The sequence below is a fragment of the Nicotiana tomentosiformis genome, chromosome 8 (assembly GCF_000390325.3).
Source record: "Nicotiana tomentosiformis chromosome 8, ASM39032v3, whole genome shotgun sequence".
In the NCBI taxonomy this organism is placed as follows: domain Eukaryota; kingdom Viridiplantae; phylum Streptophyta; class Magnoliopsida; order Solanales; family Solanaceae; genus Nicotiana; species Nicotiana tomentosiformis.
The window spans coordinates 36,463,679-36,535,767 of record NC_090819.1 but is presented as its reverse complement, the minus strand read 5'-3'; the positions used below and the strand labels follow the sequence as shown (position 1 = coordinate 36,535,767).

The following is a 72,089-nucleotide window of genomic DNA, read 5'->3' as shown; positions in this document are numbered from 1 at the left end:
TTCTGAACCACAGCACACTGCGACATCTGACAGCCGCTTCCCCGGCACCATTCACGATACTCCGGCCAAAAGACGATTTGAAGAAGGCCATAACACCGGCAAACTTAACACATTCAATAAAGGACGACGACACCACATCTCGGATGAAGATTCCACCACACTCGAAAATACCAAGTCTCTTTACTCCATCAATCTAACCTGAACATTCTTAGTCCGATTGTCTTTCCCTCCGCTAGAAATAAAATACTGAATCTCTGAATCACGTATTGAGAAAAACCTCATTTCAATTCATTCATTGCCTATATACGTAGACAAGTATCCTACCATTGCTTTAATATTGCGCGATAACAACTCGTGAACATCATAGCAATTGGTGCATAGCCCCAAAACCATCAGAAATATAACTACTGAGCTGAGATGACAGAACATCCTTCCACAAGGTGACGACATCAGCCCAATCGAATACGCAGGGAGAAACAGCCTGCTCTACATCAGTACTGCCATTAAAATTCCTCGATTCCAAATTTATAACAAGCGCTTCACGTCGCATAAGATTGAATGGGAAGGAAATGAAGGCATAAGCCTCAAAGGAATCAAATCGCACGATGAGAAATCAAGAAGGGAAGTGCTTCTAACAGTCTTGTAGCCTCTCGAAGATAAGTACAGATATTTCCGTAACGATCCGCAAGACTCTACTAGACTCGCTCATGACTCGTGAGACCTAAGTGAACCTAGTGCTCTGATACCATGTTGTCACGACCCAAATTCCATAAAGATCGTGATGGCGCCGGATGCCACTGTTAGGCAAGCCAACAATAATTACTTAAATGGGTTCTCATTTTTGTTATTTTTGAAATCATATTTTCCTTCAATTTAAATAGTAAAGAATGAGTATTTACAGAGTAAATAATAATACTTTTAACAAATTCAATACAGAACAACCCATAATCATCCGAAAATCTGGTGTCACATGTGCATAAGCATTAAATAGGAATATAAAATAAAATACAAGAGTTGTCCGGAATACAAATTGGACAGGAAAAAAGTAAATACTCTAAAGGAGACTCTACTGGCTGCGGGTCGACAATGGAATGCAGCTTACCTAGATCCCCGCATGTATACATGCCACTTCTCTCACATGGCCTTTAGACATATATGTACCTGCACAAAATTGTACAACAAGTATAGTATGAGTACATAAGTAACGTGTATCCAGTAATTATCTAGCCTAACCCCAGAGAAGTAGTGACGAGGGGTCAACATTGACACTCACTAGTGGTCCAACAACATAAGGTGCAGTAAAGAGGTAGCAAATATGAGGCAGAGTAAGTAAGTGAAATAGACAAATATAAATCACGTGGTACAAATCCCCTCTCTTTACGAGGAACTCAAGCTCTTCATCTCTCCTTAACCGGAGCATATATATAGGTATAGTGAAACTCATCAAGTGGCTATCATAATTCGAATCCGGAATTTACAGATACACTGGCTTCTTGCCAAGTTTTACGCACGATTTCATGGGAATGTGATATAGAAAATGCCGAGGCTAACAGCCCGCTCCCATGAGAGTGTGGTACATAAATCCTGCCGAGGCGAACGACCCGATCCCATAAGAAGTGAAATACAAATTCCTACCGAGGCGAACGGCCCGATCCCATAAGAGTGAAATACAATATCCTGCCTGGGCGAATGGCCCAATCCCATTAGAATAAGAAGCTTTGACGGGTCCTTGACCCCACTCACGAATAAATGTGTGAGTTGTAATTTCTTTAACAAAAACCTTTCAATGAAGTGTGTGTGTGTGTGTGTGTGTGTGTATATATATATATATATATATATATATATCACAAAAACATACCGTAGGAGGAGTAAAGTTATTCGATGGCTAATCGTGAAGTCTCTACAATAACAAGTCTAGTCTCAAGTAGTAATGTAAAACAGAGGAATTTAATAGGCGAGAGACTGCTCAAATAATACAACTATAGCATGATGTGGACCTAAGCCTACACGGACAATAACATGAATGTAGCTACGTACGGGCTCTCATTACCTCGCGCGTACGTAGCCCCCACAACAAGTAGCACATATCAATAAACAACACCTAGGGGTAATTTCTCCCTTACAGAGTTAGACAGGAGACTTACCTTGCTCCGAAATTCCATAATCGGCTCCAAAGCCTCTCTTACACCTCAAACTGATGTTCGCTGATCCATAACTAGTCAAATAAGATGCAGTCCAATCAAATTATAATCTAATATTCATAATTAATCAATTTATAACAACTTTCAACTCCGCTCGGAAAATTGATAAAGCAACCCTCGGGCCCACATCCTCGGATTTTGAAATTTTTCGAAGACAAACACTACCCATAGCAATACGAACTCCAATATATAATTTGTTCTCAATTTCATGCCCAAATTCGTGATCAAAATCCAAGAATACCAATTTCTAGGTTTTTTTTCAAAATTCCAAATTTTTTACAATTTTTCATGCTTGAATCCATGTAACAACCATGTATTTAACTCACAATGTGAAGAAATCACTTACCCCCATTATAGTTGATGAAGATAGCACTCCAAAAGTGCTCCAAAATCGGTTCCCATGGACGAAATGAAGTGAAAATGAGCCAAAATCCCATTTTATAAAACCTCACTGCCCAGTAATCCTCGCACCAGCGGTGCAATAGCCGCTTCTGCGGCTCCACACCTGCGGAAATTCCATCGCATGTGTGGTTCAAGCTTAGCCCAACATTCTCTCATCTGCGCTGCATGTAGCGCATCTGCGCGTCCGCTTCTGCAGTCTATGCACCGCACTTGCGCCTTCGCAGGTACGCCCAAATATTCCGCACTAGCGGTTGCTGACCAACCTCCTCTCCTTCGCACCTGCGACTCGTGGTTCGCACCTGCGGCCCTTTTCACGCAGGTGCGATTGCACCAGGTATAAGCTGCCTCAGCATTTCATCCAAGTCAAACGCGATCCGTTAACAATCTGGAATCCACCCGAGGCCCTCGGGACCTCAACCAAATATACCAACACGTCCCAAAACACATCACGAACTTAGTCAAGCCTTTAAATCACATCAAACAATGCTAAAAACACGAATCACTTTCCAATTCAAACTTAGTGAACTTTGAAACTTCAACTTCTACAATCAATGTCGAAACCTATCAAATTACGTTCGATTGATCTCAAATTTTGCACACAAGTCACATTTGACATTACGGACCTACTCCAACTCCCGGAATCGGAATCCGGCCCCGATATCAAAAAGCCCACTCCTGGTCAAACTCTCCAAAACCTTCAAATTTCTAACTTTCGCCAAATGACCCCGAAATGACTTACGGACCTCCAAATCCACATCTGGATGCGCTCCCAATACCAGAATCACCATACGGAGCTATTTCCAGACTCGGAATCCTAAACGGATATCAATAACATTGAAATGCACTTCAACCCAAATTTAGGAAATTTTTCCAAAAATGCCAACTTCCCTAATAGGCGCTGAAACGCTCCCGGATCTTTCAAAGCCTGCTCCGGGCATACTCCTAAGTCCAAAATCATCATACAAACTTGTTGGAACCTTCAAATCCTGATTCCGAGGTCGTCTACTCAAAAATCACACTTTAGTCAATTCCTCCAACTTAAGGCTTCCGAAATTAGAATTTTCTTTCCAAATCAACTCCGAACGTCCCGAAATTAAATTCCGACAACGCGTACAAGTCATAATACCTTAAGTGAAGTTGATCAGGGTTTCAAAGAACTGAATGACGCGCTAGAGCTCAAAGCGACTGATCGGGTTGTTACATTCTCTCTCACTGAAACATACGTTTGTCCGCAAACGTGCTAAGAACTGCTCTGGAGTTGTCTAAAATCGGTGTTTAACACCTCGTGCACCTACCCGTTTTACCATAACCTAGTTGAGCATATTTGTTCGAGAAACCTTGAAAATCCTCCCTTTTATCTAGTCAAATAAGCCTTAGAGCCAAATTCCAACATATGAAATCCTCTACCAGGTCCGTTTCCAACATACGAATGCCGTATTAATCACTACATGATGCACAAATACATGTTCGCATACCTTCACAGAATCCACACCATGAACCGCATAATTTACATGACCATAATAATATCCCCTGATAACAACAACCGAAAACCTACGAATTTGATGCTCATAACATACCTCATGACTCATATAAGTCCTGTTCTAACTCTTGCAATACTGCCACGACCGAGAAGATGTGTAGAACTCATAACCACCTGCCGATTCACAATTTATAGAGCCTCTCCTCCCGACAAGAACCATTACCTCATCATGGACTGAATAACAATATTTACTCTTTAATATGCTTCATATAAATCTGATCGCACTGATCCCAGGTCCAATAATCTCATCTCACCCAGTACAAGTTGCTTAGGCAATAAGCCACCTCAGACACTGCCAAAAATCTCGTATGATGCCACAATGTGCCAACAAGCTACAAACTCGAACGTGATACATAAGGAAAAATAAACTCTGGAAAGAATGACCCAACCCACATAACTAATTAAATAATCGAAAGGATGTTATGAACCTTCCTCAGGAAATGAGAAGCAAAACACACAATAATAGATATGGAAAACTGTACTAAAAAACACGCTGTTGTGACGTGCAACCCGATCCACACATGATATCGTTGCGGCGTACAACCCGATCCAACCATGATACCCGTGGCGGCGTGCCACCTAATCCAAATAACATATCCGTGGCTGCGTGCCACCCAATCCAACCATATACCCGTGGCAGCGTACCACCCGATCTACACATAATAATCTAAAGAACACACACATCGAGCCGTAAAGCTTATACTCACGAAATATCCGAATATCAACCATAAGCACGCCAAGCGCATAATACAAATCCTGGGGAGACGGGTAGCATCACGTTCTACAAAACTCAAGCACAACTAAGGTGCGATATATGATCAGCATCTCGAGAGTCATCATGCTCAAATAATACCACAAACCATACGGGACCTCAATACGAGTGCGAATAATCAAACCACCTCATAACCCACATGGTATAATATAGATTACACGAAATAGCTGACGAAAGAAATAATCATCCAAGGCCCGAAGACCCTTTTGAAACAACACTATGCTGAGATAAGCATATCCGGCCTGATATAGAGCCCACATTCATATTTAGATCCATCCACAAACCTCAAACCGATTCTGATCATACCATGCTTGGCTAAATAGCCCCTCAAAGACCCACAATGACCTATTCACGACACATAAGAGCAGCCGTCAAATCCGGAACAAACTTCCACATTCCACAACCAAATGAACCGAGCGCCCTTCATGCATAAATTCTCGCATTAGCGATAGTACCAAAATCTCCATACTTGGTTTTAAATCTTTAACCAATCAAGTGACTACATGTCACACTTATACAATATTCCCGTGGGATACACTCCCACGACCCTCCGCACTAGGAAACAAGTCTGCACATCCATACCACCGGTCACACAAATGTTGTAAAGCAAATCAAGAAGCTGCAAATCAGTACACAAAGCCTCTTACACAGGACACTAATCTCAGGTGACGCTAAGGACAATACTAGCTTACTCTAAACATCTGAATTCTTCCCTGCTTATCTGAGCTCGTGACATTCTTGTCGACATCAACTGCAACCTTGATCCTCAACTTTCAATTCACATGCCGCTCACTGCACCCAATATACCAATATGCAAGAGTACAAGAATTTCATCATAACTCCCGAACCACCAATAGGGTACACACTTCATCATACAGAAACTTTTCACTTAACTCATTTCAGGAGAACCATTGCCACACGTGACTGAATCCCCATAACCGCAAAAAATACAAACCTCGAGTGGTGGTCTAAACCACCATAATTCTTCCGGTATCCATCTACACATAACATGCCATAATAATCGAATGCCTCCAAATAAAATCAATTACGTCGGTCGTTAAACCTCGCACGTACCGCCACAAATTAATGTATAACTCAACACGCTGAAGGAACTGATCATTGCCACCATCATGCCAATTCAACCATAGCTAACCGAATCCGACTTCTTCTAATTTACTCTGGACTTGCCTTAGGAATAATAATAGCCCCATTCAAAACATCATGAACCCAAATCTGCACTCATCCTGAGTGACCTTATTTCACGAGACCACGTTGTCTCTAAAACCCACGAACCATCTCATACCCTCCTTATGCGCTTATTCGCATCTTCAACCGGTACACCCATTCTAAAAATCCCTCTATGAATCCGAAATTATTTTCTCCCATTCCTCGAATGCCACACCATAGACCGACGATAATGTAGAATACTCCAAGCCACCTTTCATAATCCATTGCAATAGCTCAAATAATTAACCATACTACTCGCTCAAAATCCTTAGGTACCGCACTTTAATTTTGAACCTACTAGGACCATTGTTGAGAGTCACCTACTCTAACTTGTCCCCGAATATAATCAAACTCCAAGGCTCTGCTAGCACATGAACACCCTCTCGAATAAGCAACCGGTTAAATCCCTTTCCTTATACATCACATCCCCACAAAGCATAGACTCTGAGTCTACCCAAGACCTGAGTATGAACCGATAAGGCCAAAGATAGAACACATTCCTCAAATCCTTTTCTCAAGTTACCACTGATGTTTTCTTTCCTTAGTCGTAATAACCCATCAATACATCGATAACCAGAAACCGCACAAATTGACAACTACGCAATCCAATCATAGACGGTAGGGCTCTCCCACTTAGCTTGAAGCTACAATTATATAACCATGGGACCCGCCAAGGTTCCTCCTTCCCCATTGACATCAGCTAAAAGTCCAACAACGCATTCCAAACTCGAAGTCATGTTGCATCTAAATAAAATCCATGGTCCTAGTCACTGCCCATCACGATTCCCAAATTTCTCTAAGCTTCTCTCAAGGCGTATGGCTATCCTACCACAGAACCCATATGCTACTCTGCCACTCTCCCACTTTGGTCAAACCCTCTCCTTTAAGCAACTACCCGACTTCTGCTTCACACACTTGGCCTCCTAAAATTTTAACCATTGCAAGACACCTCCCACATGTCCTTCCCCATAAATGCTCAGTTGTGGCCGTATATTAAATCCACCTCTGTAGCACATCGAACCAATAGATCGCTACCACTTTAAACCTCTCCGAAGATCATCCTTCTCGAGCCATCAACAATAGGATTACCGATTCGATTCTGAACCACAGCACACTGCGACATCTGACAGCCGCACGATACTCCGCCCCAAAGGCGATTTGAAGAAGGCCATAACACTGGCGAACTTAACACATTCAATAAAGGACGACGACACCACATCTCAGATGAAGATTCCACCACACTCGAAAATACCAAGTCTCTTTACTCCATCAATCCAACCTGAACATTCTTAGTCTGATTGCCTTTCCCTCCGCTAGAAATAAAACACTGAACCTCTGAATCACGCATTGAGAAAAACCTCATTTTAATTCATTCATTGCCCCTATACGTAGACAAGTATCCTACTATTGCTTTAATACTGCGCGATAACAACTCGTGAACATCATAGCAATTGGTGCATAGCCCAAAACCATCAGAAATACAACTACTGAGCTGAGATGACAGAATATCCTTCCACAAGGCGACGACATCAGCCCAATCGAATACGCAGGGAGAAACATCCTGCTCTACATCAGTACTGCCATTAAAATTCCTCGATTCCAAATTTATAACAAGCGCTTCACGTCGCATAAGATTGAATGGGAAGGAAATGAAGGCATAAGCCTCAAAGGAATCAAATCACACGATGAGGAATCAAGAAGGAAAGTGCTCCTAACAGTCTTGTAGCCTCTCGAAGATAAGTACAGACGTCTCCGTAACGATCTGCAAGACTCTACTAGACTCGCTCATGACTCGTGAGACCTAAGTGAACCTAGTGCTCTAATACCATGTTGTCACAACCCAAAATCCATAAAGGTCGTGATGGCGCCGGACACCACTGCCAGGCAAGCCAACAATAATTACTTAATTGGGTTCTCACTTTTGTTATTTTTAAAATCATATTTTCCTTCAATTTAAATAGTAAAGAATGAGGATTTACAGAGTAAATAATAATACTTTTAACAAATTCAATACAGAACAACCCATAATCATCTCAAAACCCAGTGTCACAAGTGCATGAGCATTAAATAGGAATATAAAATAAAATACAGGAGCTGTTCGGAATACAAATTGGACAGGAAAAATATAAATACTCTGAAGGAGACTCTGCTGGCTGCGGGTCGACAATGGAATGTAGCTTACCTAGATCCCCGCATGTATACATGCCACTGCTCTCATATGGCCTTTAGACATATATGTACCTGCACAAAATTGTGCAGCAAGTATAGTATGAGTACATAAGCAACGTGTACCCAATAAGTATCTAGCCTAACCCCAGAGAAGTAGTGACGAGGGGTCGACATAGACACTCACTAGTAGTCCAACAACATAAAGTACAGTAAAGAGGTAGCAAATATGAGGCAGGGTAAGTAAGTGAAATAGACAAATATAGATCACGTTGTACAAATCCCCTCTCTTTACGAGGAACTCAATCTCTTTATTAGAAATTTCCTCCTTAACCGGAGCATATATATAGATATAGTTAAACTCATCAAGTTAATTCGAATCCGAAATTTATAGATACACTTGCTTCTTGCCAAGTTTTACGCACGATTTCATGGGAATGTGATATAGGAAATGCCGAGGCATACGGCCCGATCCAACATAATAATAAAATTATGCACTACCGAGGGTCAAACGGCCCGAACCATATAATAAATAAATTAACCCGCCGAGGCTAACAGCCCGCTCCTATGAGAGTGTGGTACATAAATTCTGCCGAGGCGAATGACTCGATCACATAAGAAGTGAAATAGAAATTCCTGCCGAGACGAACGGCCCGATCCCATAAGAGTGAAATACAATATCTTGCCGAGGCGAACGGCCAGATCCCATTAAAATAAGAAGCTTTGACGGGTCCTTGACCCCACTCACGAATAAACGTGTGAGTTATAATTTCTTTAATAAAGACCTTTCAATGAAGTGTGTGTGTGTATATATATATATATATATATATATATATATATATATATATATATATATATATATATATATATATAAGAAAAAAGTCGTAGGAGGAGTAAAGTTATTCGGTGGCTAATCTTGAACTCGTGAAGTCTCTACAATAACAAGTCTACTCTCAAGTAGTAATGTAAAACAGAGGAATTTAATAGGCGAGAGACTGCTCAAATAATACAGCTATAACATGATGTGAACCTAAGCCTACCTGAACAATAACATGAATGTAGCTACGTACGGGCTCTCATCACCTCACGCGTACGTAGCCCCCACAACAAGTAGCACACATCAATATACAACACCTAGGGATAATTTCCCACTCACAGAGTTAGACATGAGACTTACCTCGCTCCGAAATTTCATAACCGGCTCCAAAGCCTCTCTAACACCTCAAACAGATGCCCGTTGATCCATAACTATTCAAATAAGGTGCAGCCCAATCAAAATATACTCTAATATTCATAATTAATCAATTTATAACAACTTCCAACTCCGCTCGAAAAATTGATAAAGCAACCCTCGGGCCCACGTGTCCGGATTCCGAAAATTTTCGAAGACAAACACTACCCATAGCACTACGAACTCCAATATATAATTTATTCTCAATTTCATGCCCAAATTCGTGATCAAAATCCAAGTATACCAATTTCTAGATTTTTCTTCAAAATTTTAATTTTTTACAAATTTTCATGCATGAATCCATGTAACAACCATGTATTTAACTCACAATGTGAATAAATCACTTACCCCATTATAGTTGATGAAGATGGCACTCCAAAAGTGCTCCAAAATCGGCTCTCGTGGACGAAATGAAGTGAAATTGAGCCAAAATCCCTTTTTATAAAACCTCATTGCCCAGCGATCCTCGCACCTGCGGTGCACTAGCCACTTATGCGGCTCCGCACCTGCGGAAATTTTATCGCAGGTGCGGTTCAAGCTCAGCCCAACATTCCCGCATCTGCGCTCCATGTAGCGCATCTGCGCGTTCGCTTCTGCGGTCCATGCATCGCACCTGCGCCCATCGCCCGCTCCTGCGTTGCCCACTTCGCACCCGCGCCTTCGCAGGTGTGCCCAAATGTTCCGCACCTGCGGTTGCTAACCAGCCTCCTCTCCTTCGCACCTGCGACTCGTGGCTCGCACCTGCGACTCGTGGCTCGCACCTGCGACCCTTTTCATGCAGGTGCGATTGCACCGGGTATCAGCTGCCTCAGCATTTCATCCAAGTCCAAACTTGATCCGTTAACCATCTGGAATCCACCCGAGGCCCTCGTGATCTCAACCAAATATACCAAACCTTTAAATCACTTCAGACAATGCTAAAAATATGAATCACCCTCAAATTCAAACTTAGTGAACTTTGAAACTTCAACTTCTACAATCGATGCCGAAACCTATCAAATCACGTCCGATTGACCTCAAATTTTGCACACAAGTCATATTTGACATTACGGACCTACTCCAACTCCCGTAATCGGAATCCAACCATGATATTAGAAAGTTCACTCCCGGTCAAATTCTCCAAAACCTTCAAATTTCTAACTTTCGTCAAATGACCCCGAAATGACCTATGGACCTCCAAATCCACATCCGGACGCACTTCCAATACCAGAATTACCATACGGAGCTATTCCCAGACTCAGAATCCCAAACGGACATCAATAACATTGAAATGCACTTCAACCCAAATTTAGGAAATTCTTCCAAAAATGCCAACTTCCATAATAGGCGCTGAAACGCTCTCGGGTCATCCCAAGCCCGCTTCGGGCATACTCCTAAGTCCAAAATCATCATACGAACCTATTGGAACCTTCAAATCCCGATTCTGAGGCCGTCTACTCAAAAATCACACTTTATTCAATTCCTCCAACTTAAGGGTTCCGAAATTAGAATTTTCTTTCCAAATCATCTTCGATCTTCCCGAAATTAAATTCCGACCATGCGTACAAGTCATAATACCTGAAGTGAAGTTGCTTGGGATCTCAAACCACTGAATGATGCTCTAGAACTCAAAACAACCGATCGGGTCGTTACACTAAATATGTACAAGGAAGAAAATATTTTACAGCTCAAAAGATATGAAGGTAGATGGTTGATTCCATCTCACGCAGAATGTCAGAAATTAAATTTTAGAGAAATCCAAATATAGAAAGAGAAACATTAAAAGCGTATAAAACTGAAAACAATAATCATTTGAAAATACAAAACTCTTTATTTATATTTGAATAGTTTTTAAACATCATTTATTCTGACATGAATAACAAATGGACCAAAAGTCACGTTATAATGTAAAATAATAATTAAACTACTATTTTTTTAACTTTTTAAAAGAAAAATAAGGTTGGACAAAAAGTACAACTAGAGACCATTAAAAAAAAATGGGGCTCATTGGGTGATGAAAAAGGCTAATTTCATCAAATAAAGAAATTCATGTTTTACAAGGCTTACTAAGTAACTAAAGAAAATAAAAGAATTATGAAAAAGAAAGAACTTCTTCAGTTTTAGAGCATAAATTAGAAATATCAAGATGAAGAAGCAACACGGTTCAATAAATTTGGTTGTCTAAAGCTAAACTATAATAATAAGCCTTTATTTTAAACATCTATAAGAAAATCTTCACACCCTCCGTGCTTGAGTTGCATTATTGTTAATTATTCTTTTAATAATCGATTTTTTCTAATAATTTTTTTTTAGTTAATAATATACATCAAATTCATTAAATATTTTTTGATATATTGATATATTGTTGATCTAAGGTAAGAAAAATATAAAAGGCATAATATACTTATGAAATAAAAATATAAAAATAAAAAAATTTAGATTGAAAAAAGATAATAGAATAAAATTAGAATAACTGAACTTGATTCTTGACTTTGATAACTTTAATTATATCAAATTAGAGTATCACTACATAAATTTGCTTATTGCAATGCTTGAAACAGTGAAAAGGAGAGAATGTAATTAAAAATGTGCAATGCACTACAGGGCTTGTATTTGATAGAATAATAATATACTTGGACAAGGGGAAAAAAAAGATAAAAGTATAAGTTCTTCGTAAGAAGTAAAATATAAGAAGTATAATTTGGCTTATTTATTCCAATAGACCTAGAATAATTTATATAAAGGAAAGTTAGGATCTAAACGAGTTATTGTTTTTACCTAATTTTTTTTCTACATATTAAGTGCTATTCCAAAAGTTTACTTACCTTTTTATAGTTTTTCTATAGTTATTATACCATAGTGTTTAATTTTTGTTAGGAAAAAATAGCATATACATGTACTATTATTAGGAAATGGGGCCCCTCAAAAGTTAGGGCCTAAAGCAAAAGCAAAGGCCTCCTCCTCTTGCCGACCATGTGAAGAAGAAGAGTGAGAGATTCACTTTAGATCATACAAAGAAGAACGGTATACGCTAGTAATTTTTTATACGTTCATTTATTTTGTAGGTCAACGATTTATGTGTACATCACAAATAAAACTTTCACTCATGATCAGATCTTAGCTGAAATTTAAATAAATTCGTGTATCATTCGCATAGTACTCAACAGTTGCAATATTTTACAGGTTCTTCATGAACTTCATCAAAGTTTCTGTATTTGGTTTGAGATTCTTGATTATAGACTGCTCTATTATTACCTATTACTAAAACGTATTGTATTTTTAAGAGTTTAAGAGGAATAAACATATGAGTTGCAAAAAAGCTACTCAACAATATTATTGAATGTTCAAAAACAATTTACAATTATACTTCTAGGGCAAAAAAAATGAGGTAGTCAAACTTTACAATCTTAACTATGATATTGGGTTAGGGCTAAGGGTGGCAATTTAAGCCCAAACCCATCCAATTCGCCCAACCCGCCCAGAGATTAATGGGTTGTGCTATACCATTTTAGCTCATGGGTCAATTTGGACTGAACCCAAGTTAACCCATTATTTTTTATAGTCCATTCTGACCCATAAAGTAGCCCAATTACAACCCAGGAAGCTCACCCCAAAACAAAGGGATTTCAACCCAACTTATCTAGAAATTTACTTAGTTACATATATATATATATATATTTCTTTTTTGTATTTTGTAATTTTCTATTTTTTTATTTTTCTGAACCACCCACCCCACCCCCCACAATTTCTTTTTTACTTTTTTTTGTATTTTCAATTTTCTGTTTTCTGTTTTTTCGTTTTTCTGCACCACCCCCACCCCTCGCAATTTTTTTATTTTTTTTTGTATTTTTAATTTTCTGTTTTTTCATTTTTCTACACCACCCACCCCACCTGCAAAATATTTTTTCAACTTACACATTTTAAATACTAATTTGTTATTTAAGAAAATATTTTTTGATTCCCAAAATACTAATAGTATTTATTTACCTTTTATACATAGGTGTATGAAAGGTAAAAGGCTTTATTTATGCAAGATGGGCATGGTTCTAAAACATGGGTCAAGTTGGGCGGGTTGGGTTTTGACTCATTATTTAGCGAGATTTTTATATTCTTATACACTATTTGAAACTTTATTACCCCATACTCAAGTTTCAATTTAATTACATCCTATATACAAATTTACCAATTATATACACTTTATGAATTAAATGAGTATCCCTTTATATTAGAAATCAATTATTTCTCATCCTTATTCTCTCTCCCTCTTGCGCTCTCTCTCTCTCTCTACGTCTCTCTCTATATCTCTCAATCCCTAATTCCAGTAATGTAGAGCAAAGAAAAATAGAGCAGCAATTCCATCATTGACAGCCATTAAAAAGTTTTGAATTCGAATTTGGGTTTTCAAAAACCATTATTTGTTTGAATTGGGTGTTGTTGCAAACAATTAGGAATATTGTTTGGAGTTTATATCTCAATTTTGAGGGTGTTTTGGTAAAGATTAGACTTGATTTTAGTTGCATTTCAGATTGAAACTCGAAAAAGAAGAAGACGACATGACATACATTATACTTACGAAATTGTAGTAAAGTTGTAGTAAATTTGTAGAAAAATTATATTTTATTGTTTATATATATTTTTTTTACTTAAATATTGTATGGAAGTTGAATAATATTTGTATAAAAATTATATTTAAGTTGTATCATATTGTAGTTGTATATAATTGTGTAGAAATAATATATGAAAGTTGTAGATATATTGTATAATATATAATTAGTTGTATTCCCAATTATTTTTACTATGTATAAATCAAATACAAAATATACAAAAGATATATTGTATAAAATTTGTATAAAAATTGTATTTAAGTTGTATGATATTGTAGTTGTATATAACTGGGTAGAAATAATGTATGAAAATTGTAGATAAGTTGTATAATATATAACTATTATGTATATATTATACTTTTATACTTTTATTTTTTTCCATTAACTTCAACCAAATATTATCCAAATGCCTGGTAATGTGTATTTTAGGTGTAGGATGGGCAGAAGGTGGTTCCATCGAGGGCCAAGGAATTGGGTTTTTCATTCAAATACCGATATATCAAAGACGCTCTGAAAGCAATCGTGTCATGACTCATGGGACCATCAATCATCAACCAATTTTCTATACATCTTGAAGTTGTCAACTTCATAGGGTCCAAAAGAGTATTGAGCTAATGCATTTCAATGGCGTGGGAGAAAAAAGACGAAACAAATAACTGTTCTCTTCCTTGTCTGGGCGCAACACTTTTTCTTCATTTTTATCCAATTTGTAAACATCAAGCCTGTTTGAAAAGTATGTGCACCTTCAATGGAGTATGTCTTTTACTCCATTGAAGTCGTCAACCAATACTACTAAATTTATTAGACTTGGTATGTCAACTGCCTAAAAAATGGAGTATGTCTTTTCCTCAATTTTTGGTAGAACCAACTGGATGTCATTAGAAAAAAACTTTGTACAATTTTGCGAAAAATGAAAAAGCTGCTCCAGAAGCGTTTCTAATTTTAAAATGACACAGTCCCGTTCACAAATTGCCCCTTCTCGCTCTAATTTTAAAATATGGAAATGGGCCAATCTTGTGTTATAAGAAAGAGAGAAAGAAAGAGGAAATGAGAGAAAAAAGAAAAAAAGGTGTAACTAAATCATAATGGATTTGGTATCTTTTAAGATGGATTGTATATATTTTGTAACTAAAATATGTTTAGGTCGGATAAATACCAAAACATGAACATTTTTCGTAATAAGATTTCAAATAGTATATAAGAATAAAAAAATACTTTGTTTAACCTATCTTGACCCAACTCATCTTAGCCCAAGTACACTTTGAACTGGGTTAGATAATGACCAATTTATTAACCTAACCCTTCTTGACTCGTCCAAATTTAGTACAACCCGCCCATTTGACTCCACCGGGGGCATAGTCCTCATGGTAACTAGTCCCCTTTATAAAACGCAGTTACTGATGCGACCATTGTTTCTAACGCGAAACATATTGGGGAAAATAAAGAAAGTTAACTCCTCGTCTTTGACACCAAATCCCTCTATTCCCTTTGAAGCTATGGAGGTGAGCTTCTTTCGTTTTTGAATGAAGGTAAATCTTTAATCCCCTCCACATCCATTTCTATTTATCCTTTTTTTTTTTTTTCTATAACAGTTTTAAACTCAAAAAATTAAGGATTCTCTATAATGAGTTCAATTTTCAGAAGAAAAGATACATTCTTGAAGATAATTCTTGAAAAAGCCTACCAAAAACCTCAAAAAATATTTATTCATCTTCCTAGGTCTATAAATCAGAGACCCTTTTCAACTCAGTCGCCAAAAAAATTCCCCGAGTATGAAATGCCTTCAGTAACATGGGGAATATTGCAAAAGAATAAAGAAAAACTTGTCTCAAGAGTTATAATTTCTGACTATTTAAAAAGTATAGGCATAGTCACTAATGAATTAGAGGATCAAGAATTGCCATCCACAGTTGAAATCATGCGTGAACGTGTCGAATTTCTGCAGAATATTGGTTTAACAATTGATGATATTAATGAGTATCCCTTAATGGTTGGATATAGTGTGAGGAAAAATGTAATCCCTGTTTTGACATATTTAGAAAAAATAGGGATTCAAAGGTCAAGTCTTGGTGAATTTGTTAAAAGTTATCCACAATGTTTGAATGCTAGTGTTGTAGTGGAGCTTGTTCCAGTTGTCAAATTTTTACGGGGGCTTGATATCGAGAAGCTTGATATTGGATATGTTTTAATGAAATACCCAGAGTTGTTAGGGTTTAAGCTCGAGGGAACGATGAGTACTTCAGTAGCTTACTTGGTCAGTATAGGGGTTAATCCGAGGGATATAGGGCCAATTGTAACACAATATCCATATTTATTGGGGATGAGAGTTGGGACCATGATTAAACCGTTTGTGGACTATTTGCTTTCGTTGGGTTTGCCGAAGAAAATTTTAGCAAGGATGATCGAGAAACGGGCGTATCTACTTGGATATGATCTTGAACAGACAGTGAAAGTGAATGTAAATTGCTTGCTTAGTTTTGGAATTAGCAGGGAAGCTCTGCCTTCTGTTATTGCACAATATCCGCAAATTCTTGGTTTGCCTTTGAAGGCTAAGCTGTCATCACAACAGTATTTCCTTAAGTTGAAGCTTAAGATCGATACTGATGGGTTTGCTCGTGTAATTGAGAGGATGCCGCAAATTGTTAGCCTTCAACAGCATGTTATATTGAAACCTGTAGAGTTCCTTCTTGGACGGGGTTTTTCAGCTGATGATGTGGCTAAGATGATTATAAAATGTCCTCAGTTAGTTGCTTTACAAGTTGGCCTCATGAAAAATGGCTATTACTTTTTCAAGAGTGATATAGGCAGGCCAATGGAAGAACTTGTGGACTTTCCGGACTATTTCACTTATAGCTTAGAATTAAGAATCAAGCCGAGGTACCAGAGGTTGCAAAGCAAGGGAATCAAATGTTCTTTGGCTTGGTTTCTCAACTGCAGTGACCAAAGATTTGAAGAGAGATTGTATGGTGATTATATAGTGCCTGAAAGTTCCGGTCCATCATTTTGTATGGGTGGGAAGTTAGAAATGTCAGGCAGTGATAATGTATCAGAAGAGGAGGAAAGTGATGATGAATCACTTTATAGACGCACTGTTTCTTTGTAGGAACTTTGTAAGTGAATTGGGCATAAATTATGGTATCTTTCAATATTAGTTGAATTCTTCAATAAGTTTCTCTTTTTTTATTGCCTTTCTGGCTTACAACAACAACAACCCAGTGGAATCCCACAAGTGGGTCTGGAGAGGGTAGTGTGTACGCAGACCTTACCCCTTTCTGGCTTATTATATACATATCTCCCCCATGCTGCATTTTTAACTTCTATTGCTATCAATTCTCCAATGGAGCAGATTTTAACTGCTTGTGTTTGTTTTTTTCTCAAGTTCAGCAGTTTGGACCATCTTTAGAAGAGTACAATGTAGGAAGATGAACATCTAACTTATCTTTTGCTTATCATATTGGTGAATGTCTCTGTTTCAGGCTTGAAATCATTGACAAATAACAACTTATGATGTTTGCTTAGCATCCTAGCTTTTTAACCTGAACTGAGATATTTTCTAGCTCCATGTAAGGAAACTTCTCTTATCTTTTATACATGTTAGATTTTCGCCTTCCTACGTTATACTCTTCTACATATTGGTAAATTGTTTAGTCTCATATAAGAACAATGATCTTTCAGAGCTTTTAAGTAGATTATGCTCTTTAATTTCTGTTTCAGATTTAAAGTTGAAAAATAACAGTTGTGATGTTTGCTTAGCTTACTAGCTTTTTAATTCCTGAATTGAGAAATTATGTAGCTCCAAGAGGGTACTTTCTGTCAATTGAAGGCAAAAATGTTATCAAATGCGTGGTTATGCTTTAAAAATCTGCAAATCGAAAATTAGCAACTACGTGGGCTTGGGGTCTACAAGCTGGTGAGAGCAATTATAATTACTTCGAGCTGTTCTGTGTAAATTATACTTTTGCAGATGGTGTTTCCTGCCATTGGCTTATAGCTCTCACCCTTTGATGATATGCCATTTCTATCATTCTAACTTGCAGCTCACTCATGCATTAATTTCCGTTGTATTAGGCTTGTCAATAGGAAGGAGTACCTCCTGTTTACTCTAGCGTGTAGGGCCCAATCATAGTCATAATTAGAAAAAGAAGCCCCATGGTTGCAAACCCCAAGAAGGCAGGAAATTCTTCAGTATCTTGCATTTCTCATGATTGATGAAATAATAGAGTAGTAAGTACGACCAAGTTGAGCCCATGTCCTAGTAGAACACATCTTCTAGTTGAAATCATTCAGATGCGAAGTATTAAAATGTGGTGAAATAGAATTGAGCGTGCAAAAAGCTGAATTATTCCTATCTGTTTTGGTTTTTATTATCTATTATAGTACTAAATTTACTGTTGGTTGCAAGTTTTTCTTTTATTGCTCTATATAGCAGCAGATCTGGAGTGATCAATGTTGCAAAAGGAGGTGATGGCTTTGCAGTGTAGGTTAGGTGGTTTTTCCAACCATGAACTTGAAACATTACCCGGAGAAGTGTCTTCTTTAAGCTGTGAATGTTATCTTACCAGCCATGCTTGTGAAGCACTACACCAGCTACTGCCATGTCTGCTGAGGAAAAAATGAGTATGTATGAATTTTTTTTATTTTTTTTATTTTTATGTTTGTTTCTATCCACAGGCCTGGTGATGTCCTGTCTTTCAAAAAATATCACTAGGGTACATCTTTTGACTTTGGACAGGATATCTTATTATCCAAGATTCCAAGTTTTTACACATTGACATTGCAATAAGTAGCAGTATTCTCTTCCCATTGTATGATGCATGTATACTACATGTTTGTCTCGTAGCCCCATTTGACTTAGAAACCTGATTCCTCCATCCTCAAAGTGCTTCATTAGTTCTACATATTTCCACTAGTAAGCATCGACCTCCCTGCCCCAGCTGGTAATATGGTCAGTAATTTGATCACAGCAAGTTTCAAGTGAAGTTTAGCAGTTTGTAATTGTCAGCTGTGTTCTTTTTACTGCTTTAGCTTCTGTTCTTTTCTTCCTTAATGGTTTATATATGCCCACATTAAAATGAAACATTTTCTGAATTGAGATTAAGCAGGCAGGAAAAAGACTTGATAGAAGGCTGCATGAGTGGTCAGAAGTCAGTGGTATTGGCAAGGTACGAAGCACCTTCTCATGGTTAACTTTGTGAATTCTTTATAGGGGCATGACAGGTGATAGTTATTTTTAATCTTGTAATGGTAACAAAGTGGGGTTACTTTGATCTTCAGTATTGTATCCATTTTTCTTATTTACCGGTCTCCATGTACCTTGCTCTATCAGCACATGAATATGTTGAATCTGTGATATGAAACTTCCAAAAATTAGTTGAAGGAAAAGTTCCGGAGGGTAGGTTTCAAAAACCCGAACGTGCCTCTCCTTGGCTTCCTAACTACTCCCCGTTGATCCTCTTTCTCCAACCCCTCTCTCTCCTTCTTTCACCCAACCCAACTCAAATGTAAGGTCATCCTATTCCACCTGTCCTGTTGTAGTTGCTACTGTACATCCTAAGATTCTACTCTTAAGATTCTACATCAGCCAGATTCCCTTTTTCTTTTGCATTTTCTACCTACTCCCAACTAAAGAATTTTGGCCATTGCTTTCCCCATATCATAATTTCCATACTGAGAGAGAGAGAGAGAGAGAGAGAGAGAGAGAGAGAGAGAGAGAGAGAGAGAGAGAGAGAGAGAGAGAGAGAGAGATTGGTTTTCTTGTTCCTTCTGCTATTCTGCCGATGCACTTGCAGTTGATGAAACACTTCTTACTCTACCCAAGCAGTTATCTTTAGGCCTGCAATGAGGTAAGTACATCAATGGGCAAGGAGTTTGCCTTTCAAGCCTGCAAAACACAAGAAATAAGCATTAAGTAATCAACCAAAAAAGTGAAGTACCAAAAAGCAGACAGGAAGGAGAAAAAGAAAGCTTTTGCAAATTTGACTCACTCGTAATCTAGAAGAAAATAATGAAGAAAGATAGATATTTCTAGCTTGGCAAGATCATTTCCTGGGGACAATCTGCTTCCCCCTCCAAAAGGAAGGAAAGGTCATGCTTTGGGTGTAAGACCCTAAAGATCAGGAAGGAAAAAGCAAATAAAAGGATAACAAAATAACAATAACAACCCAGTGTATTCCCACAAGTGACGTCTGGGGAGGGTATGATGTACGCAACCTTACCCCTATCCTGGAAGGGTAGAGAGACTGTTTTCGGTAGACCCCCGGCTAAAAGAAAGGATGGAAGGAGCACTGATAGCAAGTAATAACAATACAAGATATTTAGAAAACTAAATCCAAGATAGCAAAGGAGAAGATGAAAGAAGTATTGATAGCAAGTAATAACAGTGCAAGATATGTAGTGATAGCAAACTAAGGGAGTACTGATGGCAAGTAATAACAGTACAAGATATGTGGTAATAACAAACTAAGGATAAAAGGGATACCATACTAACACTAATACTATTGAACTAAGGAAGACAAAGGGAAACACTCAACTATCTCTAAACTTTTACCCTAATTCTTGACCTCCACACCCTCCTATCAAGAGTCATGTCCTCGGTTAGCTCAAGCTGTGCCATGTCCCGTTTGATCACCTCTCCCCAAGGCTTCTTTGGCCTACCTCTACCCTTCTTCTTATCCCCAAAGGCCAACCTCTCACACCTCCTAACTGGGGCATATGTGTTTCTCCTTTTAACATGCCCGTACCATCTCAGCCTCGTCTCTCACATCTTTTCCTCCACATGGGCCACTTCCATCTTGTCCCGAATAACTTCATTCCCAATTCTATCTAACCTTGTATGTCAACACATCCATCTCAACATCCTCATTTTAGCTACTTTCATCTGCTGGATATGGGAGTTCTAAACTGGCCAGCACTCTGCCCCATAGAACATAGTCGGTCTAACCACTACCTTGTAGAACTTACCTTTAAGTTTTAACGACATATTCTCATCGCACAGGACACCGGAAGCGAGCTTCCATTTCATCCACCCTGCTCCGATACGATGTGTGACATCCTCATGAATCTCCCCATCACTCTGTATCACAGACCCTATGTACTTTAAACTCTCTCTTGGGAATGACTTGCGTATCAAGCCTCACATCCCCGTCTGCTTCCTGAGTAACACCGCTGAACTTGCACTCTAACTATTTTGTCTTGGTCCTGCTCAACTTGAAACCTTTAGACTCAAGGGTATGTCTCCAAATCTCCAGCCTCTCGTTAACACCACCACGTGTCTTATCAATCAGAACTATGTCATCTGCAAATAACATGCACCAAGGCACCTCCCCTTGAATGAGTCGCGTCAATGCGACCATTGCCAACGAAAACAAAAACGGGCTAAGTGCTGATCCCTGATGCAACCCCATATCAATTGGGAAGTATTCAGAGTCTCCTCCTGCTGTCCTTACCCGTGTCTTAGCTCCATCATATGTGTCCTGGATCACTCGAATATACGCTACAAACATTTCCTTAGCCTCCAAACATCTCCATAGAACCTCTCTCGGGACTTTGTCATAAGCTTTCTCTAGGTCAATGAATACATATGCAAGGCCTTCTTCATCACCCTATACTGCTCCACCAATTTCCTCACCAGGTGGATGGCTTTAGTAGTCGATCGTCCCCGGCATGAAACCAAACTGGTTCGCGAAAATGGACACACTCCTTCTCATCCCCCCTTCTATCACCTTCTCCCAAACTTTCATCGTATGGCTCAACGACTTGATATCCCCATATAGTTGTTGCAGTTTTGGATATATCCCTTGTTCTTGTACAACGGAACCATCGTACTCCACCTCCACTCTTCAGGCATCTTCTTCGTCCTAAAATGACGTTAAACGACCTAGAGAGCCATCAAAAAAGAGTAACAAATAGGAAAAGTAAGAACGTTTATACTTTCTAATTAGTGGTTGGTGTTATAGGGTTGGGGTGGGGTGGGGTGTGGACAGGGTGTTCAGGGAGGTGAAACATATGGCTTTTAAACTTACATCACATCTAGAAGGATTAAACTCCTTTGGGTCATTGTAGATGTCAGGATCCAAGTGAACAAACCTAAACCATACTAAAACTTTCCGTCCTCTTGGAATAGTATATCCTGGAAACCAAGCGAGTCCAGTCCGTCAGCCACAATGTGGTTTTACTGAAGCAAAATGTAAGACGAACGAGATTGTAACTTACCATGTATCGGAAGACTACAAGGGAGAAGGCAACAACACGAAGTGTTCCATCGATCACCTTCAAGATTCAAGATTACGGATGAATTTTGGTAGGTACATGGAATTGGCTGGAGAAAAAAAAACTACGCATAGTGTTGATAATAAACAGAAAGTTACCTTTGACAGGTAGTCCATTTGCCTAATTTCTTTTATTGTCACACCCTTCTGGTCAGTTGGCCTACTTTTTACAATTGCCCCTTGCTCTGCCCATTTTTAGAACAAAACATGTTCTTGAGAAATAACAAACTTTAAGGTGACTATTTACTTTTTTGAAATGATGAAGTCTTGACTACCTTAGCTCTTTTAAAGACCTCGGAGTGTTTCTGCAGAACGATAGTAACCCACATTGTGATGTGACCAGAAGATTCATGACCAGCATTAAGGTACATTATTAGAACATCAGATTTCCTCATCATTCAGTTTTCTACCATTCTCATCTTCAACTTCCAACAGAATATTCATATCTCTTTCTTCTCTGTAGGCTCATTTTGCTTCCTTCTCTCTTCTCTCATCCGCGATTGTTTGGAAGATAGCCACAAGCTTTTTACGTGCCTGAAATATATATGCTTTCAATTTTCTAGTAAAACATAATGTTGGATGCTTTCAATGTGAAAAGAGGACATTTTCGTGTTTTTTCCAGAAAGATTTAAGTTATGTACATTAACAATGTAAAGATTCTTTATGTTAGAAAATTTGGGAGAGCAGACAACACAAATGTACACTCAAAACTCACAAAGAAGAAAGTGGAGAAAATGATGATTTCTATTCAACTTGACTTGCTCTAAATGGCTAGGAATACATGACTATTTATAGGAGAAATCTTTCATGTATCTAGCCTACACTCATGTAAACATAATAACTAAGTCCACATCTCACATCTTTCAAGGTACATGGATGATACTACTAGAAATTATATTTTTCAAAGTACATCAATGTGTTCATACTCTAATACATGTACTAAATTAATATTCTAGTTCATGAACTTATGCAAACAAATGTAAACACATGGAAATAAGTTTATATTGTTCACATTTCAACATCCCCCCTAAACTTTTTTCATCGCTCCAAGAGCCATCCTTAGCTTTTGAAAGAGTTCAATCTTCAACGGCTTGGTGAAAATATCCGCAATTTTATCTTGTGACTTCACGTGCTCAAGCTCCGTAACTTTATTTTCATGTCCTTCAACCTTGTAGCCAAAGAATGATCAATGTAAACCTCTTCCTCCAAAACACCATTCAAGAAAGCCGACTTCACATCCATTTGATGAAATTTTCATTGATTTTGAGCCGCCAAAGAAATAATAAAACGAATTGTTTCGAAACGAGCAACCGGTGCAAATACCTCATCATAGTCAATACCGGCCTTTTGCTTGTATCCCTTGGCAACCAATCTTGGTTTGTACCTTTCCACCTTACCCTTGGAATTTTTCTTTCACTTGTACACCCATTTGATTTCAATGATGCTTTTACCTTTTGGAAGTATGGCTAATTCCCAAGTATCATTCTTCTTGATTGCCTTGATTTCTTCTTCCATAATATCTCTCCATTTGACATTTTGGGAAGCATCTTCATAAGTTAAAGGCTCAATATCCATCAACAAACAAAAGTCAGTCAAATCATATAAATCTTTTCTTACCACTTTCGTATTTTACTCATGAAGACTTTTAGTTTTCTGAGGCACTTCACTTGAAGAACTTGAACTTAACTCATCTTCTTCTTGAACTTGTGCTTGAGGTGTTGAATGTGGTGTGATAGGCTGCTCCGCAACTTCATTATCATCTTCATCAAATAAAGGACTAAAAGAGTAGTCTTGCTCTTTAGTTTTCCATTCAAAAGCATTATCTTCATCAAACTCAACATCTCTGCTTATGGTGATCTTGCAATTTCTTGGGTTATATAATTTATAACTTTTAGAACTTTGATCATAACCAATGAAAACATACCTCACTTTTATCATCAAGCTTGGACTTCTTCTCATCCGGCATATGTGCATAGGCAATGCTTTGAAAAACTCGCAAATGACCAACTTTTGGCTTGAAACCGCTCCAAGCCTCTTGAGGTGTTTTGTCACGATTACTCTTGGTGCGACACTGATTTGACAAATGCACTGCATATGCAACTGCTTCAGCCCAAAACTCCTTTGGCATATTTTTGCTCTTCAACATACTCCGGGCCATGTTGAGAATAGTCCATTTCTTTCTTTCCACGATGCCATTTTGTTGTGGTGATCTTGGAACAGTCAAAAAGTGACGAATTCCATTATTTTCACAAAAACCTTGAATTCATTTGAAGTGAATTCTCCACTATTATCAGACCGCAATGACTTAACTTGATAGCCACTTTGTTTCTCCATCATGCTTTTGAATTTTTTGAAAGTATCAAACACCTCCGATTTCACCTTCAAAAAATACACCCAAGTTTTTCTAGAAAAATCATCAATGAAAAGTAAAAAATTACTTTTACCAAGTGAAGATGACTTGATTGGTCCGCACACATCCATGTGAATCAAATCCAATAGGCATCGTGCTCTAGTCAAAGACTCTTTAGGAAAGCTTTTTCTTTCTTGCTTTCCAAAGAGACATCCTTCGCAAATATGGCTAGGATGATCAATAGTTGGCAATCCATTCACCGTGCTTTCTTTCTTCATCAACCTTAGACTATCAAAATTCACATGACCAAATCTCATATGTCAAAGCCAAGATGAATCTTTGGTACATGAAAGCAAACACCTTGGAACATCACATTGAAGTTTCAAAACAAACATTTTATTATTAGCCATAGGAACTTTGACTAACAATCTCCCATTTTCATCTCTCAGGAACAACTTTTTATCTTTCAAATGAATATCATTATTTTTCTCCAAAAGTTGTCCCAAACATAAAATATTACTTTTCATCTCCGGTACATACAAAACACTAGAAATTAATTGGTGACTACCATCTTTCAAGCGAATTAAAATCGTACCTTTTCCTTTGATTTTAACCCGCGAAGAGTCTCTAAAAGTTCAATTCTTTTAGTTCTTCAAGCTCCCACAAATAAATTCTTCTTTCCACAAATATGGCTACTTGCACCGGAGTCAAGGTACCATTGATTTCTCTCTACACTTTCTTCTCTTTTGCAAGTGAGAACTAAAATACCATCTCCATCTTCATTTTTGCTCTCCATAATTTTTTTTTTCTCCACATTATTTTTACATTCCCAGGAAAATGATCAAATTTATGACAAGTATAATACAAGCGGATATTATGACAAGTATAATATTCAAGCGGAAAAGTGATCAAATTTATGACAAGTATAGTATTCAAATTTCTTCTCTTTTGCAAGGGGATACACCAATTTCCATAGTTCTCTTTTGTGAGTATAGGAATTTGAAATGGAGTTCCATTACTATTTGTCATTTTCTCTTCAAGTTTGGTTGTCTCTCAAACACACCGGCTCTGATATCACAATGTTAGAAAATTTGGGAGAGCAAGACAACATAAATGAATGCTCAAAACCCACAAAGAAGAAAGTGGAGGAAATGATGATTTCTATTTAACTTGACTTGCTCCCAATGGCTAGGAATACATGGCTATTTATAGGAGAAATCTTTTATGTATCTAGCCTATCTAGCCTACACTACATGTAAACATAATAACTAAGTCCACATCTCACATCTTTTAAGGTACATGGATGATACTACTAGACATTATATCTTCCAAAGTACATTAATGTATTCATACTCTAAAACATGTACTAAATTAATATTCTAGTTCATGAACTAATGTAAACACATGGAAATAAGTGATATTCGACTTAATGTATGCTTATTTTGGTGTATATTTTCTCGCATTATGCTCATGTCTCGTAGATTTCAGATGTATAATATAATGATTTGTGCTAATTTGTGAGATTTCTATGTGTAGGAATCATTCAGATGCGATTTGGTACGAAAGTGCGCGAATTGCAGCGAAAATGGGAAGAAAAGGCAGAAGTGCACATTTGAGGGCTACTGGCAGCGTGGGGTAGGGGTGTTCAAAATCGAACCGAAACCGAAGCTTAATGGCTTATTGGTATCGGGTTAACGGTTTAACGGACGGGGAACAGATTGAAATTTTTTTATTAACGGCTTATCGGTTTGAGGGCGGATTATTCAATTTTCTTAACGGATAATCTGTTAACCCGTTAAGAATATATATATATATTAAATATCAAAAACCCTTCCACTTCTTCCAGTGCTCTATCTCTAAGTTCTAATGCCTAATTCCTAAATAATCAGAACTCTTACGTACTATGCATCAGAAGATCCCAGGCTTGGCTTAGCTTAGCTTATTCTCCCACCCTACAACAAGATTGTTTAAGTTGCTGTCTATGGTTCACCTCTGCTTTGATTTTTTTAAACTAATGTCTGCTGTCTATGTTTAATAGAAGAACAGCAGTGTTGTGCCACAATTTTTTTCACTCTACAACACATGACACATATATCATTCTTATGTAGGCGTTAACAGACATGTATGTTTGGACTCAATGTATAATTTTCTATTCTGAATTTGTATGCTAGGCAGTCAACAAACAATTAATGCACGCAATATAGATTGAATCAGGCCGATAAATCGCCCGATAAGAGCTAAACCGATACCAATCCGCCCGATATCTTATCGGGTGACTAGCAGATTAATACATTTAAAAGCCGATAATCGTCAAGCCAAACCGTTAAGAGTAATTAACTGCCCAATTCGCCCGATAAGCAGCCCTAGCGTGGGGCGCTGTCCGTGGCGCACAAAATAGAAAGTTGGAAAGTTGAGCGCCAGGGCCAGCGCCCCTCGCTGCCATGGACGCTTAAAATGGGAACCTGTCCTATTTCGACCGGGACTCGGTTATTTCGACCCTAAGACGCCCCCAACTCATATAAAAGCCAACCTAAACCTATTTTGATGGAAGAACGCTTTTGATAGTAACTTTTGACCAAGGGAGAGCACAGAGCTATCGTGGAGGCCGGGTTTCATCTTTTCTCTCACCAAACTTAGTAATTTTTATGTTTATTTGTATGATTTATTTTTTTGCTATCATGTCTATGTGGAGCTAAATTTCACGTTCTAGGGTGGTTCTTTCATGACTATTGTTATTCGAATATTGATTTTAATTTCTTAGTTTATTGTATTAGTTTATTTATTCAATCATGCATTTAATTATTTGATTGTTTGATCACCAATTGAATACTATCTACGAATCTAGAATTGAACTCGAAAGTGGGAATTCTAGATTGCACATAAGATTGAGTAGAGCAAGTTCTTAAACCTGGGCATTGAGGAACGGATTCGCGGTTAGGATAGACATATACCTAATTGCCTTGCTTGGTTGATTTACAAGAATTATAAACGCGTTCTTGTTAGTTCTAATTCCATAGACATATAGGCGTTAGTTAGCTTGAATAGGCGAGTAAGATTCTTATGAGCAATATTAACCATGTTAACCAATAAACTAGATACATTAGTTAGTCAATTCAATTGAAGAATACAATAGGAATGTTAGATAGCTCATAACCCTACCCTAGATCGTTTTCATCACATTGATAATATAAAAATCTGCTCTTCCTCTGCTTAAAGTTCATTAGTTATTTTCTTTTTAGTTTAATTACTTTAACATTACTTTTGGGTTTAATCCTTGTTCAGATAATTAGGATAATCTAATTTAGTTAATAGTTAATCACAAGTCCTCGTGTGTTCGACGTCCGACTTTTAGTCACTTTATTACTTGACGTATACTCGCGTGTTGCGTTTGGCCGCAACAAGTTTTTGGCGCCGTCGCTGGGGACTTAGAAATTAGCTATTTTTCTAGATTAGATATTTATTTATTTATTTTATCTGTTCATGTTTTTTTTTGTTTTAGTTTAGTATTTTTTTTTATTTTAGCATGGCATCTTGGAATAAAAATCGTTCGAATGATGGTTATTCTTATTTTGATGATCCTTGTCCATATTGTGGAGGACCCCTCTGGTGAAAAAATTGTCAGAATTTTCCCGGGAGCTAGTTGTGCACACAATCTCAATCCTGTGAGTGTAATATTTGTAATATATGTGGTGATCAAGGTGGTCATTGGGATAATTGTCCTAATTCTTTTTATCTTTCTCTGAGCCCATATTATGATCTTTTTAACAGTATTTGTGAGTTTGATAGGGCAATAAAGTGCAAGATATGGAACGTGATGCATATATTAGGGATATATTGAGGCAAGTAGCAAAGCAGCAAGATGAACTACAAAAAGATATGAAAAGAATGAGGGCAACAATCACAAAAATGAAGGTCAATATGGAAGAATTGAATGAAGAGAGCGAGTTCCAGCAAGAAGACAATTTTGAAAAAGTAGAGATTTTGAGCATATTCGTTGGTGGAACAATCCGAAAGATTAGAAATATATGAGGCTCAACTTGAGAAAATTACAAAAGATGAGATACTTTATAGAAGGAAAAGCTGAATTGGGACAAGAGATCGATAAATTTGGCACTACTATTCACGACTTAGAGGCTCAATTGAATACAAAGGTTGATGCGTCTAACGCCCAACAAAATAGTAATGAGTTGTGTAAAGCTGAAAATGAGCTTATACGCCAAATTGAGGAGCTAAAAGTGGAGAGCCAATCATTCGAGCATATTTTTGTTGATGATGCCCATGTTGAGAAAAGTACGCTAGAGCCATGTGAGGAAGCAGATAATGTTATATTTGAAGACTCTTTTGTATGTAAATATGAGGATGTAAAAAGTAATAAAATTCTAGAGTTATGGCGTATTGGTCCTCATTCCAATCATTTTTCTAACATTGTGTTTAGATAGTAAGATAGTAATCAAGCTATCTGAGCCAATGGGGGAGTCAAAGAGTGAGGATGAGAGTGCCTATATTCTTGAATTTGTCGTGCCAAAAAGCAAAAATTATATTCCTCATCTAAAGGCCGAGAGGTGTAGAGTAAAAATTTTATTATTTGGCCTGGTTATCTTTGTAGCCTCACCACTGGAGTATAGCCGCAAACTGGATGCCATGTTAGGGGCTCAATTCATAAGTTCGAGGTGGAGGCAAAAAGTGGTTCACGTCGTGCCGCGACGTTAAATTAGGCGCTTGTTGGGAGGTAACTCAGCTTTACTGCTTTATTTATTTTTGTTTATTTTATTATTTTTGTAGTGTTGTTTTGTTTTGTAGGATTACGAGCATAGGAAGAAAAGTCACTGGAAGCGTGCAAAAGCGAGCCAGATGGTTGGAACTAGTATGAGGTACCCGCACAAAAGACCATTCTTGAGAGAAGTTTGAGTACCCCGTGAGCTGCTAGTGCTTCGACCTTTGGCCTTTCATAGAGTTTCTTGTCCACCTTCGTTATTTTTTTCCCCTTTTATTTGTGCATTGGGGACACTGCACTCTTTTAAGTGTGGGGTGAAAGAATTCCTTAAGTTCATTAGAAGTATTATATTAGTATGTTAATTTCTTATTTTTTTTATTTTAGCATTTTTGTTTTTTTTAGAGTAGTGTAGTATTTTATGTGATTAATTAAAAAAATAAAAAAATTGAAAAACAAAATTGGACTTTTTCCGACGATGGATCTCCTAAACAGTTTTCTCTCGGGATTAAAGTCTAAATAAAAAAAATAAAAAATAGAAAAACACATAAAAAAAATGCCTTTTACTTTTCCTTAGGTAGCAATAATCCCCCGTAATTTTTCTTTGTGTCTCGGTTCTTTTTCATGTGATGTATTTTGAACCGGGTAGTAGTTTTTTAATTTTTAGAGTAGATTAGAATTTAGAAAATAAATGGAGGAAGAAATATGAGATTCCTAGGCGCTCTTGACTTGTTTGATAGTAGCATATTTAGGCTTTGGCATGTGTAGTACCTTCCCTATGTTTTAAAATTGATCATAATGCCTTTATAAATTGGATAACATGTTTTGTGGCGCCTATGGCTCGTTTACTTGACTTATATTCACTTTGTACTTAATGTTTAATATCTTGTGGCTCCGTAAAAACTTACATTGTTTGAGAGTCGAAATGGGACCGTCCTTAGTGAGTCATGTGCCATGTGTGATAAGGTTTTTGTATAGTCTATGTATTGTACTTGTGTCTAGAACTTGTCCGATATGTGAGTTGAAGCGAAATTTTAGGTGATGCTCGGTTTGAAAAATGATTTTAGGCCTTGTTTGATCTTTTTGAGCTTAATGCTTATCACAAATAAAATTTATCCCTAGTTAACCCTTTTGAGCCTATAGACTTTTATTTGGCACCCACATTACAAGCTTATACCATTTTGTTCTTAATTGACATTGTTTTGATCCTTTTACCTCTTAAATCAATTTAATTGTGAAATGAGCACTAAACGAAGTAATAAGGGACTAAGTGTGGGGTGACTTTTGAGTGGAACCAATGAAAGAAAAAAGGGTGCACTTATTTTGTAAAATAATACACCACTATTGAAAATTGAAAAAGGAAAAAAGAAGAAGAAAAATTTGGAAAAAAAAAAAGAGAAACAAATCTGAGAAAAAAAATATAGATGAATAAATATCTTGTTTTTGCTAGTGGAGTGTAAAGAACGATAGTGCTTAAAGAAAAAAGGGTATATTTTTTGGGGTAATATTGTTTGTGAAATTGAAGTGGATTGAAGAATTTGCTCTTAAGTTATTTGGTGATGTGTTAAAGTGCTTAGGAGGGTGAACCACTATTCCTAAATATATCCTACCCGTCCCTTAGCCCACATTACAACCACAAAAAAGTCCTTATTGATTTTAGATCGAGCGATCCTACATTAGTAGAGATTTACATTAAGGGCAAGCATATGGTACCAATATCCAATTGCATGCATATGACTTCTTTGTGAGAGTGAGAGATTTCTTTTATATATAAGTGAGTCCTTAAACTATATTTGATAATGAGATTCAGATGTGTGGATTTAACTTACTCTCTTCCCTTTTGTTGTGAGGGCACATGGTTTCACTAGGGATATGTAACATTATTAGACTTCTCTAGGATATTGGGTGTGCAAGCCACGAGTGCATTGGGACATTGAGTTGATTTTTGAGGCTAGGATTGTTGTGAGCATGTTGTCTTTGTTTGAATATTTTTAAAAAATGACATAAGTAAAGGGAAGTATATGTGATTGCATATGATGGAGTTTAATTGTTGCTATCAACCATGATCATTGGTGTAGAGTGCTCAAAGATAGAGTAGTTTGTTGGTTGACTCGAGGACGAGCAACGCTTAAGTGTGGGGTATTGATATTCGACTTAATGTATGCTTATTTTGATGCATATTGCCTCGCATTATGCTCATGTCTCGTAGATTTCGGATGCATAATATAATGATTTGTGCTAATTTGTAGTATTTCTATATGTAGGAATTATTCAGATGCGATTTGGGATGAAAGTGCGCGAATTGGAGCGAAAATGGGAAGAAAAGACAAAAATGCACATTTGAGGGCCACCGGCAGCGTCACAAAACAAAAAGTTGGAAAGTTGAGCGCCAGGGCCAGCGCCCCACGCTGCCCTGGACGCTCAAAACGGGAATATGTCCTATTTCGATCGGGACTCGGTTATTTCGACCCCAAGACGCCCCCAACTCATATAAAAGTCAACCTAAACCTATTTTGATGGAAGAACATTTTTTATAGTAACTTTTGACCAAGGGAGAGCACATAGCCGCCGTGGAGGCCAGGTTTCATCTTTTCTTCCACCAAACTTAGTAATTTTTATGTTTCTTTGTATAATTTGTTGTTTTGCTACCATATCTATGTGGAGCTAAATTTTACGTTCTAGGGTTGTGGTTCTTTCATGACTATTGTTATTCGAATATTGATTTTAATTTCTTAGTTTATTGTATTAGTTTATTTATTCAATCCTGCACTTAATTATTTGATTGCTTGATCACCAATTGAATACTATCTACGAATCTAGAATTGAACTCGAAAGTGAAAATTCTAGATTGCACATAGGATTGAGTAGAGCAAGTTCTTGAACCTGGCATCGGGGAACGGATTCACGGTTAGGATAGACATATACCTGATTGCCTTGCTTGGTTGATTTACAGGAATTATAAATGCGTTCTTGTTAGTTCTAATTCCATAGACATATAGGCGTTAGGTTAGTTTGAATAGGTGAGTAAGAACTCGACATATTTTTATGAGCAATATTAACTCTGTTAACCAATAAAGTAGATAAATTAGTTAGTCAATTCAATTAAAGAATACAATAAGAATGTTAGATAGCCCATAACCCTAGATCGTTTTCATCACATTGATAATATAAAAATCTGCTCTTCCTCTGTTTAAAGTTCATTAGTTATTTTCTTTTTAGTTTAATTACTTTAGCACTACTTTTGGGTTTAATCCTTGTTCAGATAATTAGGATATTCTAATTTAGTTAATAGTTAATCACAAGTTCTCGTGGATTCGAAGTCCGACTTTTAGTCACTTTATTACTTGACGATCGCGTATACTTGCGTGTGCGTTTGGCCGCAACAATAAGTTTATATTGTTCACATTTCAACACTTTACGCTAGCCATTTAGTATAACATGTGATAGTAGGTTAATTACTACTTTTAACATGTTACTAATTGATCCTTATTATAAAGATTTACCTGTAAGTACCTTATAAGTGACATGATAGTGTAAATATTTTCTACATTGTTAGTGCATAGAATTTAAACTCTTTCTAGAAAATGAAATGAAATGTCAAAGAAATAAACAATATGCTAAGAGGTACTTTGAACATTAACTTAACTACTTAAGTGCTTTATGATAAGCATATCCAGGAAAATTGATAGCCATAGCTCTAACACCATAATTTAGAGTTGCATATTCCCTTTCCAAAGCTTCCATGACTTGTTCACTTTCAGAGCTTAGACAAATGTACATTATAATCTGAAATGTAAGCTTTCTCAGTTTTGTTAAGAACTCTATCTGTCCCATGGATGCTCATTTCTCCGGTGCTGATCTTACATTTTCTTCAATGTATTTTATGCACATCGATGATGCCTCGTGCCCATTCACTTATGCAGCTATGAGTTTCCTTAAAATAAAATTAGGCCGAAAAATATTGCAACAATCGTAATATTTTATTTCAAATAATTGAGTGTTACAATCTCTATGAATCCTCTGATTTTTCTTTTCAACAGTAAATAAAAGAGCCTCCGAGTTTAATCTTGAATTTTATTTTATTTTAATCCAAGTGCTTGAAGCTTGATCTTGATCTTGACGTACTTTTAATCCAAGGGCTTGCAACTTGTTCTTGAAGCTTCGTCTTGATCTTTTAATCCTTAAAACACTTGAATGCTTGTAACTTTTAGAGAAATCCGCAACGTTTGATCCACGAGCTCCCTCTTGCTTCTTGTTATAACTTCTGGTCCCTTTTTTGGATTATGAAGACCCCTATTTATAGTTGTGGGAGGGAAGAGTTATGATAAGAACAAACTCTTTCCGACCAATCAGATTGAAGAGTGACAATGCTGCATTTGATTGGCCAAAACATGTCACTTGCACATGTGGCGCAGTTTCATTGGCCTTTTAATGTGACTTGACATACCTTGTCATTTTGACACGTGGCATGATCTTGTTGGCTCTTCCGTTTGACTTGGCGTGCCACATCATTTGACACGTGACACCAAACTGGGCCTCTAGGAAGATGATATCTTGGGCTTAATTAAGTGGGCTCATCACTTTAGCCCACTTAACTGGGTTAGCCCAATGAATTAAGACTTATTTATTTAATCCATATATGTTGGACTTATAAAACTAATTCAATTATATTAGTCCAATAAATTTATTTGAACTAATATATCTTGAATTTTAAAATATAGTCCAAATTATTTTACGGATTTAATTTCAATAAAATTTATATGCCTACACTAGAAAATGAAATAAAATGTTAAAGATATAAACAATATAATAAGAGGTACTATTGAACATTAACTTAAGTGCTTTATGATAAGCATATCCAGGAAAATTGATAGCCATAGCTCTAACACCATAATTTAGAGTTGCATATTCCCTTTCCAAAGCCTCCACGACTTGTTCACTTTCAGAGCTTAGAAAAATGTACATTATAATCTGAAATATAAGCTTTCTCAGTTCTGTTAAGAACTCTATCTGTCCCATGGATGCCCATTTCTCCAGTGCCGATCTTACATTTTCTTCAATGTATTTTATGCACATCGATGATGCCTCGTGCCCATTCACTTATGCAGCTATGAGTTTCCTTAAAATAAAATCATGCCGAAAAATATTGCAACAATCGTAATATTTTATTTCAAATAATTGAATGTTACAATCTCTATGAATCCTCTGATTTTTCTTTTCAACAGTAAATAAAAGAGCCTCCGAGCTTAATCTTGAGTAGTAAAGGGAGTTTTCTTTCCCTTCACTATTTTCTTGGGCCAACAGCGCTCCAATAGACCTTTCTTGTGCTGAAATGTATAGTATTAGCGGCTTTTCAAGTATAGGGGCTGCCAAAACTGGAGGCTTCACCAAGTAGGATTTAATGCTCTCAAAGGCATTGCTACACGCTTGGTCCCATTTGAAAGGGACACCTATCTTCATAAGATGACTGAATGGTTGGCACCTCCCAACTAGGTTTGAGATGAATCTCCTAAGGTACGCTAACTTTCCTTGCAGGCTTTTCAATTCGTGAATATCCCGAGGCTCAGGCATTTTCAAAATGGCATCCACTTTGGCTTGATCAATTTCGATCCCTCTATGTCGGACAATGAAACCAAGAAACTTTCTAGAAGTAACTCCAAAGGCACATTTCAATGGATTCATCCTAAGTTGGTATCTCCGGAGCAACTCGAACACCATTCTCAAGTCTTTCAAGTGGTCGCTCTTCTCTCTTGATTTTACCACCAAGTCGTCAACATAGCATTCGACATTCTTGTGGAGAAAATCATCAAAAATATTCTGCATAGCCCTTTGGTAAGTAGCACCAGCGTTCTTCAAGCCAAAAGGCATTACCTTGTAGCAATAAGTGCCCTTGGGGGTACGGAATGCAGTAAGCTCTTCATCTTTTGGCGCCATGTGAATTTGGTTATAGCCCGACGAACCGTCCATGAAAGACATTGCCTCGTAACCAGTAGTAGCATCAATCATCAACTCTGGAATAGGGAGCGGGAATTCATCTTTGGGACACACATTGTTGAGATCCCTGAAGTCAACGTATACTCGAATCTGGCCATTCTTCTTCCTTACAGGGACAATACTTGAAACCCATTTTGGGTATTTAACTTCCCGAATAAATTCAGCTTCAATGAGTTTGTTAACTTCGGTTTCTATCAGGGGAACAAAGTCCGGCCTAAAGCACATTTGAGCTTGCTTAACAGGACGAGCACTATTCTTGACTGCAAGGTGATGGACTACTACTTTAGGGTCCAAGCCAGGCATTTCTTTGTAACTCCAAGCAAAGACATCCCTAAACTCCTTGGGTAACTCAATATAAGTGCTTTCTTCATCAATTTCTAGTAAAGCACTTAGGTAGGTGGGTCTTGGTTCTTCATCAGTGCCAAGGTTAACTTCTTTTAAGGCATCAATCGTTGCCTTCACCCCTTCTTCAAGTTTCGGGGGAGCATCTTTCGCATCTTCATCTTCTTGAGGGTCCCCATCATTGAAGGATATATGATAACACGGTGAAACATCGTCCAATTTCTCGTCATCCTCCATTAGAGATAAAAATACCATGCTCGCCTTGTGCAGTAACATGATATAAAGAACCCACACTTTCTTCGTCTTCATCACATTCTTTAGTGTAGACCACAGTGTATGGCTTCACCTTTAGTACCTCATCACACGAAACCATGACTTTTATTTGTTGCTTCATTCTAGAAGTAACTTAACTTTGAAAATCTTTAGAGATCTTCTGAATTTTGGGCAAAGCGACTGTTTTTGTATTTAGATAATTTCTATGGAACTTATTCCTCTTCTTTAATGGACCCAATCTCTCAAATACAGAAGTTCTCACAGTTGATTTTCCAAGTCGATCAAAGACTGAAGGCCTGTTAGAAGCGACAGATTCGTCTTCTACAGTTATATAATTGTTGCTCGCCCTTCTTATGGATATGCGCACTGTTGACGGTTGCTTGTATCCCAAACCTTTACGTGGTTGCCTCATCGCATCTTCTGATGGGAGCTTCCCTAACTTTCACGGCTTATTGGGATTGTATCTAGCTTTTGCAAATAGCCTGTAAGTATTAGGATCAAAACCTTCATCTGTTCGCTTCGTAGGGAGTGCCACATTCTGCAAACGATTTTGGGCTACAAACCCTGCAAGGGCTTTGAGGACAACTTTACTGCATCAATTTATTTTACCGGAAGAGTTAACTCTTTTAGCATGTTAGTTTGGAGATTAGATGATTCGCCTTCATCTTTTTTTCTTTCTTTTAGGGACATATTGGAGTGCATGACTTACTTTCTTTCCATAAGACGCAATATCCCCTCTATGAGACTTATTCGCGTTGGGTTGTACCTCCTCAGTAACAACTTTGGCTCTACCAACAATCACCTCAGCTCTTTTAATTGTGGGCTCGTCATTCTTGCTTTTCATGCCATCATCAGCTTTTAGCTCCTTCACAATGCTATTCTTCAAGTAGAACTTTGCATCGGCGAAGTGTGACTCAGCCTCGGTGAATGGCTCATCATCAACAACTATCTTCTTCTCGACTTCACCCTCGTAGTACTTCAAATATTGATGGTAGGTAGATGGAACCACTTTATTCTCATGTATCCAAGGCCTTCCGAGCAAGACGTTGTATGAAGTCTTTTCATTGATCACATGCATCCATGCACTTGATTGCATATCTTCAATGGTGATTCCCAACCTGATTGCACCTATGGCTCTTTGCCCCCCTTGGTTGAATCCTTGGATCATCACACGACTTTCAGAGAGTTCGTTCATGGGAATACCAAGTTCTTTCACATTGCGAATTGGCAAGATGTTCATTGAGGATCCTCCATCAACCAAAATTTGATTTACCCTTTAATCACGCATATAGCCAACCAGGTACAACAAGCAGTTATGAAGAGTGTCACCTAGTAGAAGGTCGTCATTTGTGAACGTAACTTTTTTCTCGCACGTGTTAACTTCTTGATGGATAGACTCGATGAGCTTTTCTGGAGATGGTGCCAACGGTAGGTCATCACTCTTTTCTTTCCCTTCGTCAGCATGACAACAAGAGTCATCGATACTCCCATGGGAAATCTTCATGCAGAACCAACTTGGTAAAAACTCCTCCAAGGTCACTGGATTTCATGGCTTTTGAGAGTGGTGCACCTCCACTTTTGCTTTCTTTAGGTGCTTAACCGGATTCCATCTCCTTGGTTGTTTTACCATCATTTTCCTTGTTGGTTGTTCTACTAATATTTTTCGTGGGCTCTTTTTGTGGTGCCTACGATGAGTCACCAACGTCCAACCTTCATCATTATCAGGTTGATTGACTTCAGCTTTGTCATTCTCCAGTAATACTTCATCTTTACTTTCTTTAAAACCACATAATTCATCCGGACTGAATGAGCCAAAGGTGATAGATACTTGGTTTGCGCTTTCTTTCTCATCTTCAAGCACGATCTTCTTTTCGCGATCCAAGTCCATAACTTTGTCCTTGAAGACAAAGCACTTCTCCAGAGGGTGGCTTACAATTCGATGGTATTTGCAGTAATTTGGGTCATTTGTTTTCCCAGCTTCATTTGGTCGCTTCATCTCTGGAAGCTCAATGAGATTTAACTCGAGGAGTTCTTCGAAAATGGCTGGCACATCGGAATCCAGAAATGGGTACTCGTTCTCTTGCATTTCTTTTAGAGTCAACTTTTCACTTGGCTTATCTTGAAACGAAATGGATTTCATACTCTGCTTTTTGCTCACCTTCATCGTGAATTTTACAGGTGATGTGTTGACATTCATAGCTTCTTTGCTTTCAGGCTTGGGTATGAACTTGCCCCACTTCCTGATTTCTTGCTTGTCGTTCCCCTTGCGAGGTTTAAAGATGGGCAACCTTTCATTTCCAGCAGAGGCCATGCTCAATTCCATGTCATGGGCACGAGTTGCAAGTTCTTCAGATGTGCTAGGCTTGATACCTTGCAAGATGTAGCGCAATCCCCAATGTATGCCTTGGATGCACATCTCTATGCCTGAAGTTTCCCTAAGCCTGTCTTTGCAGTTAAGGCTTGCATTCCTCCAAAGATTGATAAAGTCGATAACTGGTTCACCCTTTCGTTGATGAGTATTTGTAAGTTCTATCATACTCACAATACGTCTCGTGCTATAAAAGTGATTGAGGAACTCTTGCTCTAGTTGATCCCAGCTATCAACAGATCCAGCCTCGAGGTCCGTACACCAATCAAAAGCATTTTCTTTTAATGAGCGGACAAACTGCTTGACGAGGTAATCTCCATAAGTCCCAGCATAGTTGCATGTCTCAACGAAGTGCGCCACATGTTGCTTTGGATTTCCTTTGCCATCAAACTGTTGAAATTTTGGAGGTTGATAGCCAGCATGCATCTTCAACATATCAATCCTTGAAGTGTACAACTTTGCGTAGGTAAAGGAGGACCTGGAAGCGACTTCATATTTGTTTTTTATAGTCCCTTCAATGTACTCCTTTAGTTGATTGATTGGAATCATCCCTTCCGAAGAGACTGAAATTTCCTTAGTGGATGCAACTTGTCGTGGGGGGAGGATCAATCTCTTGAACTTCTGGGAGTTTGCCAGGTGCATGGATGGATTCTTCTTCCATCAAGATTCCCACCCTATCTGTTAGCTTGTCGATTCTAACATCTTGATTTTGCATGCACTTGGTCAAGCCAGCGATTGCTTCCGTCAAATTTGCCAAGTGCTCCTTCACAGATGAAGTGTTTGTCACCATAGCTTACATGATTGTCGTGGACGATGGAGAGTAGCATGGATTTTCATATAGATTGATCCTTGATTGGCTCACGCTATGTGGTGTAAGTGGGGAGGATCCATCACTTGAAGCATCATCATCTTCCTTCACAACCGAGTTCTTGGATCCGGAGAGGTCAAGCAGAGCAACAGTTTTCTTGATCTTTTCAGCAACATCGCTTCCTCCTTCGGGTATGTTTGTGGAAGATCTTGCTCCTTTTGAGGATGAAGATACGAAAACAGGGGTTGATGCGGACGACACTTGGGGTACTTATTGTCCTAACGAGCTTGCTTTACTCCTCGTAACTGGTCCAAAGCTTCCAAAGGTAACATCGAGGATGCTTTCTACATCAGCATAGAACCTGAAATTAGCAGCCTTGGTGGAAGTTGAACTCGAGTTAATTTTCTTTAAAGCCATTTCAATGTTCTTGAACTTTGATAATTGAAAAGTTGAGATGGGAGGTAGAGATTGTCCCAGTGGGCGTGCCAGAATTTGTAAACAATAAATTACGTCGAGAAAATAAAATCAGGCCAAAAATTATTGCAACAATCGTAGTATTTTATTTCAAATAATTGAGTGTTACAATCTGTATTAATCCTATGATTCTTCTTTTCAACAGTAAATAAAAGAGCCTCCGAGCTTAATCTTGAATTTTATTTTATTTTAATCCAAGTGCTTAAAGCTTGATCTTGATCTTGACGTACTTTTAATCCAAGGGCTTGCAGCTTGTTCTTGAAGGTTCGTCTTGATCTTTTAATCCTTAAAACACTTGAATGCTTGTAGCTTTTAGAGAAATCCACAACGTTTGATCCACGAGCTCCCTCTTGCTTCTTGTTATAACTTCTGGTCCCTTTTTTGGATTATGAAGACCCCTATTTATAGTTGTGGGAGGGAAGAGTTATGATAAGAACAAACTCTTTCCGACCAATCAGATTGAAGAGTGACAATGCTGCATTTGATTGGCCAAAACATGTCACTTGCACATATGGCGCAGTTTCATTGGCCTTTTAATGTGACTTGGCATACCTTGTCATTTTGACACGTGGCATGATCCTGTTGGTTCTTCCGTTTGACTTGACGTGCCACGTCATTTGACATGTGACACCAAGCTGGGCCTCTAGGAAGATGATATCTTGGGCTTAATTAAGTGGGCTCATCACTTTAGCCCAATTAACTGGGCTAGCCCAATGAATTAAGATTTATTTATTTAATCCATATATGTTGGACTTATATAACTAATCCAATTATATTAGCCCAATAAATTTATTTGAACTAATATATCTTGAATTTTAAAATATAGTCCAAATTATTTTACTGATTTAATTCCAATAAAATTTATATGCCTACGCAAGAAAATGAAATGAAATGTCAAAGATATAAACAATATGATAAGAGGTACTATGAACATTAACTTAAGTGCTTAATGATAAGCATATTCAGGAAAATTGATAGCCATAGCTCTAACACCATAATTTAGAGTTGCATATTCCCTTTCCAAAGCCTCCATGACTTGTTCACTTTCAGAGCTTAGAAAAATGTACATTATAATCTGAAATGTAAGCTTTCTCAGTTCTGTTAAGAACTCTATCTGTCCCATGGATGCACATTTCTCCAGTGCTGATCTTACATTTTCTTCAATGTATTTTATGTACATCGATGATGCCTCGTGCCCGTTCACTTATGCAGCTATGAGTTTCCTTAAATGTTTATGCTCCTCATATGGGATACCGATAAATGATTTTTCCCCAATTAGTTTCATGGTGGAAGTTGGCCACCCAGGCTTAAAGGCTTCATCATCTGTTAAAACCCTCCTGCAAGCTTCTGGTACTGTAACAATAACACTACTACCAAACATAAATGCCTTCTACAGTCCTTTTTGTCCGAATTAGCAAAGTGCAATGTGTAAGGGTGGGTGTTCGGTCAGTTCGGTTCGATTTTAAGAAATTCGGTTCAGTTATTTGGTTTTTGGTTTTGTAAAAGTAGTAATCGAAACCGAACTGAAATAAGTTCGGTTCAATTCGGTTTTCTAATTTCGGTTCGGTTTGAATATTATCATGTTGGGCTCTCTCTATGTAATAATTGGACTGACGAATTTGTTAGTTTTGTTTCAAAATTTCGATAAATTAGACTGAAACCAACCTAAAATTTGTTGGTTTGCTAATAATTCGGTTTTTCGGTTAACCGAACCAAATAAACTAATAACCGAAAACGAACCGAAAAATTGAAATTTTAAAATTTTAAACCGAGACCGAAAAAATCGAATAACCGAAATAAAAATATTTTCGGTTCGGACCGAAATATACCCACCCTAGCAATGTGAAAAAGGGTCAGGAGAGCTTTTAAGGGGAGAAATTGAAAAATAGCCACTTTTAACCCCTGCTGTTAGAGTTTAGCAGGTATTTAAAAAGCTAATATCATTAGCCACTTCTTTCACATGGAAAAATGTTTGGACAAAAATACCCCCAACACTAAAATAGGGGATAAACTCTAGAAAATTGGTGTTGGAGTTTGAAGCTTTGACAAGTGTAACTCTAGCACACCGTACTCGAGTTCAAAAATTCTCTTAGGTGAAAACCCACTACCGTGTACTGGAGTTCGAAATCTGTAAAGGTAAAACCCTAGTATCATATGCTGAATTTTGGTTTATTCTTCTCCTTCGCGCCTGCTGCAATGTCGTACCTGGAGTTCGACCGATCAGTGGTCAAATCCATCTCTATTAGCTGTAACTAATCTCTTCACCTACTATTTACTCCTTGTTTGGTTTCAAAAGTCCTCTGCTACTGCAACATGGAAGTTAGTGATCGAAGGAGAAGACAGTCGTTGTCGTCATTTGACCAATGAGAACATAGCCATTTCAGAGTTAGTATTTAAGGAGATAAATTACCAATCCAGATTTCCTATACTAAATGTTTGAACTCTAGGAATCGTTCCTGAAGTTTGAACTAGTAAAGGTTCAAACACTAGGGGTCGATCCTGGAGTTTGAACTAGTAAAAGTTCAAACACGAGGAATCGTTTTTGGAGTTTGAAGTCTAGCATATTGTGTTAGAGTTCCCCTTATCAAAACTTCGAACTCCTATTGCTGGAGTTCTGTTCTGTATTATAGTTAGGTGCAAAACGTCAATTTACTCAAACTGGTGGCTACTTTGCTCACACATTTGAAAAACTGGCTAAACTCTAATAGCTGGTCCAAAAAGTGGCTAAACCAGCTATGTTTTTACATTTTTAAGACTTGACATAACATGACCTAAAACAAGAACCAAAAGAAAAGCAACAAATTTATATTATATGAAGGAAATGGCTTGGTGTGCTCGGATTTGTTATTTGGAAGCATTATCGAAGTGTTTCAGAGATGGAATTATCTTGACGTAGGTTTATCTCTGGTCTGGATTAGATTTTAGGAAAGTGGATTATTTTCTTGGTAAGTGTTGTTCTCTTTCGCATAAGCCGTATGTTGGTCATAAACTTGGAGAGTTTATTTCTACGCAGAAGCAAAGACCTTTGAGAACAAATTTAGGATGGGAAGAAAAATGAGGGAAGCAATTTTATCTATTAGATCCTCAGTTAGCTGACTAAAAATAGAATTATCTTTATTTTAGTGACGTTCTCACTTTCTGGTGCTAACCTTTTTGACCAAGCTCAAGAAAATTGAACAATAAGTAGGTACTATATGCCTTATAGGCACTTATGTTTTAGGCATTCTTTGTGCCTAGGTTTCTGTTAGATGACTTAATGTAGTAGGTACTCGTTTTTTATTTGTAAAAGATGCACTTGTTATCTTGTCCAATGATGTTTTCTAAAACTTGAGGCTAGTAACTAGCGATTGGACTAGTATCTTTGAAAGAATAGTATGTTAATGGCGCTCAAAAGTGTAGCTTAGTGGTCAATAAAGTAGGTTCAGAATCATTCAAATTTCAACGAAAGCAAAAATATAAAGTGATTATTTCTCATCTGTCCAAGCTTTGCTGGATAAAGTTACTCAGTACCTGTACTAGTAGGAGATAACAGATATCCCGTGAAAGTAGTCGAGGTGTGCGCGCCGGCCCTCATGCCACTATTATCGAACAAAAAAAGAATAGTATCTTATCTGGTATCTTTTAGCGTGAAGTGTTTATTCCACTATCGAAATGCCTATTTGACATGGAAACGCATAAGCTGACATCATTGTTATTGCTTTAAGCAGAGGGAAACTATCAGCTATGTCCATTTATAAGTAACTTCTTATAAAATTGGTCAATTCATAAAATATTATTAATATTTCTAAATATTACCAATATTAGCCAATTAGCTATTTGTAGCCAAAAATGAATAAATTTTTGCTTTTTTTTGAATGAGTATTATTAGAATAGATTGGGTACATCTTAAGGAGCTTGAATCTCAGTTTTGGATTGATTTAGTAGAGTTTTAAGGTAGTTTGAATTGAAAATTAGAAGTAGAAGATTAACATGAAAAAAATGATATGTGTATTACATATGTATCATATTTGTATCAAATGTGTATCACATGTATATCCATGTATACGTGTGTGTGAGATACACGCGTGATACATGTGTCGCAGAAGAATTTTGTGAACTCGATTTTAACTACAAATTTTAATATCAAATCAGTCCAAATCACCTCCAGTCTTCCTCAATTTTTTATGTTGATTCATATATATGTTTTCAATGAATTTCAACCACACCTATTGGAAAAGGTCCCTTTTTTGCTTAGATTTTTGGAATCTTGTATATATATATTTTTTGTATTTCATCACCTTATTTGCTACCTCATCCATAAAATTTCCTTTCCGTCTTGCATCTAATGTTGCTGATCACGCTTAGAAATATGGAAGGAGATTTTTGCGTGTGATTCTTGGAGAGAAAGAACCTTATTTATTTGGGTTTTCAATTTTTATTTGTGCTTGGCTAGTTTTGATAAGTTTATGATTAATGGTTACAGGTTAGTAAGTTGGGATTTATTTGAGACATTTTTGTAAGATTTCCTTAAATAAACTACTCAATTGACCTACAATGAAAAGTTTTATCGTCCAATTCTTTGAAATATTCCCTTAGCCTTATTAGGTTGCCAAAACAAAATGAAAGATTATAGAAATATAGGAAGTAAATCAATTAATTATGATTTAAGTAAACAGCAGGCAGAACATATCTATGCCTCAAGGACTCATTCATGACATCTAATTGAATCATGGATGAAACAATTAGAAGAAAACGTAATATACATAGTGTGTGGCATGATAAGTCATTTTTTCATGGAAAATATTCCAGGTGTTTTGGTTGAGCGAAAAGTATTTCCTGAGAAAATATATACTAAAGATTAAATCAGAGTGTTTTTAATGAAAATTTTGAGTACTAAATATTAATAATTGTTAATAAAATTGTGTTCATTAACAGAAAAGCAGAAAATAAAAGACAAACAAAAAATAAAAGAAAAAAATATTTCAAACCCACAAGTTTCTTATGTGTCCTTTAAAGAATTTAATTCCATCGCTATTGCTCAAGGTATTTGGATTAATTCCTCACAGGATAGAACGGAAAACTATTCTATGATAGTAGCATTACAAATCACAGAACTTCAGCGAATTCAAATGGCGAAGCAAATCACTCTTGACACTTGCCCTTTGATTTGAAAACAATCCAGAAATGCAGAAAAAAGAGGAACGTGATTGCAGATTTTTTGGAGTAAAATGAGGTCAAGCCTCTGAATTTATAGCCAACCAATTGAAGTTGAAATGGTGCGAAGGTGCCTGTTCGAAAACAAGGCAGTGTCTGTTGACGAAAGTGTTCATTCATATCTATTCGGTCCCGAATTTCAATTTAAAAATTACCATTGGGAGAAAGAAAATTGCGATTTTTTAAAATTAAAATTCTGCGCAAAAAATAACCTAAAAGGAGCAAATAAATAATGGAAATAAATAAATAATTTTGGTCCAAAATATATATCAAACTGTCACGATACGATATTCCCACCTTCGGACCGTGATGTCGCCTACCATTTTACTTGCTAGGCAAGCCAACGCTAAAATAATATTATCCATTTTAAAATAATTTTTAAATTTATTAATAACAAAGAAACAAATGCGGAAGTAAAGTCTGAAATATAGTGAATAATCCATAAATAAACAACGGTGTCTAAATACCATCTCAGAATTTGTGTCACAAGTGCACGAACTTCTAGAATAATACAAATAAAGGTCTGAATAAAATAAAGCTGTCCGAAAACAAATACACAGCTAAAGTAAAATAGACGGGGACTTCAGAACTGCGGACGCCGTGCAGTTATACCTCAAGTCTCCTCTAGTAGCTGAAATCCGAGCAAGTCTATGGTACGCCGCTGGGACCAACTCCGAAATCTGCACAAGAAGTGCAGAGTGTAGTATCAGTACAACCGACCCCATGTATTGGTAAGTGCTGAGCCTAACCTCGATGAAGTAGTGACGAGGCTAAGGCGGTTCACTTACATTAACCTGTACGCAATATTAGTAACAACAACACATAATAGAAATAAATCAGATAACTCATTTATAATAATTGAAGCCAATTCAGCAGTCATAACCAATTATCATTTCCATCAATTCTGTTGCAGCTGCAACCCACTCTCACAATATATTCACATTTAATTCTGTTGCAGCGTACAACCCGCTCTCCCAATATATTCCTTTTAATCAAGTCTTTCATATATTTATTTCAATCCAGTATATATAGACTTTCAAATAAGTCTGTTGCGGCGTACAATCCGACCACCCAATATTGACTTTTAAATAAGTCTATTGCGACGTGCAATCCGATTACCAAAATATTGACTTTTAATAAGTCTGTTGCGGCGTGCAATCCGATCCCCCAAATATTTACTTTTAGTAAGTCTGTTGCGACGTGCAACCCGATCCTCCAATATGGATTTTTTAATAAGTCTATTGCGGCGTACAACCCGATCCTCCAATATGGACTTTTTAATAAGTCTGTTACGGCGTGCAACTCGATCCTCCAATATGGACTTTTTAATAAGTCTGTTGCGGCGTGCAACCCGATCCTTCAATATATTCATTTCGATCAATTCTGTTGCGGCGTCAAACCGCTCCTCCAATATATACATTTACCAATTCAATGTTGTTGCGGCATGCAACCCGCTCCTCCAATATATTCATTTACCAATTCTTATAGAAGAAATTTTCCCAATAAATGCAACAATTAATATAAAATTATAAGACAACAAGCATACAATAATTATGATTTAATTATGAAACAAACAATGATAAATAGCAAGTTATTATGGAAATCAGAGAGAAAATAGACAGTTTAATGTTTAATATGCTAAATGTCAAATAACAATTAAGACACATAATTCCAATAGCATGTAACTATTAATGCAAGAATTCAAGAATTAATATTTGACAAAGAATAGGAGAGAAACAAATATTATAACAATTAATTCATGATTTAAAACAATTTATGATTTTTCAAGTAAGTAGACAAACAATTAATTTGACGACGTATAGACACTCGTCACCTCGCCTATACGTCGTTCTCAAGCATTTTACATAACAAAAAATTTAAGAGTTCTATTCCCTCAAGTCAAGGTTAACCCCGACACTTACCTCATTTTGTAAATTCCAAATCAATTATTCAACCACAACTTTTCCTTTTAAATTTGCCTCCGGAAGCTTCAAATCTATTCACAAATAATTTAATATATTCAATACTAATCATATGAATTAATTCCATATGAATTTATAAATTTTCCGAAAAAAAATCCGAAATTTATTAAAATATTCGACAGTTGGACCCACGTCTCTAATCCCGAAAAAACTCATGAAATCCGAACACCCGTTCCGATATGAGTTTAACCATATAAAATTTGTCCAATTCCGATATCAAATGGACCTTCAAATCTTAATTTTTTATTTTTGGAAAGTTTTACAAAAATTTCAATTTCTTCCATCTAAATCCGAAATAAATGATGAATATAAGCTTAGATTTATGAAATACAATCACTATCTGATAAAGAACACTTACCCGGTTCGAAATCGCGAAAAACTCCTTTGAAATTGCCCCTAAGCCGAGTTATAATTGAGGGTTTGTGAAAAATAGGAAAAATCCCGTTTTGGTTAGGTTTTAAGTCACAGGGTCAGGCTTTCTTCGCGTTCGCGAAGGGCCTGTCACATTCGCGATGAGTAGCAGCCCGTGACTTTCGCATTCGCAAGTCCTCCTTCACGTTCGCGAAGGCTTTCCCACCCTGGCCTTCGCGTTCGCGAGGCATTGCTCGCGTTCGCGATGAAGAAATGATCAACCCGCCCCCAGGTGTGCCTAACACTACGCGTTCGCGAGGAGCTGTTCGCGTTCAAGAAGGGTAGTGCCCCCATCGCTTCGCGTTCGCGACCAAGCCTTTGCGTTCCAAAGAAGAAAACTTTAGCTGCGCAGTTTACTCTTCGCATTCGCGAGTGTATCTTCGCGAACGCGAAGAAGGATATGCCAGAACACTTGCTGCAGCAAAATACCAGATTTTCAAAGTCCAAAACATCCCGTAGCCTATCCGAAACTCACCCGAGCCCTCGGGGCTCCAAACCAAATATGCACACAAGTCCTAAAATATCATACGAACTTGCTCGCGCGATCAAATCACCAAAATAACACCTAGAACTACGAATTGGACACCAAATCAAAGGAAGTTTTCAAGAAAACTTTAAAACTTATATTTTTACAACCGGACATCCGAATTACGTAAAATCAACTCCGATTCTCACCAAATTCGGCAGACAAGTCATAAATATTATAGTAGACCTATATCGGGCTCCGAAACCAAAATACAGACCCGAGGTCAATAAATCTAACATCAGTAATTTCTTAGAAATTATTAAGCTTTCAAGCTTTTAATTTTTTATCAAAATTCCATATCTCGAGTTAGGGACCTCGGAATTTGATTTCGGGCATACGCTGATGTTTGGCATATTTTGATATGTGTTGATGTTACTTTGCCCATGTTTTAACCACTTTTTGATGTTATTTAATCTTTAAAACACCCAACATGGTGTAATTATTGGTTTGATGACTAATTAAGTTATGTGTGACGATTTAAGGTGTTCGGAGTGCAAAATATGAAGAAAAGGTGGTTTAGCCAGAGGAAGAAGGGTTGGATGCGTCGCATCCAACCTAGGAAAACATCATCCTGCATGCAACCTTAGCAGTGAAGTTGGGCCATAGCGTCCGCCATCGCGTGCGAAACTGGGAAGTAGAAGAGAAGGCTGGATGCGTCGCATCCACCATCGCGTGCAAAGCTGAGAAATAGAGGACAAGGTGGATGCGTCGCATCCACCTTCGCAGGAAAAAATTGAAATGGAGGACAAGGTGGATGCGTCGCATCCACCTTAGCATCAATCCCTGAAGCCGAATTGGACTAGGAATAGGAGAGCTTTGGCCCACGACTTTTGTACGCAATATATAAGCTAAAAACGCCTCTTTTAGGTGATCTAACATATTGGGAAGGGGGAAAAAGCCACGACAAAGCTGTGGAGGCCGGAATTCATCAAGTTTCATCTTTCTCCCACCAAACTTAGTAATTTTTATGTTTCTTTATATGATTTGTTGTTTGGCTACCATGTCTATGTGGAGCTAAACTTCACGTTCTAGGGTTGTGGTTCTTTCATGACTATTGTTATTTGGATATTGATTTTGACTACTTGATTTATCATATTAGTTTATTTATTCAATCTTGCACTTAATTATTTAATTGCTTGATCACCAATTGAATATTATCTACGAATCTAGAATTGAACTCGAAAGTGGGAATTCTATATTGCATATAGGATTGAGTAGGGCAAGTTCTTGAACTCGGGCATCGGGGAACGGATTCGTGGTTAGGATAGACATATACCTAATTGCCTTGCTTGGTTGATTTACAGGAATTATAAATGCGTTCTTGTTGATTCTCACTCCATAGACATATAGGCGTTAAGTTAGCTGGAATAGGCGAGTAAGAACTCGACAGATTCTTATGAGCAATATTAACCCTGTCAACCAATAAGCTAGATAAATTAGTCGGTCAATTCAATTGAAGAATACAATAGGATTGTTAGATAGACCATAACCCTAGATCGTTTTCATTACATTGATATCATTAAAATCTGCTCTTTCTCTGTTCAAAGTTTATTATTTATATTTTTCTTATTTAATTAGTTGGAATAAAATATTTTTAGATTTAATTCTTGTTTAGATAATTAGGATAGTCTAATTTAGTTAATAGCTAATCATAAGTCCTCGTGGGTTCGACATCCGACTTTTAGTCACTTTATTACTCGACGACCGCGTATACTTGCGTGAGTGTGTTTGGTCGCAACAAGTTTTTGGCGCCGTTGCCGGGGACTTAGAAATTAGCTACGTGACTAAGTTAAGCTTTTATTAGATATTTGTTTTCAAGTTTTAATTTTCAGTTTGCCTGGTTTGTGTCAACGCAGGGTCTTCTCTCGAATGCAGAGGAGTAGAAGTGCAAACAACCTCATTCCTCTTGATCCAGAAATCGAACGAACACTACATAGAGTGAGAAGGGAACACGAAGCTAGAACGAGAATAGAAAGAGATTTGGACATCGCAGTCCAACCACAGCCAATAGATATGGCAGGCAATGAAGAGCGTCCGGTAATTGAAGCCGCAAGGCCCAATCTTGCGAATATGACTCAGGCTATTGTGAAGCCTGATATCACTGGGCATTTTGAACTCAAACAGTACATGGTACAGCTGATTCAGTCCACAGGACAATATGTGGGTCTATCTCATGAGGACCCGCAGAGGCATATTCAGAACTTCTTGGAAATCACGGACACTTACAATTATCCGAACGTCTCCAAGGACTATGTCAGGCTGACACTATTCCCTTTTTCACTGTTGGGGGAAGCTAAAGAATGGTTGCAAAAGGAGCCCGCGAACTCTATCCACACTTGGGATGATCTAGCAAGGAAATTCCTGATCAAGTTTTTCCCAACTAAGAAGACAAAGTCGTTGAGGAGCCAAATTCTTGGGTTCCAACAACGGGATGGCGAGACACTTCGTCAAGCTTGGGAAAGATACAAGAAGCTACTCAGAGACTGCCCGCATCATTGTCAAACTGATGAGGTATTGGGTCACACTTTTGTTGATGGGTTAGATGAAGCATCAAAGATGAATCTTGACTCAGCTTGTGGGGGTAGTTGCATGGCAAGACCGTATAGTGAAATACAACTCTTGCTAAATAATTTCACTGCTAATGACCATAATTGGCAAGGAGAGGGGGATTCACGAAGGGGAATTAAACAGAAGGCCGCCGGTTTGATTGAGCTTGATGACTTTTCCGCCATGAGAGCCGATATAGCAAAATTGGCAAATCAGATGAATAGAATGACAACACAACAAATGCAACATGTACAACAGATGTCTATTTGTTGCGAACTATGCGGAGACAGTCATATGATTGACATGTGCCCCACGAATCCTGAATCTATATACTATGTGGGGCAACAAAACAGAGGTCCTATGAATCAACATGCGCAATATGGGAACACTTACAACCCAAACTGGAGGAATCATCCTAACTTCTCATGGGGCGGAAGTCAACAGAATCAGTATAGGCCTCAAGGGAATTTTACTCAACCTCAGAAGCCACCCCAACAAATGGAAGAAAGTACGAATGACTTGCTGAAAAAGTTGTTACTAGACAATCAACAGCTCAGGACCGATTTCAGAAATCTTGAGAGGCAAATGGGGCAGTTAGCAGCAAACCAAAATACTAGACCTACAGGCTCACTTCCCAGTGATACAGAGAAGAACCCTCAAATTAATGCAGTTACACTTAGAAACGGGAGGGAACTAGAGGAAGTGCCAAGGAAGATAAAAGAAAAACCTATACCTGGGGGGAGTTGACACCTAAGGCAACACAAGAGTCAAAGGAAGATGATGCAAGTTCAGAGCGAATGGAGGTTACAAGGCCACCACCACCTTTCCCCCAAAGATTGCAGAAAAGGAATGACGATCGCATGTTCAACAAATTTCTCTCCATGTTGAGTCAGGTTCAATTAAATATTCCATTAGTGGATGTACTTCGTGAAATTCCAAAGTACGCTAAGTACATAAAAGACATAGTGGCTCATAAGAGGAAATTGACTGAGTTCGAGACGGTTGCACTTACTGAGGAGTGCACATCAAGGGTCCAAAACAAGCTTCCCCAAAAGCTTAAGGACCCTGGCAGCTTCACCATTCCAGTACAAATCGGTAATATTAACGTGGGACGTGCTCTGTGTGATTTGGGTGCAAGCATAAATCTGATGCCTTTATCCTTGTTTAAGCAATTAGGTCTGGGAGCTCCGAGACCAACCACCGTGATGTTGCAATTAGCTGATAGGTCCATAGCCTACCCCGAAGGAGTGATTGAAGATGTGCTGCTGCAAATTGGAAAATTCATCTTCCCAGCTGACTTCATTATTCTAGACTTCGAGGCTGATGAACAAGTTCCAATCATATTGGGACGACCTCTCTTGGCTACTGGCGATGCAATAATTAAAGTGAGAGAAGGAAAAATGATTATGAGAGTGGACAACAAGGAGGCAGTCTTCAATGTCTACAAAGCAATCCAACTCCCCCGCCACTATGAGGAGCTCTCTATGATATCTGTGGTGGAGGTGGATGAGAAACTTCTTGACACGAGTGTATATCTAGGCGACTGTTTAGAAAAAGCAATCATGATGTTTGATAGCTTGGAGATGGATGATGAGGTTGAGGAGATGATGCATATCCTAGATACATCATGTGGTTACATGCAAGGAATAATCCCGTTTGAGCCCCTGAATAGGCCAAGTGGCCCCCCACCAAAGCCGTCAATTGAAAAAGCTCCAAATTTGGAACTTAAACCCCTACCCCCTCACCTTCAATATGCTTATTTGGGAAGTTCTGACACTTTACCTGTTATTATTTCTGCTCACTTGTCTAAATTACAGGAAGAAAAGCTATTAAGGGTGCTACGTGAGCACAAGCGAGCAATTGGGTGGACAATGTCTGACATTAAAGGCATTAGTCCAGCTTTCTGCATGCACAAAATCCTCATGGAGGACGGACACAAGCCAAGTGTAGAACACCAACGCCGACTAAATCCAATCATGAAAGAAGTGGTAAGAAAAGAAGTGATTAAGTGGCTTGATGCAGGTATTGTATTTCCAATCTCTGATAGTAAATGGGTAAGCCCCGTTCAATGTGTGCCGAAGAAAGGGGGATAACCGTAGTAGTTAATGAAAATAATGACTTAATTCCTACAAGAACTGTAACTGGATGGAGAATTTGCATAGATTACAGAAAACTGAACAATGCCACCCGGAAAGACCACTTTCCCCTTCCTTTTATTGACCAAATGCTTGATAGATTAGCTGGCCAGGAATACTACTGTTTCCTGGACGGTTATTCGGGGTATAATCAGATTGCTATAGCCCCAGAAGACCAAGAGAAAACTACATTTACATGTCCTTATGGCACGTATGCGTTCAAGAGAATGCCCTTCGGTCTTTGTAATGCACCTGCGACTTTTCAAAGGTGTATGATGGCTATTTTCACTGACATGGTTGAAAGATATGTAGAAGTATTCATGGACGATTTTTCTGTGTTTGGATGTTCTTTTGATAGTTGTTTGATGAACCTTGATAAAGTGCTAGCTAGGTGTGAAGAGACGAACTTGGTGCTAAACTGGGAAAAGTGCCATTTCATGGTACGTGAAGGTATAGTTTTGGGGCACAAGGTTTCAAAAGATGGTCTACAGGTGGATAAAGCAAAGGTGGAGACGATCGAAAAATTGCCCCCGCCGACATCCATCAAAGGCATTCGCAGTTTCTTGGGTCATGCAGGTTTTTATCGTCGTTTCATTAAAGATTTTTCGAAAATTTCTTCCCCTTTGTGCAGGCTTCTAGAGAAAGACGTTACCTTCAAGTTTGATAATGCATGTCTGAAAGCATTTGAGGAGCTGAAGGGAAGATTGGTGACTGCACCAATTATCATTGGCCCCGATTGGGCACAACCATTTGAGTTGATGTGCGATGCAAGTGACATAGCAATTGGAGCGGTGTTGGGGCAAAGGAGGGATAAAATCTTTCACTCCATTTATTATGCAAGCAAAACTATGAATCCAGCTCAGATGAATTATACAGTGACTGAAAAGGAGTTGCTTGCAGTGGTGTGGGCGTTTGACAAGTTCAGATCCTATCTAGTGGGAACCAAAGTCATCGTCTACACAGATCATTCAGCTATCAGATACCTATTTGAAAAGAAAGACGCCAAGCCGAGGCTGATTCGTTGGGTCCTCCTCTTGCAAGAATTTGACTTAGAGATCCGAGATCGAAAAGGGACAGAAAATCAAGTGGCCGATCATTTGTCCAAATTAGAGAGTCGGAACCATGTAGCTGAAGGAGGGTCAATTAAAGAAACATTTCCGGATGAGCAAATATTAGCAATCACCTCAGGTGAAGCCCCATGGTATGCAGATTATGTGAATTTTATCGCAAGTGGGGTGACGCCACTAGAATGGACAGCTGACAATAGAAGAAGATTCCTACATGATGTAAGGTTCTACGTGTGGGATGAGCCATTCCTATATAGGCAGTGTGCAGATCAGTTGGTGAGAAGGTGTGTTCCTGAGGAAGAGATGAAGGCTATACTACATGACTGCCATGCGTCACCATATGGAGGTCATCACGGCGGGGATAGAACCGCCCAAAAAGTGCTACAATCAGGTTTTTATTGGCCAAAATTGTTTAAGGATGCACATGCCTTCGTTAAAAATTGTGATAGATGCCAAAGAACTGGAACTATCACGAGGAAGCACGAGATGCCCTTGCAAAATATACTGGCGGTAGAACTTTTTAATGTTTGGGGGATTGATTTTATGGGACCATTCCCATATTCTAACGGACACAGATACATCTTGGTGGCGGTCGACTATGTTTCTAAGTGGGTAGAGGCCATAGCTCTTCCTACTAACGACGCAAAGGTTGTGGTAGGCTTTGTAAAGAAGCACATCTTCACACGTTTTGGGACCCCAAGAGTGTTGATAAGCGACGGGGGAACTCACTTTTGTAACAAACTGCTGAATAATATTCTTGCAAAATACGGAGTCAAGCACAAAGTTTCCACTGCCTATCATCCCCAAACGAGTGGTCAAGTAGAAGTTTCCAACAGAGAGGTCAAGCAGATTTTGGAAAAGACAGTAAGTATGAATAGAAAGGACTGGGCCGGGAAGCTGGATGACGCATTATGGGCATATCGCACTGCGTACAAGACCCCAATAGGCACTTCTCCGTACAGGTTGGTTTATGGGAAGGCCTGCCATCTGCCCGTCGAGCTTGAACACAAAGCATATTGGGCGATTAAAAAGCTAAATATGGAGATGGACTTGGCCGGTGAGAAGAGATTGCTACAACTCAACGAGCTTGATGAGTTTCGATTGCATGCGTATGAAAATGCCAAATTGTATAAAGAGAAGACCAAAAGATGGCATGATAAGCATATCCAACATCGTGAGTTTGAACCAGGTCAAGAAATTCTACTGTTTAATTCAAGGCTAAAGCTTTTTCCAGGAAAGCTTAAATCTCGATGGTCGGGTCCGTTTGAAGTGGTTAGTGTGAAACCTCATGGTGCGATAGAATTGTGTGATAAGGGGTCCAATACGACATTCTTGGTAAATGGCCAAAGAGTAAAACACTATTGGGGTGGTGACATTGTACGTCACAAGACCACAATGGATTTAGTGGAGGCATGAAGAACATGTTGCGTCGTGCCGCGACGTTAAATCAGGCGCTTCTTGGGAGGCCACCCAAGTTAGTTAGTTTATTTTTATTTTTATTTTTAAATTTTTTCTTTCTTTCTTTTTGTAGGACATAGATCTTATTCAAAAAAAAAAAAAAATAAAACTAAAAAGTTCCCCAGATATGAGAAAACGAGGCGGATGCGTCGCGTCCCCCTCAACAAAAAAAAAAAAAATTTTGACGGGCCAATTGCTCAAGGCAGTGAAGTCTGCCTATCGCGCCCGTGTCGCGTCCGAAAATTTTTGAAGGAAGACAAGGGGATGCGTCGCGTCAAAGCTCGCACGCACAGGTAAGTATATATTTTAACACATCTTAAGATAACCTATTCGAAAAAAACGTTTCTTGCGACGCATCCACTCGTCTCTTTTTGGCGACGCCTACGAACGCAGAACAGAATTCTCTCATCGAAATTGTAACGCATACAAACGCAATAAGCTCAAACGCGACAGGTACGCATCATCCTCTTCGTTCTTCCATTGGCTTCTCTCCTAATTCGTCTCTCCTCCCTCCTTCAATGGTAGCAACAAGTAGGTTTTGCAATTTCAAAATTTTTAGGGCTGTCGTTCTTGGTAGTTGTAATGGTTGCGAGATGATAAACTATAATTCCCTTAATCTCGTCCAACTTTGGGAGGGTAGTTGCATTGCTCAACTGATAGAATGAACTAGGCACACTTGTTGCATACCACATGTTCGACGAATTGTCCCTGAGGAAAATTTTAGGCGTCGGTGAAGTCTGAGTAACCGAGCAACATTGGTGTATGCTTGAAAATAAGTGTGGGGTCGAGTGAGGGGCTATGTGAAATTGAATTTTTGAAGAGAGTTATCACATACTTGCTGAAAGTCATGAGCTACAATTCCATGAAGAGTGAATGGCATGATTTTACGAATAAATTGAAGTCTGCAAGCTGTTGCAATTGCTTTCAAGCTGAACTTCGCTGTTTCATCTGCTAATTGTTGAATTCTTTGCATTGCAGGTACTTAGATTCGTAAAATGACAGCAGTGAGTAAACCATCCAAGCAACAAGACAAAGATGGTAACAAGCAACCGCCCAAAAAGCCTACCGGAAGGGCAGCGGGCGGTCCAAATCCACAGAAAAAAAGGAAGCGGACGGAGAAGGGAATGGAACTGCTGCCTAGGCAGTTAAGTGATGATTCAGAGCAAGAGGAGGAGGAAACATTGGTCAGGAGGACAGTGAAGAAGGGTATTACACCAAGCAAAGGAATAGAGATAAGAGAGCCTGTGACATACCAAAGAAAAGCTTCGAGAATGAGTGCTCCGACTGATAAAGGGAAGGAGAAGATTACTACAGAATCTGAATCCGATTCCGATTCGGACAATGACCACCTACAGGTCAACATGAGTGATGAAGACGAGGGTGAACCCATAGACCGAGTTGATTGGGAGAAATACTTTGTTAATGAGAAGGCATTCCGAGCCTATAAGAAGATACTGGTTTCAAAGAAGTATATTCCGGAAAAGCCGATAAACATCGGACCACTTAAGACAAAGTACTCAGAGTTTCTAAAGTCAATTCGAGAGGTGCAAAAATGGGGACCCATTCTGAAAGGTCACGGCAAAGCCAACCTCACCATTGTTAGAGAGCTCTACGCCAATTGGCGTCACGCAAGGGGAAACATTGTGCGAGTAAGAGGGGTAGATATTAATGTGTCAGCTGAAGCTCTGAATAACTTCTTAAGGGTGCCACACACACTTACAGACAGGTTTGACGCCATATGCAAAACACCAGATTATGCACACATTAAGTCTGTCCTATGCCCTACCAGGAAGGATGCAGAATGGAAGCATGGGAGTATGGAGTACCACTCTATAGCAAAGGAATTCATGAGTGCGTTAGCACGTGTGGCTCTAAATTTCATTTGTAACCGCCTGCTGCCATGCCAACATAAAACTGATGTCCCTCGTTACCGCGCACTCGTATTATATGCTTTATTAGAGGGGATACCACTCAACTTCGGAGCCATCATGCATGATCAAATGCAGCGAACCAGGATGAATTACAAGTGGAGGCTGTTCTTTGCTAATACCCTAACGGCTTTTTTAACAGAGAGGGGAGTACTATGGGACAAGGAGAATGACGACATTGAGGCTAAAGCTCCAGGACCATATGATATCACTCATGTTCTAGAGCCGAACAAGGGAAGGTCTTCTAAGCTCACCATTCAACAATTATTTGAGCATATGCAAGCAGATATGCAAGAGAACAGGGCTGAGCTGATAGCGACTCGTGTCGAGTTGAGTGCCACCAGGGATGAGTTGAGACAGACTCGTGCGGATCTAAGCCGAGTTCAGACCGAGCAGGCCACGATGATGAAGGAGATATCATTACTCCTCAGAGCTCTGGTTCAATGTGCAGGTACAGACATCTCCCAGCTGATTGCATCATCCACTGCCGGACCATCCACTCCTGTTCCTCCCATAGTCACCGAGGCTCCACTCAACAGGCCTACTGAGGTCGCTGTAACACCTGATACAGAATCCGCACCAGTTGTTGATGATAGGAATGCTATGGATGCAGATGCTCCTCCACAGACTGCGGATGAGCCCTCCACCTTGACTTGAGGGAGTTCTTCTCACCCTACTTTACCTTGTTTGTGTGCGTTGGGGACAACGCACAGTCCTAAGTGTGGGGTGGGGGTGATTCATGTTTGATGTATGGATGAATGTACTAAAATATTCACTGGATTAATGGCATAAAATAGCAGTAAATTCATCTATATGGAGTAACTATTAGTTTATTTTAAAATATATATATAGTATCTTTGTAGACAGTAATAATCCCCTGTGGTTTTTCTTTGTGCCTCGGCTCTTTTCCATGGGATGTAGTTTGAACCGGGTAATTTTATTTTCTTTTTAGAGTAGAGTAGGAATGTAGGGAATAAAAGGAGGAAGAATGATGAACCTAGGCGCCCTTGACTTGTTTGATAGTAACATATTTATACTTTCGCATGTGTAGTATCTTCTGTATGATTTGAATTTATTGATGATGCCTTGTTAAATTGGATAGCATGTTTTGTGGCGCCTATGTCTCGTTTACATGACTTATGTTCACCTTGTGTTTAATACTTAATATCTCGTGGCTCCGTGAATACTTGCATTGCTTGAGAGTCGGAATGTGATCGTCCTTAGTGAGTCATGTGCCATGTGTGGTGAGGTTTTTTGTATTGTCCATGTATTGTACTTGTGTCTAGAACTTGCCCGGTATGTGAGTTGAAGCGAAATTTTAGGTGATGCTCGGTTTGAAAAATGATTTTAGGCTTTCTTTGATCTTTTTGAGCTTATTGCTTATCACAAATAAAATCTATCCCTAGTTAAACCTTTTGAGCCTGTAGACCTTTTATTTGGTACCCACATTACAAGCCTACACCCTTTTTATTCTTAATTGACATTGTTTTGATCCTTTTACCTCTTAAAGCACTTTAATTGTTAGATGAGCGCTAAAAGAAGTAAGAAGGGAATAAGTGTGGGGTGACTTTTGAGTGGAACCAATGAAAAAAAGAAGGGTGCACTTATTTTGTAAAATAATACACCACTAGCGGAAATTAAAAAGGAAAAAAAAAGAAGAGAAAAATCTGGAAAAAAAAGAAAGAAAAATATAGATGAATAAATTGTTGTCTTGTTCTTGCTAGTGGGTATGAATTAAAGTAGTGCTTAAAGAAAGAGGAAATATTGTTGGGGTGATATTATTTGTGAAATTGAAGTGGTGTTGAAGAATTTGCGCTTAAGTTATTTGATGATGTGTTAAAGTGCTTAGGAGGTTGAGTCACTATTCCTAAAATATATCCTACCCGTCCCTTAGCCCACATTACAACCATGAAAAAGTCCTAATTGATTTTAGATCGAGCGAGCTTACATTAGTAGAGATTTACATTAAGGGCAAGCCTATGGTACCAACTACATGCATGTGACTTCTTTTGTGAGAGTGAGCGATTTTCTTTGTGAGCATGAGATTCGAATGTGTGGATTGATTCTACTCTCTCTGCTTTTGTTGTGAGGGCACATGGTTTCACGAGGGATAGGTAACGTTATTAGACTTCTCTATGATGTTGGTTGTTCAAGCCATGAGTGCATTGTGACATTGAGTCGGTTTTTGAGGTTAGGATTGTTGTGAGCATGTTGTCTTTGTTCGAATATGTTTAAAGAAGGGCATAAGAAAAGGGAAGTGTGTTGATGCATAGTCTAGAGCCTAATTGTAGCAAATAACCATGGTCATAGATGTAGTGTGCTTTGAATGATAAGAGCTTAATTTTGTTTCGTCTACTATAGGATGGTTTGTTCGAGGACGAACAAAGGTTTAAGTGTGGGGTAGTGATGTTTGGCATATTTCGATATGTGTTGATGTTACTTTGCCCATGTTTTAACCACTTTTTGATGTTATTTAATCTTTAAAACACCCAACATGGTGTAATTATTGGTTTGATGACTAATTAAGTTATGTGTGACGATTTAAGGTGTTCGGAGTGCAAAATATGAAGAAAAGGTGGTTTAGCCAGAGGAAGAAGGGTTGGATGCGTCGCATCCAACCTAGGAAAACATCATCCTGCATGCAACCTTAGCAGTGAAGTTGGGCCATAGCGTCCGCCATCGCGTGCGAAACTGGGAAGTAGAAGAGAAGGCTGGATGCGTCGCGTCCACCATCGCGTGCAAAGCTGAGAAATAGAGGACAAGGTGGATGCGTCGCATCCACCTTCGCAGGAAAAAATTGAAATGGAGGCCAAGGTGGATGCGTCGCATCCACCTTAGCATCAATCCCTGAAGCCGAATTGGACTAGGAATAGGAGAGCTTTGGCCCACAACTTTTGTACGCAATATATAAGCTAAAAACGCCTCTTTTAGGTGATCTAACATATTGGGAAGGGGGAAAAAGCCACGACAAAGCTGTGGAGGCCGGAATTCATCAAGTTTCATCTTTCTCCCACCAAACTTAGTAATTTTTATGTTTCTTTATATGATTTGTTGTTTGGCTACCATGTCTATGTGGAGCTAAACTTCACGTTCTAGGGTTGTGGTTCTTTCATGACTATTGTTATTCGGATATTGATTTTGACTACTTGATTTATCATATTAGTTTATTTATTCAATCTTGCACTTAATTATTTAATTGCTTGATCACCAATTGAATATTATCTACGAATCTAGAATTGAACTCGAAAGTGGGAATTCTATATTGCATATAGGATTGAGTAGGGCAAGTTCTTGAACTCGGGCATCGGGGAACGGATTCGTGGTTAGGATAGACATATACCTAATTGCCTTGCTTGGTTGATTTACAGGAATTATAAATGCGTTCTTGTTGATTCTCACTCCATAGACATATAGGCGTTAAGTTAGCTGGAATAGGCGAGTAAGAACTCGACAGATTCTTATGAGCAATATTAACCCTGTCAACCAATAAGCTAGATAAATTAGTCGGTCAATTCAATTGAAGAATACAATAGGATTGTTAGATAGACCATAACCCTAGATCGTTTTCATTACATTGATATCATTAAAATCTGCTCTTTCTCTGTTCAAAGTTTATTATTTATATTTTTCTTATTTAATTAGTTGGAATAAAATATTTTTAGATTTAATTCTTGTTTAGATAATTAGGATAGTCTAATTTAGTTAATAGCTAATCATAAGTCCTCGTGGGTTCGACATCCGACTTTTAGTCACTTTATTACTCGACGACCGCGTATACTTGCGTGAGTGTGTTTGGTCACAACATACGCCCAAAGTCTAAAATCACGATACGGACCTACCGAAATTGTCAGAATACTGATCCGGGTCTGTTTGCTCAAAATATTGACCAAAGTCAACTTAGTTGAGTTTTAAAGCTCTAATTCACATTTTAATTCATTTTTCATATAAAACTTTCCGAAAAATTATACGGATTGCGCACGCAAGTCGAGGAATGATAAATGGTGCTTTTAGAAGTCTTAAAATACAGAATTACTTATTAAATTTAACGATAACATTTTGGGTCATTACATTCTCCACCTCTAAAACAAACGTTCGTCCTCGAACGGAGTTAGAAAAAAAATACCTGAGCTGGTGAATAAGTGTGGATATTTACTCTGCATGTCCGACTCAGACTCCCAGGTAGATGCCTCTACCGTCTGACCTCTCCATTGCACCCGAATTGAAGGATAACTCTTTGACCTCAACTATCGGACCTGCCAGGCTAGAATAGCCACCGGCTCTTCCTCGTAAGTCAAATCTTTGTCCAATTGGACTGAACTGAAATCTAACACATGGGACGGATCACCATGATATTTCCGGAGCATAGACACATGGAACACCGGATGAACCGCTGATAAACTAGGTGGTAATACAAGCCTGTAGGCTACTTCACCCACCTTTTCAAGAATTTCAAAAGGTCCAATATACCTAGGGCTCAACTTGCCCTTCTTTTCGAACCTCATTACACCTTTCATAGGTGAAACCCGGAGTAATATTCTTTTTCCAACCATGAATGCAATATCACAAACTTTACGGTCGGCATAACTCTTTTGCCTAGTCTGAGTTGTGCGAAGTCGATCTTGAATAACTTTGACCTTATCCAAAGCATCCTGTACCAAATCGGTACCCAACAACCGAGCCTCTCCCGGTTCAAATCAGCTAACTGACGAACGACATCGCCTTCCGTATAATGCCTCATATGAAGCCATATGAATGCTCGACTAGTAGCTATTATTATAAGCAAACTCCGCAAGTGGCAATAAATGATCCCAAGAACCTCCAAAGTCTATAACCCAAGCGCGGATCATATCTTCTAATATTTGAATAGTGCGCTTTGACTGTCCGTCTGTCTGTAGATGAAATGCTGTACTCAACTCCACCCGCGTGCCTAACTCACGCTGTACAGCCCTTCAGAAATGTGAGGTAAAATGCGTACCTCGATCTGAAATAATAGACACGGGCACACCGTAAAGGCGGACAATCTCACGAATGTAAATTTCAGCTAACCTCTCTGAAGAATAGGTAACTGCCACTGGAATAAAATGTGCTGACTTGGTCAATCTGTCCACAATGACCCAAACTGCGTCAAATTTTCTCTGAGTCTGTGGGAGCCCAACAACAAAATCCATAGTGATACGCTCCCACTTCTACTTAGAAATTTCTAACTTCTGAAGCAAACCACCAAGTCTCTGATGCTCGTACTTAACTTGCTGATAATTCAGACACCGAGCTACACATGCAATTATATCTTTTTTCATTCTCCTCCACCAATAATGTTGCCGCAAATCTTGATACATTTTGGCGGTACCTGGATGAATAGAATACCTGAAACTATGTGCTTCTTCAAGAATTAATTCACGAAGCCCATCCACATTAGGCACACAAATACGACCCTACATTCGCAGAACTCCATCTCCCCCCCCACAACAACCTGTGTGGCATCACCGTGCCGCACCGTGTCCTTAAGGACAAGCAAATGAGGATCATCATACTGTCGCCCTCTAATGCGCTCATATAAAGAAGACCGAGCGACTGTGCAGGCTAGAACCCGACTAGATTCTGAAACATCTAACCTCACGAATTGATTGGTCAAAGTCTGAATATCTGCAGCTAACGGCCTCTCACCAACCGAAATATACCAACCGGAATATATGCAAGGCTGCCCATACTCATAGCCTTTCTATTCAAAGCATCAGCCACCACATTGGCCTTTCCGAGGTGATACAAAATAGTGATATCATAGTCCTTCAACAGCTTCAACCATCTTCTCTGCCTTAAATTAAGATTTTTTTGTTTGAACAGGTACTGAAGGCTATAATGATCAGTAAATACCTCACACGAGACACCGTAGAGGTAATGCCTCCAAATCTTCAGCGCATGAACAATGGCTGCCAATTCTAAGTCATGAACAGGATAATTCTTCTCGTGAACTTTCAACTGCCGCGACGCATATGCAATTACCTTGCCATCTTGCATTAATACTGCACCAAGCCCAATGTGAGATGCATCACAATACACAGTATAAGATCCTGAACTTGTGGGTAATACCAACACTGGTGTCGTAGTCAAAGCAGTCTTGAGCTTCTGAAAGCTCAACTCATACTCGTCTGACCATCTAAATGGGGCACCCTTCTGGGTCAATCTGGTCTTAATAGTTGTTCATAATCAATTACAGAATCGTCAATTAACTTCATGTTAACAAAAATCTCGTTTCAAACCTTCACAATACTAATAACGAGACGTAAGGCATGAATACCTCATAATTATTTACCCGAATTAACGAGTCACATTTAACGCCACCTGGGTGGGCACCTAACTCGTAGGTTACAACTCAATATTATAACACGAATTTGGCAAGTATGCACAGAGAATTTCATACAAAAATTTTCAAATAAGCCTAGCAGGCATGACTCCCTATTAGTACTATAGTACAAATTTAATTTCACAAGGGAGAATTTAAACACAAGAATTTTTATCACAAGGATCTCGTCCTTATATAACTTCCACCGTAGCTCATAGCCCGATTTAAACATATCAATTTATTTTAAAATGTGAGGACCTCAGCCTCAGTTCTGAATCACAAGTAATATGCACTTCTTGCCAATCAAAACTTTCCATTTTCTCCTTTAAAATAACTTTCGTTAAACAAAATCACAACACATAATGAACCCCACACTGGTAGGGCATATAATTCACAATTTATAATTAATTATCTATAAATTATATCAAAACTTACCGAAATGAGTAACAGAAAGATACCTTTAGCCTCACAGCTCTTATTAGAGACTAACATGGAATGATAGGCGTAGTTATATCCATAAAACCCCCAACAGGAGTAAACACATAAGTAGATTATAGAATTACAAAGCTCACTCATAAGTGGAGCACAATAGGAGGACTCGTCTTGATACTCAGAACCAAATTAAGTTAAGGAAATTATTCCTTTATTTTAAATCGAGGTCGTACCTATAACGATACCATCTGACGTAACGACCTCCGCCATTCCATAAAACAAATATAACAACGGCTGGGTCTCCACCTCTAGAACGCCTTCTTCCCGCCTGTCCTCCACCCCTAACTGGTCGTATGGGTGGTGTAGTAACTGCAATGGGGAACGTAGCCTGAGTGCTTTGATGAAATATGTCTCTCCCAAGTCTGGGACAATTTTCTCATGATCTGCCTAGTATCACCGTATTCATAACAACCCCTTTGCGGGTTTGGCTGCTCATATGAAGTCTGTGCCAGATAACTGGAATAACCATTGTAGGAAACTCATGTCGGTGGTGCATTAAAAGAACTTACTGGAGCACCTCGATTAATCTGATGTGCGAACTGGGCTGGCCAACTGCCCGAGCCCCCGCCATAATGATTTATACTCGCAGAGTAGAATCCACTGAATCCCCCAGAACCTCGAGACGTCTTGGTCTCCTTAGTTTCCTTTTCCCTCACCCCGAACACGTTCTAATATCTTGGCAATTTCTACCACTAGTGAAAATGAAGTATCAGCCTGTAGCTCCCGAATCATACAAAATTTTATGATCATAATTGAGTCCTTTAGTGAGTCTGTGGACTCGCTCTCTGGATGTAGGAAGCAAAGTAGGAATATGACGGGCTAACTTATTGAACCTGATGACATATTATGACACCATCATGGTGACTTGACGCAACCATTCAAACCCTATGCGCCACGCATTATGGAGAGTCCGGGAAACAAACTCTTTCAAAAGCATTCTGAGAACTGAGCCAAGTGGGCGGTGTTGCATTGGCTGGTCTGCCCTCTTCATAGGCTTGCCACAGACACCTGTGGAGAATTATCTCTCTCAAGGCCAATTTCTTCTTTTGTTATGTTGACTCAACACTGTTGAGCTGACCCATTTATTAACATACTCTTCGAATCTTCTTTGGGGTAACCCTTACCCCTATTTATACACAACGATCACAAAAGTAGAGCTCCATACATGCGAATCTTAGCACGAACCACATAGTCCAGAATCTCGTCAACCATTGTACTTCCTCCAAAGCACCCCAAAATCCGTAACCATGACGTCCACGCTGAGTAGACATTCTATAATTAAAGTTGTTTCTCTAAATCCTTTGGTACTGAAGTATAGGATTATTAAGTAGGCGGACATACCGCAAGTCCCAACCTTATCCTCTACAAAATCTCAGGCCTTAAACATGTCCATCCATTGATAGTGGACTCCCCCTGCTTGGCGCGAAGTCATAGTTCACCACGTCCGATAATCCACAATAATAACCTTCACAGCTCGTATAAATCAACCAGATGCCAAGGTCTGTTGCACCCCTCATATGATTCACTGGTTGATCTCTCAATACGTCAGCATCTTCAGTTGGAACCACATGTTGAGGCAATGTTGAGCATCTCTGGCTCTCTCGTAGTCCATCTGCGGCATCATGAACCGTCGACGCACAACTGATACCAAGCGCGCAATATCATACACGAGTGGATACAAAGGAATATGAGATATATGCTTCAAGATAAATCAATGCCACACGATAAGGAATGAAAGAAGTAAAATTATTCCTAAACTCCATAGCCTCTGAGAGATAAGTACAGACGTCTCTGTACCGATCCATCAGACTCTACTAAGCTTGCTCGTGACTCGTGAGACCTATGTAACCTAGTGCTCTGATAACAACTGTCACGACCCGATATTCCCACCTTCGGACCGTGATGGCGCCTAACATTTCACTTGCTAGGCAAGCCAACGTTAAAATAATATTATCTATTTTAAAATAATTTTTAAATTTATTAATAACAAAGAAACAAATGCGGAAGTAAAGTCTGAAATATAGTGAATAATCCATAAATAAACAACAGTGTCTAAATACCATCCCAGAATTGGTATCACAAGTGCACGAGCTTCTAGAATAATATAAATAAAGGTCTGAATAAAATAAAGCTGTTCGAAAATAAATACACAGCTAAAGTAAAATAGACGGGGACTTCAGAACTACGGACGTCGTGCAGTTATACCTCAAGTTTCCTCTAGTAGCTGAAATCCGAGCAAGTCTATGGTACGCCGCTGGGACAAACTCTGAAATCTGCACAAGAAGTGCAGAGTATAGTATCAGTACAACCGACCCCATGCACTGGTAAGTGCTGAGCCTAACCTCGACGAAGTAGTGACGAGGCTAAGGCGGTTCACTTACATTAACCTGTACGCAATATTAGTAACAACAACACATAATAGAAATAAATTAGGTAACTCATTTATAATAATTGAAGCCAATTCAGCAGTCATAACCAATTATCATTTCCATCAATTCTGTTGCAACGTGCAACTAGCTCTCACAATATATTCACATTTAATTCTGTTGCAGCGAGCAACCCGCTCTCCCAATATATTCCTTTTAATCAAGTCTATCATATATTTATTTCAATCCAGTAAATATAGACTTTCAAATAAGTCTATTGCGGCATGCAATCCGATCCCCCAAATATTGACTTTTAATAAGTCTGTTGCGGCGTGCAATCCGATCCCCCAAATATTGACTTTTAGTAAGTCTGTTGCGGCGTGCAACCCGATCCTCCAATATGGATTTTTTAATAAGTCTGTTGCGGAGTGCAACCCGATCCTCCAATATGGACTTTTTAATAAGTCTGTTGCGGCGTGCAACCTGATCCTCCAATATATATATTTACCAAATCAATGTTGTTGCGGCGTGCAACCCGCTCCTCCAATATATTCATTTACCAATTCTCATAGAAAATTTTTTCCCAATAAATGCAACTATTAATATAAGATTATGAGACAACAAGCATATAATAATTATAATTTAATTATGAAACAAACAATGACAAATAGCAAGTTATTATGGAAATCAGAGAGAAAATAGACAGTTTAATATTTAATATGCTAAATGTCAAATAACAATTAAGACACATAATTTTAATAGCATGTAATAATTAATGCAAGAATTCAAGAATTAATATTTGACAAAGAATAGGAGAGAAACAAATGTTATAACAATTAATTTATGATTTAAAACAATTTATGAATTTTCAAGTAAGTAGGCAAACAATTAATTTGACGACGTATAGACACTCGTCACCTCGTCTATACGTCGTTCACAAGCATTTCACATAATACAAAGTTTAAGAGTTCTATTCCCTCAAGTCAAGGTTATCCCGACACTTACCTCGCTTTGCAAATTCCAAATCAATTATTCAACCACAACTTTTCCTTTTAAATTTGCCTCCGGAAGCTTCAAATCTATTCACAAACAATTCAATATATTCAATACTAATCATAGGAATTAATTCCATATGAATTTATAAAATTTTCGGATAAAAATCCAAAATTTATTAAAATATTTGGCAGTGGGACCCACGTCTTAAATCCAGGAAAAACTCACGAAATCCGAACACACGTTCTGATACGAGTTCAACCATAAAAAATTTGTCCAATTCCGATATCAAATGGACCTTCAAATCTTAATTTTTTGCTTTTGGAAAGTTTTACAAAAATTCCAGTTTCTTCCATCTAAATCCGAAATAAATGATGAATATAGGCTTAGATTTATGAAATACAATCACTATATGATAAAGAACACTTACCCAGTTCGAAATCGTGAAAAACTTCTTTGAAATCGCCCCTAAGCCGAGTTATAATTGAGGGTTTGTGAAAATGGGAAAATTCCCGTTTTGGTTCTGTTTTAAGTCATAGGGGTCAGGCCTTCTTCGCATTCGCGAAGGGCCTGTCGCATTCGCGATGAGTAGCAGCCCGTGGCTTTCGTGTTCGCGAGTCCTCCTTCGCGTTTGCGAAGGCTTTCCCACCCTGGCCTTCGCGTTCGCGATGAAGGAATGATCAACCCGCCCCTAGGTATGCCTAACACTACGCGTTTGCGAAGGGTAATGCCCCCATCGCTTCGCGTTCGCAAAGAAGAAAACTTCAGCTGCCCAGTTTACTCTTTGCGTTCGCGAGAGTACCTTCGCGAACGCGAAGAAAGACATGCCAGAACACCTGCTGCAGCAAAATACCAGATTTTCAAAGTCCAAAACATCTCGTAGCCTATCCGAAAACTCACCCGAGCCCTCGGGGCTCCAAACCAAATATGCACACAAGTCCCAAAACATCATACGAATTTGCTTGCGCGATCAAATCACCAAAATAACACCTAGAACTATGAATCGGACACCAAATCAAAGGAAGTTTTTAAGAAAACTTTAAAACTTATATTTTTACAACCGGACGTCCGAATCACGTCAAATCAACTCCGATTCTCACCAAATTCGGCAGACAAGTCATAAATATTATAGTGGACCTATATCGGGCTCCGAAAGTAAAATACGGATCCGAGGTCAATAAATCCAACATCAGTAATTTCTTAGAAATCATTAAGCTTTCAAGCTTTTAATGTTTTATCAAAATTCCATATCTCGAGCTAGGGACCTCGGAATTCGATTTCGATCATACGCCCAAGTCCAAAATTACGATACGGACCTACCGAAATTATCAGAATACTGGTCTGGGTCCGTTTGCTCAAAATGCTGACCAAAGTCAACTTAGTTGAGTTTTAAAGCTCTAATTCATATTTTAATCCATTTTTCACATAAAACTTTCCGGAAAATTGTACGGACTGCGTACGCAAGTCGAGAAATGATAAATGGTGCTTTTCAAGGTCGTAGAACACATAATTACTTATTAAATTTAAAGATGACATTTTAAGTCATCACACAAACTAAATCCAATCCTACCTAGACTATGATGACGGCACGCAGCTTGCTTTCTTCTCAAATATTTAAGAGCTACAAGACGTGCTTCTATATATATAAACACAATAATCTTCCTCTTCCTTTCTAACAGGGACAAAGTTCCTTTGTAAAAAGAAATTATTTCTAATATTTTATTTTCCTCCATTTTCTATTCACGCCTCAACTAAAATCCAACAATAATAATATCTAAATGTTAGTTGGAAAAGTGATATAAATTTAAAAGTTAAAAGAGTAGTAAGGAAATTGACGTTTACCTATAAGTGAAAGAGAAGTCATTTTCCTCATTTTGATAGAAAAGATGGTAACTAAACACCAAAGAAAATTTCTCTGAAAAAATGACTTCCTTCTTTTCTTGCTATCGTCATTTCTTAGTTTGAGTTTCATTTTATGTCTTGCCTTTTGTTGGACCTGAATCCAGATATAAAAAAAAAATATTTTTATTATATAGAAGAGCTTAAGAGCCTGTTTGGTCAAGCTGTCAAAATCTGCTTATTTTGAAAAATATTTTTTTTAGAAGTACTTTGAAAAAAAAATATTTGTATTTGGTCAATTCATTTAAGAAGTATTTTTTGCAACATTTGGTAAACAAATTGGGTTTGGCCAATCTTTTTAAAAAGTACTTTTGAGTATTAAATTACCAAAAGAGATAGTATCAAGGTCTTATAATTCTTTTAAATAGAAAAATGAACTTAAATATTTATCGTAAGAGACTTTTATTATTATTTAATTTAATTTAATTAAAATATAAAGTAAACAAACATATTACAGATTTAAATCAATTATATATATATAGTTATACCAAAGCATATGATATTATCTAGTATAATTACTTATTGCTATATGATGATTTGAATAACTAAAATACATCATCCAGTATAAATTAGAAGTCTATCCACAAATTACTATATATTGATAATCCATCATGAAATAATAAGTAAAGTCACTCATACATGATAATATTTCTCAACAATTTCATCGCTACTTTTATCACACAATGTCCCATATTAGTAGAAGACTTGCCTCGCATTTCTAAAGGAATATCAGAAGGCTCATCTTCTTTATCAATCTCTGTAGAAGAATATCATCGGATGAAATTATGTATAGCCATGGTAGTTGTAACTAGATAATTCTGAGTGTTGAAAGATGGTATTGAGCATAAAATAGAAATAATTTTAAATATATAAAATAAATCATAAAATAAATAGTTAATTATGTTTAAACTAATTTAAAAAGAGTAACTAATTATTAACAACACATAATGTATAATTTAATTTTTTTTAAATTTAAATTTAAAAAGAAATTAATTTTTACCTAATCTTACTAACTTTGTCCTAAATTGCCAATTGGCCTATTGTGAGGTTGTCACTTGACTTAATGTGGATACATTTTCTTCTTCTTTTAATAATATATAGATAGATTATGCAATGCAATTGTAAATTTATTACCTATTTGTAGGTCATTTTTACAAATTAAATTTGATAACTGTTTTAAAGATTCGGGAACTAATAACATATAATAGAAGAAATTATAAATGGTTTTTTGTAGGAAGAGAATTGATAATCCAAAGAAGGATGTAGATAATTTGCTTTAGTGTGAAAAAAGAAGAAGATAATTTGGAAAGTTACAAGACATTACACAAAGAAAAAAATCAAAAATAAGAAAAGTAAATATAGAATTTGGAAAGTTACAATATGATTCATATATATAATATCTTTAATTTTAATAGAATGGTAAAAACTAAAAACAAAAATGAAACGAAAAAACTTAAATTAGTAAGGGATAATTTGAAAAATATAAATTTATGATGAGGATAGTTTTGTCATGAATAAATTAATTTCTTGCTTCTACTTCTGTTTCTTAGAAGAAGTTAGAATTTTCTATTTTTTTCCAAAAGCAAAAAAAGTGCTTCTTCTGTTAACCAAAAATACTTCTCTGTATTGGCCAAACAATTCAAAGTTTTTAAAAAGTATTTTTTTGAGAAAAAAAGTACGTTTGACCTCAAAAGCTTGGCCAAACAGGCGCTAAGACTCAAAGTCTCGACGTATCTGCTTCCCTGTCAAATTCGGAACTAAGGACATGTTAGACTTTTCATCTAATAAAGTATATGCGTCTATCATTCTCCTACAGAACAACCATGTATTTGAGTTAAGTCATTTGGCCGGGCGGACGAACTGACACCGCTTCTCTCCTCCTCCAACCCGTGTTCGCTTGCTCCGTACTACTGAACGGTAAGATTATTGCTTTGGGGATTTTCCTTCTTCCTCTTTCTATTCCATAAACAATATATGTCGCTTCTCCACTAACTCCTTAAGGTAGAATATTTTCTGACGCTCTCAATTACTGTCTCAACTTTATTTTTTCTTCTAGCGGGTAACTTGCCTGGATTATGCTATTTGGATACCAGGTGATTTTTTCCCCCTTTCGGGTCTATTTAAAGTGGGTTTTTCATCTGGGTATGAATTTTTCCTTGAATTTCTGAGCGATTATTCGAAGAAGCTAGAAATTGTTTTCATACAACACTTATGTTATTTGATTTTGACATTGAATCTTCAAAATTGCTTTCTTAATTGCCTTGGGAACAGAATAGCAAGGAAGTAGTCGAAACCCGAAATCAGCCTTATCTTTAGCTAGGTTTAACTTTGTCCTTTAAATATAACCCTTAGCACTATTTGTCCTTTTAAATTTACAAATTTTGATCACTTTTAGTCTCACTAACAGAAAATCATAACTTCAATTAAAAAACTAACAGAATGTTCTTTATAAAATGTGTAATGCTAAAAAACTTTCAAACTGCAAGTGTATCAGCACTTCAGCGGCAAAAATCAGCACTTCAGCAGCAAAAATCAGCATTCCAGCAGTAGAAAAGCATTCAAAGTGCAAAGCTATCTGCATTTCAGCAACAAAATCAGCATTTCAGCAGCAAAATCAGTATTTCTATGGGAAAAATACAGCATTCCAGCATTTCAATAGCTAAAATATCAGCATTTTAGCAGCAAATCAACATTTCAACAGCGAAAATCAGCAGATCAACAGCAAAAATTCAGCATTTCAGCGGCAAACGTACTCATTCCAACATTTCAACAGCAAAATATCACTATTTCAGCAACAAAATATCAACATTTCAGCAGCAACAATACTAGAACTCCAGTCATGTTAACAATCAAATTCTTGAGTACATTGCATATGTTTATGCACCACATGTCCTCTTCTTACCTGCAAACAAAATATATGGTACTATTACTCGTTCATATCATAATAATTCAATAAACAAAATTCAATTGTATGTTATTGATACCGGAAGCTTTGCACGAGTTGGAGAGGCAGGAGCATAAGATGAACGCTCATCAACTTGGG

At 38.0% G+C, this 72,089-nt stretch overlaps 1 protein-coding gene, 1 long non-coding RNA gene and 1 pseudogene across 8 annotated transcripts in view; 2 read left to right on the top strand and 1 right to left on the bottom strand.

Annotated features, from left to right (window-relative positions):
• The first annotated feature begins 15,494 nt into the window (after nucleotides 1-15,494).
• On the top strand, nucleotides 15,495-26,577 carry LOC104102048 (transcription termination factor MTERF4, chloroplastic-like). 7 transcript variants are annotated; one of them, XM_009609653.4, is made up of 5 exons: nucleotides 15,495-17,232; nucleotides 17,599-17,685; nucleotides 18,599-18,739; nucleotides 19,225-19,284; nucleotides 26,276-26,577. In XM_009609653.4, exon 1 carries the CDS (start codon nucleotides 15,747-15,749, stop codon nucleotides 17,223-17,225), a length of 1,479 nt encoding a protein of 492 aa, XP_009607948.1. In that variant the 5' UTR covers nucleotides 15,495-15,746; the 3' UTR covers nucleotides 17,226-17,232; nucleotides 17,599-17,685; nucleotides 18,599-18,739; nucleotides 19,225-19,284; nucleotides 26,276-26,577. The 7 variants fall into 7 exon arrangements, with proteins under 7 accessions (XP_009607948.1, XP_009607946.1, XP_009607947.1 ...); XM_009609651.4 differs by having other exon boundaries at nucleotides 18,552-18,739; XM_009609652.4 differs by having other exon boundaries at nucleotides 18,549-18,739.
• LOC104102049 (ent-kaurenoic acid oxidase 1-like) lies at nucleotides 19,889-41,090 on the bottom strand (annotated as a pseudogene).
• Nucleotides 41,091-70,782: 29,692 nt separating this feature from the next.
• The window catches only part of LOC104084557 (uncharacterized), a 1,421-nt gene continuing 114 nt past the window's right edge, over nucleotides 70,783-72,089 (top strand). The window contains exons 1-2 of the long non-coding RNA XR_683640.4: nucleotides 70,783-70,963; nucleotides 71,533-72,089. The exon at nucleotides 71,533-72,089 is cut by the window's right edge and continues 114 nt beyond it. This is a non-coding gene — a long non-coding RNA (uncharacterized lncRNA). The remainder of the gene's footprint in view (nucleotides 70,964-71,532) is intronic.

Coding starts and splice junctions, on each gene's coding strand:
- LOC104102048 (XM_009609653.4), top strand. CDS start 15,747: ATGAGTTCAATTTTCAGAAGAAAAGATACATTCTTGAAGATAATTCTT.